Source organism: Sciurus carolinensis, chromosome 7, assembly GCF_902686445.1.
Source record: "Sciurus carolinensis chromosome 7, mSciCar1.2, whole genome shotgun sequence".
NCBI lineage: Eukaryota > Metazoa > Chordata > Mammalia > Rodentia > Sciuridae > Sciurus > Sciurus carolinensis.
In genome coordinates, this window is record NC_062219.1 from 47,347,256 (window position 1) to 47,402,660 (window position 55,405).

The window sequence follows — 55,405 nt, forward strand, 5'->3', positions numbered from 1 at the left end:
ACAATGGCATATAGGAACACAATCGATTTATGGGTGTTAATTTTATATCCTGCTACTTTGCTGAATTTGTTTATGATTTCAAGAAGCTTTTTGGGTCTTCTAAATATAAAATCATGTCCTTGGCAAATAGGGATAGTTTGAGCTTTCTTTTCCGATTTGTATCCCTTTAATTTCTTTCTTTCGACTAATTGCTCTGGCTAGGGTTTCAAGGACTGTGTTGAATAGAAGTGGTGAAAGAGGGCATCCCTGTCTTGTTCCAGTTTTTAGAGGGAATGTTTTCAATTTTTCTCCATTTAGAATGATGTTGGCCTTGGGTTAGTATATATAGCTTCTATATTGTTGAGGTATGTTCCTACTATTTCTAGATTTTGTAGGGTTTTGAATATGAATGGATGCTGAATTTTGTCAAATGTTTTTTCTACATCTATTGAAATGATCATGTGTTTCTTGTCTTTAAGTCCATTGATGTGATGAATTACATATACTGTTTTCCATATGTGGAACCAACCTTGCATCCCTGGGATAAACCCCACTTGATCGTGGTACACTTTCCTTTTAATATGTTTTTGTATAAAATTTTTCAGGATTTTATGAAGAATTTTTGTATCTATGTTCATGAGGGATATTGGTCTGAAGTTTTCTTTCCTTGATGTGTCTGTCAAATTTTGGTATCAGGGTGATACTAGCTTCACAGAATGAGTTTGGAAGGATTCCCTCCATTTCTGTTTCATATAATAAATTGAGGTGTTCTTCATTGAAGGTCTGGTAGAACTTGGCTGAGAATTCATCTCATCCTGGGCTTTCTTTGTTGGTAAGTTTTGATGGCATTTTCAATTCCATTGCTTGAAATCGATCTGTTTAAAATTTCTATGTCTTCCTGTTTCAATTTGGGGAGGCTATATGTCTCTAGAAATTTGTTGATGTCATCATGATTCTCTATTTTATTGGACTATAAATTTTCAAAATATTTTCTGATTATCATCTGTCTTTCAATAGTGTCCATGGTGATATTTCCTTTTTCATCATGAATTTTAGTGATTTGAGTTTTCTTTCTCTTTTTCTTCATTAAATTGGCTAAAGTTTTATTGATTTTATTTGCTTTTTTCAAAGAACCAACATTTTGTTTTGTCTATTTTCTGAATTTTTGTTTGTTACTTTCAATTTTATTGATTTTGACTCTGATTTTAATTATTTCCTGTCTTGTACTGCTTTTAGTTTTGATTTGTTCTCCTTTTTCTAGGGCTTTGAGATGTAATGTTAAGTTACTTATTTGGTGACTTTCTTTTAAAGAATGTGATCAGTGCATTGAACTTTCTTCTTAGAACTGCTTTCATAGTGTCTGAGAAATTTTGGTAAGTTATGTCATGATTTTCATTTACCTCTAAGCATTTTTTGTTTCATTCCTGATTCCTTCAACTATCAATTGGTTATTCAATAGCATATTATTTGTTTCCAGGTGTTAAAATAGCTTCTATTTTTTATTTTATCATTGATTTCTAATTTCATTTCATTATTATCTGATAGAATGAAAGGTGCTCTCTCTATTTTTTTGCATTTGCTAAGAGTTGTTTTGTGTCCTAAGTGGTGCTCTATTTTAGAGAAGGATTTGTGTGCTGCTGAGAAAAAAGTATATTCAGTCCTTGATGGATGAAATAAATATACTATATATCTCTGTTAAGTCTAAGTTATTAATTGTATTCATTAGCTCTATAGTTATCTTTATTTAGTTTTTGTTTGGAAGATCTGCCTAATAATGACAGAGGCATGGTAAAGTCACCCAGTATTATTGTGTTGTGGTCTATTTGATTATTGAAATTGAGAAGGGTTTGTTTGATGTACCTAGGTGCTCCACTGTTTGGGGCATATTTATGATTGTTATGCTTATTGATGTATAATTCCTTTAAATAGTATGAAATTACCTTCTTGGTTCCTTCTGATTAACTTTGGCCATAAGTTTACTTTATCTGATATGAGTATACAATCCCTTCCTTGTTTATGAGATCAATATGAATGTTTTTTCCCATCCTTTTACCTTCAGTCTGTGAATACCTTTGCCTATGCAGCGAGTCTCTTGGAGGCAGCATATTCTTGGGTCTTATTCTTTAATCCAATCTGCTAATCTATGTCTTTTGATTGATGAGTTGAAGACATTTATATTCAGTTATTACTTAGATATGATTTTTATTCCCTGTCATTTGATTTATTTCTGGTTTTTAATTTGAATTAGTTTCTTCTTTGACTATTCTTCTAATTTAGTTCCTCCCTTTACTGATTTTTACTTTTATTTTTTATTTCTTCTTCATGAAATATTGTATTGAGTATGTTTTATGGTGCACACTTTCTACATGTGAATCCTTTTAAATTTTGTTTATCATGAAAGGTTTTTACTTCATTGTCAATTCTGAAGCTTACTTTTTCTGGGTAGGGTATTCTTGGCTGGCATCCTCTTTCTTTCAGAGCTTGGTATATATTATCCCAAGACCTTCTATCTTGGAGAGTCTGGATTGAGAAATCAACTGAGGTATAGATTTGTTTTTCTCTAAATGTTACCTGTCACTTTTCTCTGACAGTCAATCCCTATTCCGTATGTTAGGCATTTTCATAGTAATGTGTCTGGGTGTAGGTCTGTTGTAATTTTGTATATTTAGAGTTCTGTAAGCCTTCTGCATTTGATTTTCCATTTCATTCTTAAGGTTTTGGAAATTTTTTGATATTATTTTATTGAAAAGATTGTGAATTCCTTTGATTTGTATCTGTGAGACGTCATATATCCCAATAAATCTTAAGTTTGATCTTCTTATGTTATCCCATATTTCTTGGAAGTTCTGTTCATGGTTTTTTAACATCTTCTCCCCATGGTCAACTTTATTTTCTAGATTATATAATTTGTCTTCTTTGCCTGCAATTCTTCTGAGTGGACAAGTCTATTGGTGATACTTCCTATTGAATTTTTAATTTGGTTTATTGATTCCTTCATTTCAAGGATTTCTGACTGATTCTTCTTCAAGATCTCTATTTCCTTGTTGAAATGATCTTTCATTTTTTGGATTTTCTCTGATTTCATTTCTGACATCATGTTTTACCTCATAGATTGATTTAATCATGAAATTTCTGAATTCTATCTTTGAGATATCTCTGAGGTCCTTAGTTCCTATTTTGATATCTAGTGTTAGTTGGTATGATACATAGGATAGTGGAATCAGCAATTTCCATAGCAGTACATAATTATGTATTATGTCTGGCTTAAAATCAAACAATAGATGTTCTTTATGCCTTCTTCCGTCTTAATTATTCCTGTGAAGTTGGTGGGAGGGGTAGACATTACATACATAAATTAGTATTAAGAAGTGTTAGGAATAAAGCTAAATATGTATAAATAAAAAGAGATAAGAGGATAGAAAAATGTTTGTAACTTCACAGAGTGAATGGGGCAGATGCAGTGGTAACCTAGGATATGTTGTTAGTTTGAAAGAGGATGAAGTAATAGAAGAATATAGAGGATGAGAGAGAGAATGGAATTTGGGTTTCAGGAATAGAGAAAAGAGACAGGGATATAAGGGAGATAGATTAGTCATGGGAGGTTTTCCATATCCCACATGGATGAGGGGAAGAATTTCTGTCAGAGGATGATGGTGCTGGAAATCAATTAATTACTAATAAACTTATCTAATCAATAAACACAAGAGCCAATACTCTTTTCAAATGAAAGGGGGTGTGACAGATCAGGCCATAGCAGATCTGACCTCCAACAAGATGAAGTCCCACCTTCACCTTTATTTATTGTTCTGCAGGTAAAGGGGCCAAGACAGGGAAGGACTTCTGTGAGGAACAGGATGGGATGGAGTTAGGGAAGCCATTGTACTTAGATAATTAGCATATCCTCGGATGGTTAGCCAACTCTGTATAGGACCACTTCTTGACTATCTGAAACAGTCTCCCATGACTGCCATTCCTGGGAGTCAGACCTCAGTATCACTTGACTCAACCAAAACAGATTCTGCTAAACATGGATTTCTCCCCACAGGTAATGATAGATGACACAAAACAAAATGAAAATAAGCTAATAAGAAAACCTAACCCTCAAAATACAGAGCATGGAAAAATAACACCTTCATGGAAACAAGAAAGCTACAAAAACAAAAGAGAAAGAAAGGAAAAACAAAACAAGGTTGAATGTTGGGGTTTAATACTTCCTAATTTCCTTTCTTGGGAGATTAGTCAGGGCAGGACAGGCTGAAGACCAGGCCAAGTGACATGCCAAGGAAGCTGCGTTGCTGGTGGGTGGCAAAGCAGCTGGCCATGTGTAATGGTTAATTTGAATTGTCAACTTGATTGTATTAAGAGATGTTGATGATTAAGAGGCTTCTGGGTGTGTGAATGAAGGCGTGTCTATGAATGATTGGGATGTGGGATAGTGAAACAAAGTAGAGTCCCTCCCTAAGCATGGGCAGCACCATCCTATAGGATGGTGACTTGGATGGAATAAAAGTTGGAAGAAGGAAGCCGATGTAGATGTAAGCTTGACTCTTCTTAAATGAGTTCTTGATTGCTGCTTTGATTGTCCAAGGATATTAGACTCTTGCTTCTTCACTCTTCCAAAACTGACTCTGCCAGTGATTCTCCAGGTAGTTTCCAGAAACCTTGGTAGCACTGTTGATCCTTCTTGTTCTGGGGATTCCACATCTTGGACTGCACAGCTGCTGGTTCTTCTGGCTCTCCAGTTGCAGATGGCCAATGTGGACTATCCAACTTCTGGTTGTGTAAGCCAATCTAATAAATCCCCTTTTTGATAATCATATTTCCTATTGATTCTGTTTCTCTAGAGAACCCTGACTCATACACCATGTCTGGGTGGTGGGTGGATCAGGGCCTGGTGCTGGATTCTTTGGACTGACTGGGAAGCTCTGTGCTAAACCAGGTGGCTCTGGCAACAAAGTGGCTTGTGGGGCAAGTTGGGGCCTAGCCATGTCAGGGACCCAGCTCGTCTGTGCCAGGTGGGTCAGGGTTGGGTGAGGGGACCTGAAGTCTGGTTTGAAGGTGTGTGCTAGACCAGGCAGGTCTGGCAGACAAGCAGTGGCCTGGCACGCAGGGTTATGGGCTGGTTGTTATGCAGAGGGCCTAGTTGGTGCAGTGGTGGGCTGAGCTGGGGGCAGGGTAAGGGTTGGAAGAATAGGGGCTGGGGAGAAGGAGGGCCCTGTTTTGTCCCAAGGACACATGGATGACATATCTGGTAGGCCTCAAGAGCCTAGTGGGTGCCAGATCAGCTGGCTGGGCAGGCTGAGAGTAAAATTCTCTCATGCCCTCTTTTCCAACCTTCCAAACCATGATAGCAGGTCTGTCAGTCCCCGCCAGCTGTAGGACTCACAAAGTTAGGGAGAGCCAAGCTCTCTAGAGCCTCTCTAAACTGGGTCCCGCTGGGCAAAATGCTCCTACTTTTCTGACTTTCCACAGGTTTGCTAGGCTCAGACAGGTCCATGCAGAACTAGCTGCAAACTTGCAAATCTCAAGAGCAATTAATTCAGTACTAAAGTAGAATGACTGTTCCAAAATGAGAAAAAGAAAACAGGGAAAAAGTGAATGAATATTAAAATGTTTCAGAAAGTTTATGGATAAAAAATCTTGGAAAACAAATCTTATCAAATCTGTCAAAGTTTGGATTCATTTATTTAATTATTTGTTTTTAAATTAGCTTTAGTATTAATGACATGATGGTACAAAATTAGAATTTGATACATTTTTTTTCATTGTACACAAATGGAGTACAACTTTTTATTTCTCTTTTTATTTGCAAATCTACCACCAATGTATGAGTGTGCCTTTTCCCGTACATCCTCAACAATACCTATTGTTGCTTGTATTCCTGATAATAACCATTCTAATTGGAATGATATAAATCTTAGGGTAGTTTTGATTTGCATTTCTCTAATTACAGAGATGTTGAACACTTTTTCAAATATTTGTTGATAAATTGTATATCTTCTTCTACAAAGTGTCTACCCAGTTCCTTAGCCTGTTTATTGATTGGGGTCTTTGTATTTTTGGCATAAAGTTTTTTACATTCTTTATAAATTCTGGAGATTAGTGCTCTATCTAAAGTGCATGTGGAAAAGATATTCCCCCATTCTGTAGACACTCTCTTCACATTATTGTTTGTTTCCTTTGCTGAGAAAAAAACTTTTTAGTTTGAATCCATCCCATTTATTGATTCTTGATTTTATTTCTTGTGCTTTAGGGGTCTTGTTAAGGAAGTCAGATCCCAGGCTGGCATGGTAAAGATTTGGGCCTACTTTTTCTTCTATTAGGTGCATGGTCTCTGGTCTAATTCCTAGGTCCTTGGTCCTATTCAAGTTGAGCTTTGTGCAGGGTGAGAAATAGGGGTTTAATTTCATTTTGCTGCATATAGATTTCCAGTTTCCCAGCACCATTTGTTGAAGAGGCTATCTTTTCTCCAATGTATATTTTTGGCACCTTTGTCTATTATGCAATAACTGTATTTATGTGGGTTTGTCTCTGTGTCTTCTCTTCTGTACCATTGGTCTACCTCCCTATTTTGGTGCCAATACCATGCCATTTTTGTTCTGTAATATAGTTTAAGGTCTGGTATTGTATACCTCCAGTATCTTCTTGCTAAGGATTGCTTTGGTTATTCTGGGTCTCTTATTCTTTCAAATGAATTTCATGATTGCTTTCTCTATTTCTAAGAGAGATATCATTGGGATTTTAATTGGGATTGTATTGAATCTGTATAGCACCTCTGGTAATATGGCCATTTTGACAATATTAATTCTGCTTATCCAAGAACATGGGAGATCTTTCCATCTTCTAAGGTTTTCTTATTTTATTTCTTTAGTATTCTGTAGCTTTCATTGTAGAGGTCCTTTACCTCTTTTGTTAAATTGATTCCCATGTATTTTATTTTATTTTTTTGAGGCTATTGTGAATGGGGTTGTTTTCCTAATTTCTCTTTCAGAGGTTTCATCACTTATGAATAGAAATACATTAGATTTATGAGCCTTGATTTTATATCCTGTTGTTTTGCTGAATTCATTTATTCTAGAAGTTTTCTGGCAAAATCTTTTGGATCCTCTAAATATAGAATCATGTCATTGGGCAAATAGTGATAGTTTGACGTTTTTCCTATTTGTATCCCTTTCATTTGTTTGATCTAATTACTCTGACTAGAATTTCAAGGATAATGTTGAATAAAAGTGGTGAAAGAGGGCATCCCTGTCTTGTTCCAGTTTTTAGAGGAAATGCTTTCAGTTTTTCTCCATTTAGAATGATACTGGCCTTAGGCTTAGAAAAGAAAGCTTTGAGGTATGTTTCTACTATCCCTAGTTCTTCTAGTGCTTTGAGAAGGGGTGTTGTATTTTTCAAATGCTTTTTCTGCACCATTGAAATGATTATATGATTCTTAACTTTAAGTCTATTGATGTGATGAATTACATTTATTGATTTCTGGATGTTGAACCAACTTTGCATCCCTGGGATGAACCCCACTTGATCATGGTGCACTATATTTTTAACATGTTTTTGTATGCAATTTGCCAGAATTTTGTTAAGAATTTTTGCATCTATGCTCATCAGGAATATTGGTCTAAAGTTTTCTTTCCCTGTTTCTGTCTGGTTTTAGTATCAGGGTGATATTAGGTTCATAGAATGAGTTTGGAAGGGCTTCCTCCTTTTCTATTCCATGGAATACTTTGAGAAGTATTGCTATAAGTTCTTTGAAGGTCTTGTAGAACTCAGCTGAGAATTCATCTGGACACTGACTTTTCTTCATTGGTAGGCTTTTGATAACTTCTATTTCATTGCTTGAAATTGATCTATTTAAATTGTGTATGTCCTCCTGATTCAGTTTGGGAGGAACATATGACTCTAGAAATTTGTTAATGTCTTCAAGATTTTCTATTATGTTGAAGTACAGATTTTCAAAATAACTTCTAATTATGTTTTGTATATAAATGGTGTCTCTGGTTATATTCTTTTTCATCATGAATTTTAGTAATTTGAGTTTTCTCTCTCCTCTCTTTGTTAGTGTGACTAAGAGCTTATCAATTTTGTTTATTTTTTTGAAGAAAGAACTTTTTGTTTTGTCAATTTTTTGAATTGTTTCTTTTGTTTCAATTTCATTGATTTCAGCTCTGATTTCAATTATTTCCCGTCTTCTACTACTTTTGGTGTTGATGTGTCCTTATTTTTCTAGGGCTTTAAGATGCAATGTTAGGTCATTTATTTGTTGACTTTTTATTCTTTTTTTGAATGAGCTCAGTGCAATGAATTTTCCTCTTAGTACTGCTTTCATAGTGTTCCAGAGATTTTGGTATGTTGTATCAGTGTTCTTGTTTACCTCTAAGAATTTTTTTATCTCCTCCCTGCTGCCTTTTGCTATCCATGCATCATTCAATAGTGTATTATTTAGTCTCCAGGTGTTAGTTTCTATTTTTTATTTTATCATTGATTTCTAATTTCATTCCATTATTATCTGATAGAATACAAGGTGGTCTCTCTTTTTTTTGTATTTTCTAACCATTGCTTTGTGGCATAAGTTATGGTCTATTTTAGAGAAGGATCTATGTGCTGCTGAGAAAAAAGTATATTTTTCATTGATGAATGGAATATTCTATATATGTTTGTTAAGTCTAAATTATTGATTATATTATTGAGTTCTATGGTTTCTTTGTTCAGTTTTTGTTTGGAAGATCTATCCAGTTGTGAGAGAGGTGTGTTAAAGTCAACCAGTATTTTTGTGTTCTGGTCTATTTGGTTTCTGGAATTGAGAAGGATTTTTTTTTTTTTTTTTTTTTAACATACATGCATGTGCCATTGTTTGGGGCATAAATATTTGTGGTTGTTATGTCTTGTTGATTTATGATTCCCTCAAGCAGTATGAAATGTCCTTCATTATCCTTTCTGACTATGAGGTTAGAAACCCCTGCTTTTTTTACTGAGTCTTTATGGGTGATATGTTTTTTCCCATCCTTTCACCTTTAGTCTGTAAATGTATTTTTCTATGAATTGAGTTTAGGCCATTAACATTCAGGGTTATTATTGAGATATGATTTGTATTCCTGGTCATTTTGGCTTATTTTTGGTTTTAACTTGAATTGGTTTCTCTTTTGATTAGCTTTCCTTTAGGGTAGTTCCTTCCTTTGCTGACTTACATTGTTGTTTTTCATTTCTTCCTCATGGAATATTTTGCTGAGAATGTTCTGTAGTGCAGGCTTTCTATTTGTAAATTCTTTTAACTTTTGTTCAACAAGGAAGGATGTTATTTCATCCTCAAATCTGAAGGTTAGTTTTCCTGGGTATAAGATTCTTGGTTGGCATCCATGTTCTTTCAGAACTTGAAATATGTTGTTTCAGGCCCTTCTATCTTTTAGGTCTGGGCTGAGGAATCTGTTGATATCCATATTGGTTTCCCCCTATATTTAATCTGATACTTTTATCTCATGGCCTTTAAAATTCTATCTGTATTTTTTATGTGCAGCAATTTCCTTATAATGTGCCTTGGTGTGAATCTGTTATAATTTTGTACATTTGGTGTTCTATAAGCCTCTTGTATTTGATTTTGTATTTCATTCTTCAGGTTTTAGAAATTTTCTGATTTTATTTCATTGAATAGATTGTTCATTCCTTTGGTTTGTATCTCTGTGCCTTCCTCAATCCCAATAATTCTTAAATTTTCATGTTATTCCTTAATTCTTGGAGTTTCTGTTCATGATTTCTTACCATCTTCTCTGTTTTGTCAATTTTATTTTCAAGATTAAATATTTTGTCTTCATTGAGGTTCTGTCTTCCAAGTGTGACGCCATCCAGCAGAGTCAATTTGGCACAGAAGACAAACAATAGCAAGGCTCTTGAATTCGGAATAGTTTATTGTTTATTCAGGAACCCGGGAACACCGGCGCTTGAGAAGAGCCGGCTTATATCCCCTCCAGGAGGTGAAGGGTAGGGCTGACGCCAATTATGCGAAGATTAGGCGGGGAGCTAGCTCTTCAATCATGGTAAAGGTCAAAATGAGCAGGCACGATCAGGAGCACTCAGGAATACCTGTGCACGCATTGTTTGTGTGGACTTAATTGAATACGGCCAATGATAAATCACCTGGGTGTGCTTATGTTAATCAACCTCCTCACCACCGCTGTGATCAAAACAACCTCTGGCTGGCTGCCAGTCACCATCTTGGCATAGTCCGCATGGCATAGCCCCCAACACAAGTGAGCTAGTCTGTTGATGATGCTTTCTATTGAGTTTTTTATTTGATTTGTTGTTTTCTTCATTTCAAGGATTTATAATTTTTTTCAGAATTTCTGTTTATTGAAATGATCCTTTGCTTCCTGCATTTGCTCTTTTAACTGTTTATTGAAGTGATCATTCATTGCCTGCATTTGCTCTCTTACATCATCCTTTCCTTCACAGATCATTTTAATTATGTACCTTCTGAACTCCTTTTCTGACATTTCTTCTAGTTTGTTGTCAATGGATTCTATTAATATAGCATCTTGGTTTGTTTGGAGTGCTTTCTTCCCTTCTTTTTTTTTTCATGTCGTTCATGTATCTTCCCCTCTAGCAATGTGGATTGGAGGTATTACTTTTATCCCCCTATAGGTTTATAGTGTCCCAGCATATTTAAATACCTCACATTTAAGGGGTAGATCATTATTAGCAGCACCTAATACAAACAATATGGAGTCTTAAACTAAATAGCCCCTATGAAGATGTTAATGGTATTGTCATAATAAACAGAGATGATGAGTTTGATTATTATCTACAATATAACCGATAGGTTGCAATAAGTTCTACAACTTCTAATGGTGGGTGAAGAGGTTGGGGAGGGTTGTAGGATGTAATTGTTAATGGGATAAGAAGAGAGTATATAGAGGTACTAGATCATAAGAGGATTGAAAGTGGGATCAAAAGTAGTTTGTTGTTAACATGAGAAAAGGGAGAAAGAGACTGAGAAAACAGGTAAGAGGAAAATAGAGTGAGAAAAATAAAAGAAAAAAGTTAAAATTAAAAATAAAAATCTAGATTATATCACACAGTATTCAAATCTCCCAATCTTCAGTAGCTTGATGCATGAGAGGTAACTGACAGTGAGCTTCTAGTCTTCAGCAGGTGTCTCAGGATGGGAGGCAGCTTTATCTTAGGGGATAATACAAGATGGCTTCCCAGGCTTCTGAACCATCTTGGTAGATGGGGAGTTGCAGTGTGTCCACATGGGGAATGAGTGCTGAGTTCCTAAGCTCCTGATCAGGTGGGTCTGGGTCCTCACTCGCCCTTGAAATATTGACATAAATACAGACTGTGGCCAAACAAAGTAGGTGATGATCATGTACTACTTTGGTCATCAGAAGATTACACTTATGTAGCACAGAGAAAACAAGCTGTTTATTGGTTCCCTAATACCTTAAGCTTGAGTTAGATAAATATAAACTGCTTTGTACTGAGAAGAATGAGAAACAGGCCAAAAAGTGTGGAATTTTGACTCCTGCCAGTTGAGATGAAATTCTCAGGGGTTCATCCTCCTGCCTGAAGCAATGATCTGGCCCTACCTGAGAGTACTTACTATGGGAGGAATTCCTCAATAAATTTCATAAAGCCCAGCTTGTAAGAGCAATGCCTCCAGCAGATAAGAAAAACAAAAGCTGAAAACGATGTGAATCACTGATTGTTTCTTACTGCCTCATTCTAGTTCTTCCTAAGTCCAAGAAAATTCCTTTTCTAATATTCTATGAATCATTTTAATGAGCTACTATGCTTTTACAAAAGATAGAAAAAAATTACTCTTTCTTTTAACATAGTAGTTGTAAGATTTTCAAAAATGAAAGGTTTATCTTCCCCCATGGAGATATAAAAGATGTTTTATATCCAAATTAAAAATAATCCAATTGTATGGACATGTAGAAATATTCTATAGATGAAACAATAAAAATGTAGTGAAAGCAAATTTATTACAGAAAATTGTTAAGGAAATAGTAGAAATGAAAAATCTGAGAAATGAAAAATCTGAGAAATGAAATCACAGGATCATAGAATATGGTTATTTAAGAATTTAGCTTTTATTCTAAAGTAATGAAGTGATTTTCATATCCACAAAAATATATGAGAATGATTATTTCACTCTACTTTCTTCAACATTGAACATTCCCCAGTTTTTAAACTTTGCTAACTATGAATTAATGTTTTGACCATTTAATTATTGCAAGGTCTTTTCCTGTTCTTTAGAAATTTCTCATATTTATGAATTATTTTACAAATGTTATAAAAGTATTACCAAAATAGAGAAAAATTCACAAATCATACCTTTGCAGTCAAATGAATAGTCACAAAACAGCCAGCACTGAGCAAAAAAAAAAAAAAAAAATAGTCCTAACATTTTAGGAGTTCTGTTATTTACCTATTTATCCCACTGTCCCCCGAAGGTAAACATTCTCCTGACTTCTAAAACCATAGATTAGTTTCATTTGTTTTTCAGTCTTATTTAATGAAACATGAAATTTGTGTCTGGATTTTTTTTCTACTCCATATATGTTTCTGGAATTCTTTAATGCCTTCCATGTAGTTGTAATTCACTCATCATTACAGATATTTAGTTTCAAATTTGAAATGTGATAATTTACTTATTGCAATATACACAGACATTAGGTTGTTCAATGGTTCTGATAAGTGTCCACCAGGGACTCATGTATTCAGGGCTTGCTCCCCAGCCCTTAGTGATATTCAGAGATGGTGACACTTTTAAGATGTAGGGCCTAGACCACCAAAGTTAGGTCACTGAGAGCATGTACTTAGGAATATTAGGACCATGGTCTCTTCCTCTTCCTCTTCCTCTCTGTATACTTCTCAACTGTCCCAAGATGAACAACTTTGTCTACCACATGTTCCCCACCATATTGTAAAGCCTCACTACAGGTCCATAAGCCACTGCACTAAGAGATCATGACTGAAAAAAATTGAAATCATGAACTAAAATAAACCTTTCCTCTTTATGGGTTGATTATCTAAGGTATTTTGTTATAGTATCATAAAGCTGAGGATCATAGTTTATTTCCATTTGATGTCTGTTATGAATGATGTTACTCTTAAATGTTTATGATTTTAAATTCACTAACCTTTTTCTCTTCAGTTTATTTTACTGCTTTTCTGCTTTAAGCTTTTCTCATTTTGAGAATTATAAACAAACTTACTATAGTTTTCTAGTTATTTTAAATCATTTTATCTTAACTATCTATTAAATTTGTGTGTCATAGGTTTACTGAGTGAAACACTATGGATATAACCTTTTTTCTTTTCATCCAAATACAAAATGATTGAACCAGTAGATAACTAGTTCACTGTGGAGAGTGAATGAGCCCTGGTTATCAGCTGATCTTGTAGTGTAGGCAAAAGCCAAACCTTGGAAATTTTCCTTGCCAAAAGGCAAGGATGTGAACAGCCTTGATATCCAGCTGTGATGCTAATAATTATCAGATGTTCCAGTACAATGGATTTTCTGGATACAGCAGGATAGTTACAAATGTTTCTAGCTCCACAAATTTTAGTGAAAAAAGAAGTCATTAATAACTCATGACTCCTGAACAATTTACAATGCCCCTATAGTTAAACTTCCTGATTGTGAGACCTTATATAATAAACTTGGGGAGCTAGTTCTGGGTCACTGTTCCTCCATCAGAGGGCAATGTCCCACCTGGTCCCAGCTTTGCTTAAAAATATCTCTGTTTTTCTCAATCTCCCATCACTCCTACTCAAGATCCTTTATTGATGCTGTGTGGGGTCATGGCAGTTCATCTTTGTTCATTTGATCTTTAGTGCAACTGTGATCATTGAAATTAATAAAGAGGCATGTGCTTATATGACTTTGTGGAGAACAAATGAACCCCAGTTATTGGCTGCCCCTGTAGTATCAGCAAAGCCTTGCCTGGGAAATATTCCTTGACAAGGACAGGATATGTGAATGGCCTTGATACTTGAGTCTGACATCAATAGTTATCAGATATTTCAGTACAAGGATTTTCTGGATACATTAGGATAGCCACAGGATGTTCCTAACACTGTAACAGTAGGAAATGTTTCTAGCTCTATAACTTTTTAGCAGACAAAGAAGTCTTTTGGTCACCCATAAGCTTTAAACAATTTACAAGGCTTCTATAGTTTAACTTCCTGCTAAAGAGACCTTATAAAATAAACATGCTGAGCTAGTTCTGAGTCACTGTTCCTCCATCAGAGGGCAGTGTCCCACTGGACCCCAGCTTTGCTTGAAAATGTCTCTGTGTTTTTCTTTGTCTGCTTTCCTTAATCTCTCATCACCCCTACTGAAGATTCTTTGTTGTGCTGTGTGGGTCTTGGCATGACTTGTTCAATTATTCTACTTACTATTACATTTCAATATTCACAAAAAATTTGAAACCAGAGAATTGAAGTTTAATTGCAAGAATAATAGACTTGTTAATGTTTAATTGATCCTTAATTTCATTATAGATTAAAAAATACACAATAGCCAATATTCCCTGAAGACTTTCAGAAACGAGTTATGTTTTATGCTTTCTATTTTCCTGTTTTCAAGCAGATGATTCAAGTAGCCTATTTCCCAACAATTCAATTTTCAAATGTCAAAAGCATTCATCAAATTAATGGCAACTTATCTAAGCACAGTTTACTCATTCTATTATATAGCTTTAGAATTAATAATTAAATGATAGGTAAAAATTAGTATGTATGTTAAATTTTACCCTCTGATTAATATATTTTTATATAATTATTTTGCACTTTGGTTACAATTCTACTCCTCATTGATATCGCAGATGAACTTCAGTGGAATGTCTCTCATGTCCCTCCTGAATATTCTATCAAATCTTTCATTCTGCTCCACAAATGATGTTTCCAATCTCCAATGGGATAATATCCACCTAATGGGATAAACACATAAAGAGAACCTTTATGAATAAGTAACACTATCATGGCAAAGTTTATCCCAATCCATTTTAATCTCTTCTCCAATCCAAACTAAATATTTTAAAATTCTCCAAGGGGTTGGATACCTCACCTTTCCTTGGAGAAATGAATGAAAAAAGAACCCTATGAACATAACAGTTCACTAAATAGATTTAAAGTTCACTTTCCCATGTTTTAGAATTTCACCACATAATCTTATCCATTCTTTAGGAAGAAATGAAATCTAAAAGATATGAATGTATTAGGATTTTAAAAAAATCTTTACTATATGACAGGCATCATACTTAACAAGTTACAATTATCTAATGTAATATTATTCTTAATGCAAACCTAGTAAATGAACCATCCCAAGGCAGAGGCAATGCCCTTCTGAGAACTCTCTGTGGAAAGACACTGATCGAAGTCAATGGTGACACCATGATCAAAGGGGATTCTGTTCAGTTCACAGAATTTATTGGTTCATGGCCTAGAAATCAAATGCCAGCTGCCCAGAGACAGAAGAGATGTGGGCACAAGCTCATAAGCCCCAATTAGACTGTTTTGTTCACAAACTTTGTTTTTGTTTATCTTGAAGAAGATTTTTCACAGTAAATTCTTTTGATGTTTAAACCTGTATAATAAATATGTGGAGACTGCTCATTGTCAGTCTCTCTTCTGTCAGGAGTTTGGTTGATCCATGGGGTCTTGCTTTCTCTATATTTGAGTTTGTCTTTTTTCCCACCACCACTTTTGGAAAACTGAGGAAATGTCACATGGGCAGTGACATTATTACACCATTTTTTTAACTAAAAAGTAATAACTTGGCATCTTTAGCTATTAGATATGCTTGCATATATATTGTTATTGACATGTGGAACAGATAGCAAGATATTATGGGCATGAGAATTGCAAAGTATCTCTTTTTTTGGAGAAATGAGGCATGAGAGCTGGTAAATTTTCCTCACAAAAGAAAAAAAACATGATATTTCAAAAATATCAATATCCAAGTTAATTTGTATAAAATATTTAAATAATTACTTATAAATCAACATTCATCACAATATTGGTAAATGATGAATGTTACAAAATAAAAGATGAATAAAATAGAGGCCAAATTATGGTTAAGAATGTTGTAAGTTAAATGTTTAAATTTAAAACTATGAACTTAAAGAATATCAATTAAGAGGGAAATATATCCCTTCTTAAAAACTCCTGGCATGTAATAGATCACAATAAAAATAGATATTTTGATTACTTTTTGAAGTAATTGTATTCATACCAGATAGTACTATGAAGATATTGCACTACTTTTTTGTGATGAAGTACTCTGACTTTTGAGGAAATCATATTACAAACATCTTCTCCCTCAAGAAAACATGCATTAAGTTCATCTAAAATATTCTAGAAGAAATAAAGGAAAACAAGAATTAGAGTTCTCCTGATCTAATGTATTCATTGCTTTCACATAAGACACTAACAATTTTTAAAAGAGTAGGTTATGTGACCTATAAGAAAAGAAGGCAATATTTCTTAAACAAGTTAAATTGTCAGACTGCATACTAAAACACTGCTAGGTTTCCTGAAAAACACTTCAGACCTAATTTCAGTTAGAATGTTTGATCTTCTCCAGGTCTCAAATATCATTATCATTTGAGGAGACATTGGAAACACTAATTATTTGTCACTATAGGTGACAAGGACTCAAAGGAACTCTCAATATTTTTCTACTATAAACCCCTGAGAATTACCTTTTTGCAGGAAGTTTCCCTCATCATTTCTAATTCTAATTGTATATTTTATAAGCTCATAATAATTTGCTCATGGGTCTGAATTTATGTTCTGACCCATGAGCCTGTCTCACAACAGTATCCAAATCTTCTTCACTCAGTGATTTTTAAACAAAACTGCAGGTTTTAAGCACTGAACTTCTGAGGTCCTGAAAGAGTGATAGTTATGAGAAATTATTCAGTTTATGAAGGATACATAAGTTACAGGTAAACACACAACATGATCTAGTAGGACTTACTCCTGGAATGCAATGTTGGTTCAACATATAAAAATTAATCAAATCAATTTATCACATAATCAGAATGAAGGAAAAACACATAATTATCTCACCAATGCAGAAAATGCATTTAACAAAATCCAACATCATTTTGTTATTTTAAAAAAATGCACCACAAATCTACAATAGAAAGAAACTAGCTCAACATGAAAAATGTCTAAGTGAAAGTAAGAGAGACTGGATGATTTTCATCTGAGATCTGGAATAAGCCCAATTCAATTTACCAATTCCATTTGTCTGAATACTAAAATGACTAGCATGAACAGTTAAGCATTAAAAAGAAAAAAAGAAATCAAAATTGAAAATTAAGAAATAAAATGGTAACTGTCAGCAGATGATGGGATCTTTTATGTAGAAACCCTTAACAAAAACACATGAAAAAAAATTAGAACAAAGAATTTTAATAAAGTTGTGTAATACAAACCAAACTCAACATGCATAAAGCAATTGAATTTCTATACATTAACAAAAAAACTTTAAAGAAAATTAAAAAATAATTACATCATAGATCCAAGATGGCAGAATAGAGGAGGTCAAATTCCTGACTGCTCTGTGGCATGAAACCAAGAAAGCAGACAAGCAGCTTCTTTGCAAGTTGGGTGAGCAAAAAAGGGGGAGAACTCTACTGGAACCTAAAACTGGACATTCAAAGCAGATCAGGGACACAAGAGATTGTATATAATAAAATAAGGAAAAAATTCCTAGTAGCACATCTGCTGCCACAGCTGGGCTGGAAGCTCCAGTCAGAGAGGTCCCTTCATGAGCATAGTAGAGGGGTAAGGGAATTAAAGAACCTATATTAACCTGCATTTTGGGGAAGTCAGAGGAATGTTTGGGTACAGAGAATTTAGAGAACAAGGACATTGCCCAACAAACCTGAAGGACTCACTGCATGATATCTGTGTGTGGGGAAAGAAGCCACCACCTCTCTAGAGGCATGTGAAGGACAAAGGAAGGAAACATTTTGCAGTGTGGTGGGGGCGGGGGCAGGCTGGCAACTGAGAAAGCTGATTCCTGGCAAACCTAAGTTTGGCCTGAAATATAGGCCCAGTAAACACATGCTGCATGAAACAGAGTGTGCTTAAGTGACCAGAAGAAAATCAAACGTGATGACGGGTTTACACAGGAGACAACTGGTTGAGAAAACCCACCTGGCTCTATCCCCACCCCTCCAATCTAACTGCTTACAGGACCAACTGGGAGAGACGCATCTGGCTGGGAACCCAGAAATGTGGGAGTGGGAGAAATTGTCTGGAGACTGAACCCAAGAGGAGGAAACATGTGTTCCACAGGTGACATAGGGATTAAGAATTGGCTTCCCCACCACAGGAGTGCAACCCAGGGGATCCCTGGGGTAATGTCCTCCAGCATGGACCAGCACATAGTTGGCACTGGAGAAGTGCTGATTTAAAATGCACAGACCAATTAGCATTCAGGAAAAAAACTGCAGCCCACCTAAACTTAAACCCTGCCTCCAATTCCACCTATGGGATTACCTCTCTCACTCCAGCAATCCAGAGGGTAGAGTATCATGCTCCAGATGACCCCACCTAACATGGCTGAGAGGAGAAGGTGAGAATATTTTGAACTCCAAGGAAAGAATTAACTTTTTATCAAGTCTTTTACTTTTTTAAAATATCTTTTCACTTTTTAATTGTGACCTTAATGGAACATGGACATTTACACAGTTTCATATTTTTCTTTTCATTTCTAGCATTTTTTAATTATTATTTGTATTTAGTTTTTAATTTTTCACAGACTGCATTTTGATTCATTGTACACAAATGAGGTACATAATTTTGTTTCTGTGGTTATACACAACGTAGATTCATACCATTCGTTTAATCATACATGTACATAGGGTAATGATGTCTGTTTCTTTCCACCATTTTTTATATCCCCTCCCGCTCACTTCCTTCTACATAGTCTAAAGTTCCCCCATTATTCTCTCATTCCCCACCCCCTCCCCCATTATACATCATTCTCCACTTATCAGGGAAAACATTCGGCTTTTGGTTTTTTGAGCTTGACTTATTTCACTTAGCATGATATTCTCCAGTTCCATCCATTTATTTGCAAATGCCATAATATTATTATTCTTTATGGCTGAATAGTATTCCATTGTGTATATACGCCAGAGTTTCTTTATCCATTCATCTGTTGAAGGGCATCTAGGTTGGTTCCACAATCTAGCTATTGTGAACTGAGCTGCTATAAACATTGATGTGGCTGTGTTACTGTAGTTTGTTGATTTTAGGTCCTTTGGGTATAAACTGAGGCATGGGATTACTGGGTCAAAAGGTGGGTCCATTCCAAGTTTTCTTAGGATCCTCCATACTGCTTTCAGAGTGGCTGCACCAATTTGCAACTCCACCAGCAATGTAAAAGTGTGCCTTTTTCCCCACATCCATGCCAACATCTATTATTGTTTGTGTTCTTGGTAAAAGTCATTCTACTTGGAGTAAGATGAAATCTAGAGTTGTTTTAGTTTGCATTTCTCTAACTACTAGAGATGTTGAACACTTTTTCATATATTTATTAATTGCCTGTGTGTCTTTAGAAAGCCTTCAAAGATGGAAAGATCACCCATGTTCTTGGATAGGCAGAATTAACATTGTCAAAATGGCCATTCTATCAAAGGCACTATGCAGATTCAATGCAATTCCAATTAAAATCCCAATGACATTTCTCATAGAAATAGAGAAAGCAATCGTGAACTTCATCTGGAAGAACAAGAGACTTTGAATAGCCAAAACAATATTGAATAGAAAAAGTGAAACAGGAGGTATCACAATACCAGACATTAAACTATATTACAGAGCAATAGTAACAAAAACAGCATGGTATTGGCACCAAAATAGACAGGCAGACCAATGGTACAGAATAGAAGACACAGAGACAAAAACCACATAAATACAGTCACCTCATACTAGACAAAGGAGCCAAAAACATACAATGGAGAAAAGATAACTTGTTCAACAAATGGTGCTGGCAAAACTGGAAATCCATATGCAGTAAAATGAAATTAAACCTATATCCTGCACAAAACTCAACTCGAAATGGATCAAAGACATAGGAATTAGACCAGAGACCCTGCACCTAATAGAAGACAAAGTAGGCCCGAATCTTCATCATGTTGGCTTAGGATCAGACTTCCTCAACAAGACTCCCAAAGCATAAGAAATCAAAGTAAGAATCAATAAATGGGATGGACTCAAACTAAAAAACTTTTTCTCAGCAAAGGATACAATCAAGAATGTGAAGAGAGAGCCTACAGAGTGGGAGAAAATCTTTTCCACATGCACTTCAGATAGAACACTTATCTCCAAAATTTATAAAGAACTTACCAAACTTTACAACCAAAATACAGAACCCAATCAATAAATGGACCAAGGAACGAGACAGACACTTTATAGAAGAAGACATCTCTAGCATTTTTGAAGCCAGTTATTTTACAGGGATTAGTTTTTTGTGAACAAGGATGTTTGATTAGCATATTTTAGTTTTGAATTCTTTTATTTTTATTTTTAATTTTAAAAAATTTTGCTTTATATATATATATATTTTTTTCTCCTACCTGTTTCCCTTGATTCTCTGTTCTTCTAATAACCAATCTCTATTGTTCTCTCTTTCACTCTTCCTTTAATCTTTTACTTCTGTCTTCTCTCCTCTTCCTTCATAATCATCACATCCTATATCACATCTGTTCTCTCCCTGTCCACCATTTGAAAATGTAAACCCTTTTGTGAATTTGCTGTCTTTATTATAGAAAATAACTGATCATATCATTTATGTTTATTGTGATAATTAACATTGTAGATGACATAGTAGGAACTAGTTGGTTTCATGCTGTAAATTGTTTGCATTGGTTGTTGTTATAATTTATCTCCCCCTAAACAGTGAGGTACTGGAAACCTTCAGGGACACTCTAATTCCACAGGGTAGAAACTCTACTGCCTCAGACACTGTTAGATGGGTAGGCACACAAATAACTTGAAAAACAAGGGAACAAATTGCCCCCAAGCAAATCAAGATACTCCAATAACAAAATTCATTGATACCACAGTGGAAGAAATGTCAGAGGAGTTTAGAATGCACACAGTTAAGCTGATCTGCAAAGTAAAGTATGATGTAAGGGAGAAAATACAGATAACAAAAGAGGACTTGAATAAAGAGAGAGAGATTCTGAAAAAAAAAATCCTTGAAATAAAGGAAACAACAAAACAAATTAAAAATTCAATAGAAAGCATCACCACCAGACTAAACCACTTGCAAGACAGAGCCTCAAACAATGAAGACAACATATCCAATCATGAAAATAGAATTGACCACAGAGAGATGTGATGAACAGAGCTTCCAAGAATTATGTTATAACATGAAAAAAACATATTTAAGATTCATCAGGATAGATGAAGGTGCAGATACACAAACCAAAGGAATGCACAATCTTTTCAATGAAATAGTATCAGAAAAATTTTCAAACCTAAAGAATGAAATGGAAAATAAAATACAAGAGGCTCATAGGACCACAAATATGCAAAATTACAACAGGCACATACCAAGTTACATTATAATGAAAATGCCTAGCATACAGAATAAGGATAGAATATTAAAGGCTGTGAGAGAAAAACATTAGCTTATATGTAGTGGGAAACCAATACGAATCTCAGCTGACTTCTCAGTCTAAGCTCTGGAAGAAAATGAATGCCAACCAAGAATCCTATATCTAGTAAAATTAAACTTCAGACTTGATGATGAAATAAAAGTCTTCCATAATAAACAAAAATTAAAAAGAATCTGTGACCAGAAATCCTACATTTCAGAATATTCTCCAAAAAAATTCCATGAAGTGGACAAAAAAAAAAGCAAAAACAAGCAAAGGGAGGGCCTACACTAAAGGAATAGTTAAAGGAGAAACTAATTAAAACTAAAACCTAAAAATAAACCAAAATAACCAGGAACACAAATCATATCTCAATAGTAACCCTGATTATTAATGGTCTAAACTCATTAATCAAAGACATAGACTCAGACTGAAGGTGAAAGTTAGGAAAAAACATATCAATCACATGGATGGCTTAAACAAGCAAGGGTTTCTATCCTCATATCAGATAAAGTGGACTTCAAGAAAAAATTAATCAAAAGGGACAAAGAAGGACATTTCATATTGCCTAAGGGAATTATACATCAATAAGATATAACAATCATAAATAGTAATGCCCCAATGAAGTATCTACATAGATAAAATAAACCCTTTTCAACTTCAAGAATCAATAGCATAATAATACTGGGTTTGAACATTTTTACCCATATATATGAATACAAATATGAATATATATGTAAAAGTATTTAAAAGGATATGGAATTGTATATTGTTATTTTTCTTTTGAGATGGATATTTACGATTTTGGTAAGATATAGGATGTAATTATGTAACTGAATATATATAAAAATTTATGGAAAAAAAGAAAATTTATGGGTAAGATTTTGGTTGCTATTTGGATGTATACATATATATATGACTGTATAGAAACATATAGAATATATATGTGAAAATATATGTGGATATTCAAAGTAATATTTATAGATTTTTTTTAAAGGCTCACAATTATAGGTAGGATTAGGTTTAATTCTGAGTTATGGCTTTGGTTTAGGGAATGGATTATCTTGGAACATATATATCAATATATATAAATATAAATATGAATATAGAGGTAATATATATCAAAATTTATATACATGTACTTTTATCTATAGATTTTTTAAGGTAAGCAATATTGTTATATTACATGTGAAATCTGGATACCTTACCTATGGAAAAAGTATATATATATATAAAAAATATATACATATATATATATATAAAATATCTGGGTTTTTTTATGAATTTATCTCCAAATACATAGGTACATTTATGTAAAATGTTATGGTTTATATGTATAGAGGTCTCCCTGAGGTCATATTGCTAGTTATAGGAATAATGTAGAAAAATAGTTAGGGTTAGTTTAGGGATTGAACATTCTTATCCATATATGGGAATACTAATATGAATACATATGTAAAAATATACATGAAAATATTTAAATGGATATAAATGGATATAAATTTGCATATAGTCATTTTTCTTTTGAGATGGGTGTTTACAATTTGTTTTAGTTATAGTTTATGATTATGTAACTGAATATATATGAAAATGTCTGAGCAGTAATTTGGTATGTTCATATATATGTATATGAAAGTATATAAATGTATATAGGAATATATGTGAGAATATGTATAGATATTCAAACTAAAAAAAAATAAAATTAAAAAAAAGAGTCTACCCAGCAAATAAGTAATAATAGAGAAAAGATTAACACCTAGACATAGCCTGTTACTTTAATTTTAAAGTGTTCTGTAGATGCGAGAAACAGCTGATCTACAAAAGAAAAAAACATAGGTATAAAATGAAACATTCTTGGGATCATAGATAGGAAGAAGTGTTGCAGTGGGAATGACACGGGTGTTAACGCTTGGGCTATTACAATAATTACTGGTCAAAGCAGGTCCTGGTTCTAGGACTCAAGTTGCGCCTGATGTCTTTCGACATCTCTAACCTGCTAAACCCCTACCTTTATGTCCTGCAAAGAATACTGATACTGTTGTCAGGCAGTGCACATTAAAGCCTAATATTTTGGGTTCTGTAACAACCATTCCATCCCTGAACTGATTGCTCTAAACTCCAACTGTTTTCACATCTTTGAGATACCCAATTCGCTAGATCATTTGCAGAGTGATCCCCACCACCACCAATTTGTGACCAAACCCAGGTGCATTAGTTTCTTATCAGTAATCTAACAAATTAGTACAAGCTGGGTGTCTGAAAATAATTCATATTTATTGTCTTACAGTTCTGGAGGCTAGAATTTCTGCAATTAAAATCATGAGTGCATGCCATTGTATTGCTGCCAGTGTACCTTTGGGATAGATTTCCAGAAAAGGAATAGCTGGGACAAAGGTTATATAGTATTACAGAAATTGAAAAACTCTCCTCCATTGGGTTATTTTGCATTTCTGCCAGCAATGTTTCAGAGTGACTGTCTTCTTGTAGCCTTGCCAATAAAATGCTGTTAAATATATGCATTTTTGCTATCTGATCAATGAGAAGTGATATCTCAGGAGAGCTGTAATTTCTCTTATTTTGAATGAAGTTGAGTTTCTTTATGTTTAAGGGTCATGGAAATAAAGTTAAATTCAAATGTAAAAATTACATAAAAATTCACATCAAAGGATTAAAAATCTGAGGAATAAACTTAGCAAAGAAAGTGAGAGAATTATCTATTGAAAGTTTACATAACATTATTGAAACATGCAAAAGAATTAAATTGGATTCTTACCTTATGCCATACATAAAAAATAACTTAAGTCTGATCAGGCATTAACGTAAGAGCTAAAATTATAACACTCTTAAAGACATAGGTAAATGCTTATCAATGTTGAATTTGATGATGATTTTTTTGATATGGCACCAAAAGCACAGGCAAAATAAAATAGACTACAACAAAATTAAACTCTACATCAAGGGACACACTCAACAAAGTGAAAAAGCAACCTATGAAATGGGAAGAATATTTTTGAACCACAAATTGGACAAGTGTTACTCTCCAGAATACAAAAAGAAAATTCTACAGGTCAAGAAGATAAACAAAATAAATCAATTTTAAAATGGCAAAGTATTTAAATAAGTATTTCACCAAAGTAAATTACATTCACAATAGCCTCAAAATTTTTTTCTAATAATAAATCAGGCCAAGAAAGTAGATATCTCTACAAAGAAAATTACAGAGTATTGAAACAAGAAATAGAAGATACTAGAAAATGGAAGGACCGTCCATGTTCATGGTAGGCATAATTACTATTGTTAAAATGGTCATATTAGCAAAGTGATATACAGATTCAATGCATCCTCCACCAATGACATTCTTTACAGACTAGGTAAAACTATCCTAAAATTGATATAGAAGAACAAAAGATACAGCATGGCCAAAGCAATCCTGATCCTGAGCAAAAACTGGCAATAGTGGAGACCTCGCAATACCAATTTCAAATTATATTACAAAGTCATAGTAACAAAAGCAACATGGCACTGGGAGTGAAGAAAAGATACATAGAACAATGTAATAGCTTAGACTAGAAGACCTAGAGACAAACCCCTACAGATACAGCCATCGGATTCTTGACAAAATTACCTAAAACCTATGTTAGAGAAAAGACAGTCTCTTTAACAAATGGTGCTTGGAAAAATGAATACACATTCATATCATGAAAATAGATCCCTGTATCTCATCCTACACAACAGTCAACTCAAACTAGCCAACTCAAAAAACTGGGTATAACACCAAAAATTTTGCAACTGCTGGAAGAAAATATAGGTGAAAAATTCCAACATATAGACTCTGTCAATGACTTCTTGAATAGGAATCCTAAAGTTTGGGAAATAATAGCAAAAATAGACAAATGGTATTACATCAAATTAAAAAGCATATACACAGCAGTGGTAACAATTAGCAGCATGAAGAGGGAGTAAAAAGAAGGGGAAAATATCTTTGGCAGCTATTCTCCTGACATATAAGATCCAGAACATATAAAGAACTAAAAATACTCAACTCAACACACACACACACACACACACACACACACACACACACACACAGAGGGAGAGAGAGAGAGAGAGAGAGAGAGAGAGAGAGAGAGAGAGAGAGAGAGAGAGAACAACAACAAAAAAACCCAAACACATTCAATAAATCAGTAAATGAACTAAACAGATATTTCAAAAAGAAGTACAAATGGTCAACAATTACATGAAAAATGTTCAACATCTTTATCCCTTTATCAAAACCACACTGAAATTTCATTTCATTCTGTTATGGTGCTCAACTTAAGAACAGACTGATCACCACTGAGATGTCCAAATTTGAGAGTCTATTAAGCCAGCTGACTGACTGTTTCACACAATGCCCCAAAAAATGGCTATTGGGAAAACAGCCGGGACCACAGGGTTGTAGGGATTCTTATACCAAAAAATTACATCAGTCATGTCTGTTGCTATGATTCAAAATTACAAACTAACATCATGAGATCATCAACAGAGGGGGAAGTGGTATAAACTAAAGAATGGTTACTGACATCCACACAATTACCATTTACATGGTACATTGGTTAAGAGCAATAGAGATCAAAAAAAGCAACTTTTCATTACATAAGAATTGTCATTTTGTATTGCTAAATATGTCACGCTAAGTAACTGAGGATGGGTACAGAGGGGGGGTGTTCCCATGGGAGAAACTTATTTCCTATATAACATGGAGTCTCAGAGAAAAATGGAGTCTGTTTAGTCATTTCCCTTAGAGTCTGGCCTATAACATTCTCATGGAGCCAGATCTGTCAGCCTATCACACACTCTATCAGAATTCACATCATCAAGAATAAAAATAGCACAGGGGATTGAGGTAGGAGGATCACAAGTTCAAGGTCAGCAACTTAGTAAGACCCTATCCAATATTCAAAATTTTAGATAGTACAGTAAATGTAATTCAGTGATTATGCACCCTGGGTTCAATCTCCAATACCAACAAAAACAAAACAAAACAAAACAATAAATGCTGGTGAGGATGTGAGGGGGAAAATGAGCCCTTATGTACTGTGGTGGGACTGCAAATTGGTATAGACACTATGGAAATCAGTATGGAAATTCCTCATAAAACTAAAACTGGAACTACCATATACCCAGATCTACCACTTCTTTGAATTTATCCAAAAGTTTAAAGTTAGCATAGTAGAGTGATACATGCATGTTCATGTTTATAGCAGCAAGAGTCACAATATCCAACATAGAAAAAACAGCCTAGGTGTCCATCAACATATAAAAGAATAAAGAAAAATGTGGTATATGTACACAATGGAAAATTATTCAGTCTTAAAGAACAAAATAACATAATTTTCAGAAAAATGAATATAACTGGAGATCATCATTTTAACCAAATTAAGACAGACTCAGAAATAGAAGTATCACATTTTTTCTCTCTTATGTAGAATCTAGAAGGAAGAAAAAAAAAGAAGGCATGAATGTAGAAGAGAGATTATTAGAAAAGAAAAAAGGAGTTAGGGGAGGTGAGAAGAGAGATAAGGGATCATACTGGGGGTGTAGAATTGGTCTAAGTATGTTATATGTATACATGATTATGCCACATTGAAATCCATTATTCTGGATAATTAATTTTCACCAATAAAAATAAAATAAAGATCATGTGAAATAACTTTGAAAAAGATAGTTAAAATGGTATATTTTAGTTATAGATATTTTATCACGATTTAAAAATGAAATGGGGATAAAACCAAAACAGAAATACTATATGCAATAGTAGTTCATTGGAAAGATGGATTAATTTAATCACACTTCAGACTTAAAATAGACTCAAGCTCATTAATCAAAATGGAGATATTAGTGAATAAATTTCCTCAAAAATTAAACTCAGATGAAATGAGCAACACTGAACTGGGAACTAGGGACAGAAAAAAAAGTATTCAGAATGATACATCATGGAAGGACAAAACAGGGATCAGTTGCCTTTGTTGCTATATTGTGGTCACATAATAAAAGGCATTTGACTGTGGACAGTGAGAACACAGCCCTGAAGAAGACCAATAAATAAGGAATAGGCAGGAAATTAGGAACCCCACCTCCTCCCCTGCACTAATAAATGCCTGAGGAATAGTTAGGCATGAAAATGACTAGAAGAATGTGTTTTGAGGAAACAAAGAGAAGAGAGTTTAAAAGGATATACATGTATATATATATATATATATATATATTTATATATATATATAACCCTTTTATTTTACCTTCTTCATGTCTTCATAGCACATGAACATAATATTGAAGTCATTTCTGTGTTCATACCAGCCTCTGATCAAATCAACAGCTTCCTTCCATTGAGGAAAAAATAAGTGAAAAATAGGTGAAGATGTTGCCCTTACTGAACAGCAGACTATATTATTTCATTTTGTTGTTGTTGTTTGACTATTCAGAAATAATAAGTTCCTACCATCCCACATCTATATTACCATTTTTAAATGGGTACTATATTGAGAAACAATTACATGATTTTCAGAGAAACCTCCCTGTGCAAAACTGTTCTGTGTATTGTAAGAAAGCAATAATAAAGAAATTAAGAACCCAAGGGTCTAAGTTTGAACACTTTTTTAAGGTAATTTTCTTCACTTACCTACTTTCTTCACTGAAAACATCTTTTCATTTTTTTCCTTCCTTAAGATCTCTGGGCAGCAACCTTAACCATCTACAAGAATACAGAACCTGAATGCAATCTTTAAATGAGAGAGACCCTGATGACACTCTCCACAAATCTCTTATCTATCAATCTTCCTCAGTAGTTGAGTGAAAATTCCAGAACTTTCCTGACAGGTCCATGACATAGCACACAAATTCATCCTGAATCTTAATAATTCTAGAATGTATGACTCTACCTACATTTCTAGTTAGGATGAAATTGCTAGAACATTCGTATACCTCTTATTATCTGGTTAAAATATTTCCTAAACAATAAGCCTTTACAAATTTAACAATTCCCAAATGGTCCTGGCAAGCATAGAAAAGACTTGTGTGGTTAATTCGATGGACAAATAGTAACTACTCATAAATATCCATTGTCTACAATTGTTCTTTCCTGTCTCTTTAACATATGTTTCCCAAGTTTGGGAATTTGACCTCTGGCAGTATTGTTTCATAAACATGTTGCTTGATAAGTAAAGTCTTAGTTACCTTTTCCATCTATAAACTTTTTCATGAAATGTTCAAGGGTATCTGTAGGTTCTAATGTAATTAGCCAATTGAAAAATTTAAAAAAAGAGATCAAAACATCTTTCAAATTTCTATAGATATAAAGAATCTGCAAGGAGAATTATAAAAAAATTTTAGCGATTCTTGGTTATTATTATTTTTTTAACAGCTACGTAATATTTCATTACCTTAATGAAACATAATTATTTTCATATAGTCTGATAGTCTTGAAAATTTAGGTGGTTAACAATTTATTCTTTTTGGTATTTCAAAGAGTGTCACAATTAATACTATCATTTGTATGATTGCTCACATGTGTGCAAGAATGTGAGACAAATTTCTGGAAAGTGAAAGTAATTATTTGTAAAGTTGTTAAATATTTTAAATTAGTGTGCACAAACTGTATTCATTGAACATTCTTGATATTATCTGATATTGGATATATAGCCAAGGTAGCACTGGAAAAAGTGAAAAAAAGGAACAACTACTTAGGATGGAACAAATTCCATTCAGAGAAAAAAAGGAAAATGAAGAGTTTAATTTCATGCCACACAGAAACATCATTTGCAAATGGATTAAGGAATTAAATTATGTAAAAAATACATCTAAAAAAGTAAAGGATTTATAATTTATAATTTTGGAGCAGGGACAGATTTCTTAAACAGGAAAACATTTATTTAAAAGAAAAACTTATCAGTTTGACTGCAATTATATTAAATGTTGTTAGTCAAAATGCACAGTAAAGTTTTAAAAAGCTCCAAAATATAAGAGAAGCAGCACATATAACCAGTAATAGATTAACATCCAGAAGTTATATAAAGAAAATTAATAAGAAAAAGATAACAAATGACAAGTTAGGCAAAAGATATAGTCCTTCCACAGAATAAACAATAATTATGTCCAATAACCTGAAAGCAATATGAAGAGTCCACAAAAGACTAGTAATGGAATCATCCTATGACCCAGTTATCCTACTCCTCAAAATATATCCAAAGGTTTGAAAATAAGCCTACTACAGGAATGCAGCCACATCAATGTTTATAGTGGCACAATTCACAATAACTAAGCTATGGAACCAACCTAGGCGCCTTTCAACAGATGAATGAATATAGAAAATGTGGCATATATACACAATGGAGTAATACTCAGCCTTAAAAAATAATGGAATTGTGGCATTTGCCAGTAAATGGATGCAACTGGAGACTATCATGCTAAGTGAAATAAGTCAGTCCCCCAAAATCAAAGGTTGAACATCTTCTCTGATATGTGGAAGCTAATACAAAATAAAAGGGGGGGGGTTAATAAAAGAAGGAAAGAAAGAGAGAAAGGAAAACAAAGATGGGGGAAGAATTTCATCCACATAGAGGAAAGATCAGTAGAGTAGATGCAGGGGATGGAGAGGGAGGAAGGAGAGATGGGACAAGGGAAGAACTGTGGAATAACTCTGACCGAACTTTCGTATATACACATGTGAATATATCACAGTACATCTCAACATCAAGTATATCCCAAGACACTAAGAAAAAGAAAACTATAAGTAAATTGCAAAAAGATGAGTAAAGTAGAAGAAGTTGGGGGGTGCTAAGAACTGAATTAGAGCAAATTATTTTCCATGGTTTTATGATTATGTCGAAATGTACCTAATGGTATATATAACTACAAATAATTAAAATACAAATAAAACTACATTAATTAAATGTAATTAAAACTACAAATAATTAAAATTAAAAACCCAACATATAATTCTACTTTGAAAAAATATGTATATATGTATGTAATAGAAAAAAAGGTTAGACCTCTGTTAAAAAAAAAACAGGCTTAATCTCATTACTGTATGGACATGCTAATGAAGATCAGTTTGAGATTCCATTCTACAACTATCATATTGACAAATATTTAAGTCCAATATGTAAAATTACTAGAGGGAAAATAAGAATATATTCATTACTGATTTCAGTATGACCTGATACACATGCTTTCTTAAGAACCTACAGCTCCACCCCATAAAGTTGAACATCCTTGTATTGTGATTTCACAAGTCCATTCTTGGATGTATAACCTAGGGAAGCTACTGCAGATGTGCCCAGGGGACACATTCAAGAACATTCATAGCCACATGTAGTAATAGCAGAATATTAGAGTAACCTAATTATTCAATGAAGAGAAAGTAGAGATCTAATAGAACTACCAACACAATTTGTGAAACTATGCAGTAATGAAATAGCATTAGAACTCAAGAACAAACAAAACATGTGGCAAAATTCCAGGAACAGAACAACAGAACAAGGGACTACATAAAATTAAAGTTGAAGGCCAAATGATTTAACTGGATGACACATAATTTTTTGCAATGACCAACAGAATAGGAACATTTGTACCACTAAAAAACATAATAGCAAAACTTCAATGGAAATATTTCTAGTAAGCCTGTAAATATTTTGATTTAGCAACACTCATAGTAGAAGACTTACTGAGCTTTGTTTTTAATAAAGCAAAAAAGAATAAAATTATTCTTTTATTTGTAATAAAACATTATAAAATTCATTTAAACAGATGTATTTATATGCGTGTGCATTAGTTCTACACACAGATTTTTTTTTTTTTTTTTGGTACCAGGGATTAAATCCAGGGGCACCTAACCACTGAGCAACATCCCCAGCCCTGCTTATATTTTATTTTGAGACAGGGTCTCACTAAGTTTCTCATGGCCTCACTAAATTCCTGAAGCTGGCCTGAACTTGGGATCCTCCTGCCCCAGCCTCCTGAAGCTTTGGAATTATAGGAGTGTGTACTGCACCCAGTTGCATGCAGATAATTTATCTCTTTTTCTTATGTAGTTGTGAAACACATTACATATTGAAAAATTGATCATGTAATTGACAATAAAACTTCTTAATAAGTCCCCAAAATTAGAACTCTTAAAGCACCATTATCTGATGATAGATAATTACATAAATTCTTACAAATAAAAAATCATCAAAAGAGCTGGAACCAATTAGAAAAATAAAGCTGATATGACAACTTTATCTAAGCATTAACAAAATTATATCCATAGCTATACTAAAAAGGATATGTATCCTTTTAAAATATTCAAATTAAAAAAAAATAAATTTTGGAAGTAGATGTACTAAATATTTAATTTAAGAAGTAGAAAGATAAATGCAAACAAAACATGAAAAAAATAGTTAAAATGAAAGCACAAATTAACAAAGGAGGAAATATTAATTATGCTTCATAAGAGAAGTAACTTCTTCAGAGGACGAAAACTGAATAAAACTGAAAACATCTTGCATTTTGAAAACTCTAAATATAAACTGTTTATCATTCCATAATGAATGAAAAATATGAAACCACAGAATTGGCATAAATTGGTAAGATCATGAAAAAAATATGGTGTATTTTTTCAGTAATTTAAAATCTACATAAAATAGGTAAAAAGTACCCTAAGAGTAAGATAAGGTACATATGGAAGACATGGAAGTGAACCTGATAAAATAGAGCCACAGATTGAACATGGAGAAATGTTATTGTAATGTTGGTTGACCCAGAACTAATCTCTGTATCTATTAAATTGAAATCCATATTGAAAAATCATTGAGGATTTAAAATATTTTTTAAAGGTTGATGGGACAATTAGCCTTATTGATTAAAATATGTAAACCAAGGAAGAATTGGCTCATATCAAACAGAAGTATCCATTTTTGGAATGAAGAATGAATAATAGGAGTCTTATTGAGAAAATCTGATCCTAAGCCAACATGATGAAGATTTGGACCTTACTTTGTCTTCTATTAGGTGCAGGGTCTCTGGTCTAATTTCTATGTCTTTGATCCATTTTGAGTTGAGTTTTATGCAGGGTGAGAGATAAAGGTTAATTTCATTTTATTGCATATGGATTTCCAGTTTTGCCAGCACCATTTGTTGAACAGGCTATCTTTTCTCTATTGTATGTTTTTGGCTCCTTTGTCTAGTATGAGGTGACTGTATTTATGTGGTTTTGTCTCTGTGTCTTCTATTCTGTACCATTGGTCTGCCTGTCTATTTTGGTGCCAATACCATACTGTTTTTGTTACTATTGCTCTGTAGTGTAGTTTAATGTCTGGTATTGTGATACCTCCTGTTTCACTTTTTCTATTCAGTTGTTTTGACTATTTGAGGTCTCTTGTTCTTCCAGATGAAGTTCATGATTGCTTTCTCTATTTCTTTGAGGAATGCCATTGGGATTTTAATTGGAATTGCATTAAATCTGCATAGTGCCTTTGGTAGAATGGCCATTTTGACAATGTTAATTCTGCCTATCCAAGAACATGGGCGATCTTTCCATCTTTGAAGGCTTTCTAAAGACACACAGGCAATTAATAAATATATGAAAAAGTGTTCAACATCTCTAGTAGTTAGAGAAATGCAAACTAAAACAACTCTAAGATTTCATCTTACTCCAATTAGAATGACTTTTACCAAGAACACAAACAATAATACATGTTGGCATGGATGTGGGGAAAAAGGCACACTTTTACATTGCTGGTAGAATTGCAAATTGGTGCAACCACTCTAGAAAGCAATATGGAGAATCCTAAGAAAACTTGGAATGGACCCACCTTTTGACCCAGTAATCCCACACCTCAGTTTACACCCAAAGGACCTAAAATCAACAAACTACAGTAACACAGCCACATCAATGTTTATAGCAGCTCAGTTCACAATAGCTAGATTGTGGAACCAACCTAGATGCCCTTCAACAGATGAATGGATAAAGAAACTCTGGTGATATACACAATGGAATACTATTCAGTCATAAAGGAGAATAATATTATGGCATTTGCAAATAAATGGATGGAACTGGAGAATATCATGCTAAGTGAAATAAGCCAAGCTTAAAAAACGGAAGGCTGAATGTTTTCCCTGATGAGTGAGAATGATATATAATGGGGGAGGGGGATGGGGAATGAGAGAATAATGGGGGACTTCAGAATATGTAGAAGGAAATGAGGGGGAAGGGGTATGAAAAATTGTACATGTATGATTACACGAATGTTATGAATCTACATTGTGTACAACCATAGAAATGAAATGATGTACTCCATTTGTGTACAATGAATCAAAATGTAGTTTGTAAAAAATTAAAAGCTAAATAAAAATAATAATAATAATAAAAAGAATGAATAATAGGAAGAGAGAAACAATAGAAATTTAGTATGTCAATATATAGATTTCAAAATAGTGGAAATTATTAAAGTGAATCCTTCAAGAAATTGTATTGGAACAAGTGGTAAAACTGTTGGATAAATATCATGCAACATTTATGTGTTTCATCGTGTGTTGTATGAAATATATTTTATAATCATAAATAAGAACATAAAAATGAAATTAATTAGGGAAAACCTTGAGAATATTTGCATAATCTTTGCAGTGGGAAAGTACTAAAGAACCAAAGCCAGAAGCCATGAAAGAAACATTAACAGATCAGTTACATAAGAGTAAAAACTTTCAACAATTTTTAAAGGTAAGCCATTGATTGTGAAAACATTGTCTCATAGAAATAGTTCCACAACACATTAAATAGAATAGAATAAAGAAAAATGGGCAGATGGATATTTAAAGTTTATTTAAAGCCTATAAAAATATAAAAGATAATTTCATTAAAATCAAAAGGTTTGCAATTTACTAAAGAATAAGGTTTTTTTACCTAGTATATTAGTCATGTTTGATGATTACCATTTTTAGTATGCATGTGAGGAAAAAAGTATTCTTATATGCTATTTAATGAAGAATAAATTGATACATTATAGAAGGAAAGGAGGTAATGGCTACCAACACTTAAAATAGTTGAATATTTTAATCTGAAAACTCCACATTCAGTGAAACATGGCACAGGAATAAAAACGTGCGAACCTTATAGAAATGTTTATTAAAACATAATATACACATTTGCTGCAACTTACCTGTTGATCAAATACACATTAAATACTGTGAGCCATAAAATAAAATCCTATGAAACCATAAAAAAGAATGGTATTTTATAGTCAATGTGAAAGACATTTTGTGATAAGCTATAGAAATATACTGCCAATTATATGTGCAATTGCTCAAGGTATATATATATTTAAAACTTTATATAATGTGCAAGATAACAGCCTAAACGTAGAATAATTATAACATTTGAAAGGATGTGAATGAAGGGATTGGGGAACCCTACTTAAAATAGATATTTCGTCTGTCCAAAAAATTGTTAATTAAGCTCTATGACATACTTTAGCTTTTTTGTTCTTCAGACCTTTGGGTACTAAATTAAATGGTAGATGGGAAGAGAAGAAGTGAGGAGATGATATTTTGCTATGGTCTGAGTAATGGTTAATTTGAATTATCAACTTGATTGGTTTAAGAGATGCCAATGATTAAGAGGCTTCTGGGTGTGTCAATGAGGGCATGTCTAGGAATGATTCGTCTGTGGAATAGCCAACTAAAGTGGAGACTGTCCCTAAGCATAAGCAGCCCTGCCATGAGTATTTGCATAATCTTTGCAGTGGGAAAGTACTAAAGCACAATAGGATGGTGGCTTGGATGGAATAAAAGTTGGAAAAACGAGGAAGCAAATGCAGATACAAGCTGGCCTCTTCCTGAATGGGTTCTTGATTACTGCTTCAATTGTCTGAGGATATGGGACTCTCACTTCATTCTTCCAAAGCGGACTCTGCCAGTGATTCTCCAGGTAGTTTCCAGAAGCCTTGGTCTCAGAGTAGGGTAGCACCATTGATCCTTCTTGTTCTGGGGCTTCTTCATCTTGGACTGCACAGCTGCTGGTTCTTCCAGTTCTCTAGCTGCAGACTGCTGTGGACCATCCAGCTTCTGGTCATGGAAGCCAATCTAATAAATCTCCATTTACAATCATACTTCCTGTTGATTCTGTTCCTCTAGTGAACGCTGAGTAATACAGTCCAAATAGTAACCTTTGTATTCAAAGAAGGGAACTCTAACAGATATTGTGATGTTTTCAGTTCTGTCACGGTATCCCTCAAAATAAATCAAGGATAGAATCTGCTGAGTCTAGATGGTACCTGTAAAAATAATCATCTTGTTTTCAAACCTGAAGGAGTTGTAAAAAAATAAATAGCAACAGTGATCTCATGCATGGAGAAATCATTTGAGCTTTTTTTCTTTAAAACATTCCAAGTATGCTAATGAGTTTGTCCAATTTCTGTTTTGCTTTTTGTCTGTATTTAACATTAAAGTTAGTAAAGATAAAGTCAGAAAGTCTTAGTTCCTTTCTCACTTAAGGAGTTGTGATCATTCTGATTCTGTGACAGTGATGATTTAGGGTAATTCTTTAAGTTCTCTGTGTTTCCTGTATTCCATGTAAGGTCTTTTTTTGGTATTTTTTATTAACTTGTAATAATTCTACATATTGATGAGGTGGAATGTGATACTTCCACATATGCACAGAGACTGCTTTGATCACATCAGGGGAATTAGTACTTCCCTCTCTTTGCCATTTCTTTCTGTTTGGAGCCTTTGAATTCATTTCTGCTAGATTTTCGTAAAATAAGTTATTGATTATTGAGTTCCCTTTTACTATATTTTATGGGTACTCCTGTCTCCTTCCTGCAACTTCTTTCTTAAAAGTTTAACTTTTAGAAGTTTAGACAAATTAACAAAATTATAACACGTTCAATTTCTTCCCCCTTCTCATTATCACTTAAGGTTATGAAATATTCTTATGCCATATTCCTAGGAAGACATGATAACACACATTGTGGGGAAAGAGAAGACCAAAAATTTCAATGTTCTTAATGATTCTTGGTTCTTTAATGAGTCAAATCTACTCACAATCTATGAAGAGATATGGGAAATTCATGGAAATGTCCTGTTCCATTTCCACTTAGAATGAACCCAGCTGTGGTCAAATGTAATGGTACTAAGATTTTCCCTTCTTTATTAACCATTACTCTGAATTATTTATGAGTGGTAATATGGACTTGAACACACAAATCCCACTGTTTCCAAGAGAAGGACAGTAATGCTTCTTATGAAGCAGAAGCCACAATTTTGAAAAACTGCTTATGCCAAGATAACCCAGGCTTCAAAGCTGGTAACGATAAAAGCTGTGGTTTCTTCTATGGCCTTTCACAAGCTTTCATCACCCACTACAATCTTGGCCCAGGATGTCCAGGAGCACTTGGCAATGTGCTGGTGATTATTAAGTTCTTTGGTAGCCATACCAATGGTGATCACATGAAAATGATAACTTTTCTACCATTCTGTCACTGCCAAGTCTTATGTCTTGTGGGTCTGAATTCTAGATAGGGTATCCAAGTTAGAGTTGGAAAACCTACGAATACTCATCATCAAGAAAATGAACTGATTCCTTATCATTGAAATAAGCAATTCCATCAAATATTGCTGCAATTATCAAGGTATTTGGTGTGACCACACACTAGGCAAACTATAATTCATCTTAGACTAACTCTCACATCTCAACAAAATAGCTCAAGAAGAGCTTCCAAAGCACTGGGATCCATGAAGATTGGTGGAAGTCACTTTTCCACAGGAAACCCATGCAAACAATAAACTCATGCTTTCTACTGTACCATAAGTGACAACATCCTTAGTACTTAACTCAGAACTCTCTTGTCATCATGAAACTGTGGCAAGTTAACAAATTAGCTTACATATAGAACAAAATTTTAGACCATTCTCAGATTGTGACAATGGAAGTCTTGAGTTCCAGATTTTAGTGAGACTTCCTTATGGTGCTTGTCAAATTCTGTAAAATATTTAAATATCCAAGGATGTAAGGACATAGGCAGACTTGAAGTGAAAAAATGGACATATATATATATATATATATATATATATATATATACAACCAATCCATGTGGAACAACCTTTTTTGTGTGTGTGTGTGATGTTCTAGACAACCACACCCCAAATAAGAAAACACTATATGTTAAATCTTAATATCCTCAGTTTTACCTCTGCATGGACCACTGTAAAAATGCAAGCCAAGCCCCACTGCTGAAGTAGAAGCCACCATTAAAAAAGGTTCTTCAGTATTTTTGTAGCCAACAGGATTGTGTTTCACCACTTCTTTATACTGACAATCTTCAAAGACTTAAAAATATTATTTTTTTCCTGTAGAAACTTTTTTGAGAATCTTCAGTGGAACCCAGGTCTCATGGAATATTTCTCAAGAAAATGAAACATGTTGGAACATGAAATTTTATGGCAGATAAAGCCCCTAACTAATGAAGCATTTACAATTTGAAGAAAAGATGAGTTTGGACTGTCTCAGGTCTGTCCAACAGACAAGGCCAATGGGTCAGCACTCACCAAGTCCCTGCTCTTGACTCAGTGTTTTATAGTGTTTTATTTTTTCATATTTGCCATCAGAACCAACAATATATACATTGCAAATGGGCTTACATATGTAAGATTTATGTTTTCTTTTCTATCAAAGTTAAACCTGTAACACAACTCAGGTATGTTTACTATGACTCAAGTTTCACATGTGAGGTGAGCACTCTACCAACTGAGCTATCTCCCCAGCCCAAGTTTCACATGTGTAACAGAACCATCATAAGTTAGGAAACCATGTAGTCAGAACAGAGTCATTTCTAAAAACTCCCTGACAGGTATCCAATCACAACTGTAACCCCTTTCCATGCCCACTCCAATTTTAAATTAGCTAATCTGTAGATCATGCCCCAGAATTCTTCCTGTCAGTGGAGGGCAGTGCTTCATTACTGATAAACATTACCAGATTGCCCATCCAGGTGTGCTTACTTGATGGATTCCCTTTGGGTGTGCACCCTCCTGCAGAAGTACAGTTTTGCCTTTCCAACCCAAGGTATTTCTAACGTAGTATAGATCTGAATTTCATGGAATCTTTTTTCTGATCCTTAATAGATATGCAAGTGTAGACTGCTGTTGATGTTTGGAAAAGAGCACATTTATACACATATCTACCACTCCAAAGCAGAGTATCAAAAGGCTACTCCTTACACTTACCAGATTTGGGATAGGTGATTATGAAGACATCATCATCTCTAATTTCAAAATCTTCTGTATCTTCCAGTTTTTCAATGTCAGCAAAATGACATTGTAAATTGCGACCTTTAAAGTTAAATAAGTATGAATTCATATTGTCCATGATTTTTCACCTACAAGTACAAACAAAATTCTCTTCAAGTTCTTAGTATATTACAGGATTTGATTATTTTGTATACTTACTGAGTGGTAAATACGCGCCAAGTTCCATTTCAAAATCTTATATGTATTAACTCTCTTACTATGCTAAGCACATCACATATATTAAATTATTTAAAACTACATTAACCCAACATTTTGTATTTTTATCATATTTATTTTAAAGAAGAGGAAACAGAGACTCTAAGAAGTTAGGTAGCTTTTCCTCAAACCTTCATGATTCTAAAAAGAGAGAAAAGGAAATCAAGGCACAGAGAAGTCAACCAAATTATTCTAAGTTGTCCAGCTAGCAGAGCTGAGAAGATTTGATAACAGACATTTTGGTCATGCTTTTAATTCAAAATATCTTAGAATTATCTTATATTTTTATTCCTTACATTCCTTAAATTCCTTAGTTTTAAATAAATATTATGAGAAATAAGAGACAGGTTCAATATTTATAAACTGAAATTAGCCTCAGACTTCCCTACTTTCTAACAAGGGAGGACTAAAAAGATTAGATATCTCCCCTTGGATCAGATTCTGCCTTTAGTGAGAACCTGAGAATCATTAGAGGATCATTATCTAAGATGATACAGAAATAAATTCTCTAATGAATGCATTTTTAGTTCTGGTTATTTTTTTATTTTTTATTTTTATTTTATTTATTCATTTATTTTTGCTTTACTGTAGAGGCTTTAATGCAAAAAAAAATAAAAAGAATAGATAAAGTGGCTCAGTTGTGTGAATTTAGTTTTTGTTTTTCTTCTGCTTTGCTTTTTTTTTAATTGTAAACAAATGGGATAAATGTTGTTTCTCTGTTTGTACATGGAGTAAAGGCGTACCATTTGTGTAATCATAAATTTACATAGGGTAATGTTGTTTGATTCATTCTGTTATTTTTTCCCTTCCCCCAACCCTCCCACCCCTCTTTTCCCTCTATACAGTCCTTCCTTCCTCCATTCTTGCACCCCTCCCTAACCATAACTCTAACCCTAACACCAACCCCTCCCACCCCCCATTATGTGTCATCATCCACTTATGAGCGAGATCATTCGTCCTTTGGTTTTTTGAGATTGGCTTATCTCACTTAGCATGATATTCTCCAATTTCATCCATTTGCCTGCAAATGCCATAATTTTATCATTCTTTATGGTGAAGTAATATTCCATTGTATATATATATATATACCACAGTTTCTTTATCCATTCATCAATTGAAGGACATCTAGGTTGGTTCCACAATTTGGCTATTGTGAATTGAGCAGCTATGAACATTGATGTGGCTGTATCTCTGGAGCATGCTGATTTTAAGTCCTTTGGGTATAGGCCAAGGAGTGGAATAACTGGGTCAAATGGTGGTTCCATTCCAAATTTTCTAAGGAATCTCCACAATGCTTTCCAGAGTGGCTGCACTAATTTTCAGCCCCACCAGCAATGTATGAGTGTACCTTTCTCCCCACATTCTCGCCAAAACCTGTTGTTGCTTGTATTCTTGATAATCGCCATTCTAATTGGGGTGAGATGGAATCTTAGGGTAGTTTTGATTTGCATTTCTCTTATTACTAGAGAAGTTGAACATTTTTTTATGTTTGTTGATTGCTTGTAGATCTTCTTCTTGAAGTGTCTGTTCATTTCCTTAGCCCATTTGTCGATTGGGTTATTTGTATTCTTGGTGTAGGATTTTTTGAGTTCTTTATAGATTCTGGAGATTAGTGCTCTATCTGAAGTATGATTGGCAAAGATATTCTCCCACTCTGTAGGCTCTTTCTTCGCATTGCTGATAGTTTCCTTTGCTGAGAGAAAGCTTTTTAGTTTGAATCTATCCCAGTTGTTGATTCTTGCTTTTATTTCTTGTGCTATGGGAGTCCTGTTGAGGAAGTCTGGTCCTAAGCTGACATGTTGAAGATCTGGACCTGCTTTTTCTTCTGTAAGATGCAGGGTCTCTGGTCTGATTCTGAGGTCCTTAATCCATTTTGAGTTTAGTTTCATGCACGGTGAGAGATATGGTGTTAGTTTCATTCTGTTGCATATGGATTTCCAATTTTCCCAGCACCCCATTTGTTGAAGAGGCTATCTTTTCTCCATTGCATATTTTTGGCCCCTTTGTCTAGTATGAGAAAATTGTGTTTATTTGGGTTTGTGTCCGTGTCCTCTCTTCTGTACCATTGATCTACCTGTCTATTTTGGCACCAATATCATGCCGTTTTTGTTACTATTGTTTTGTAGTGTAGTTGAAGTTCTGGTATTGCAATACCCCAAGCTTCATTTTTCCTGTGAAGGATTGCTTTAGCTATTCTGGGTTTCTTATTCTTCCAGATGAATTTTGTGATTGCTTGCTCTATTTCTGTTTGGTACGTCATTGGGATTTTAATTGGAATTGTATTGAATCTGTATAGCACTTTTGGTAGTATGGCCATTTTGACAATATTAATTCTGCCTATCCAAGAACATGGGAGATCTTTCCATCTTCTAAGGTTTTCTTTAATCTCTTTCTTTAGTGTTCTGTAGTTCTCATTGTAGAGGTCTTTCACCTCTTTGGTTAGATTGATTCCCAAGTATTTTATTTTTTTCGAAGCTATTGTGAATGGGGTAGTTTTCCTAATTTTTCTTTCCAAAGATTCATCACTTCTGTATAAAAATGCATTAGATTTATGAGCATTTAGTTCTGGTAATTTTTTATGTCTCTGGAAGGATCTTCTGGCGCTTAGGATTTGAGAAGCTGTTTCCAGGATAGAAAATGCTCTTCCCAAGAAACACCAATTGGTTTTATTTCAGAAATATTGTTCTTAGTGTTAAAAGATGCTGCATGGAAATTATGATAATTTCCAACAGAAGATGTTTAAATCAGAAATCTGATACAAATTTAAATAATGAACTTAAAAAGGGGGGACAGAAGAGCTGGGCTTGTGCATTAAAAAGATTGTTTTCAATACAGGCAGATGGAGAGCTATTTTGAAATTGACATCATGCATTTTCTAGGAAAAACCTCAGAGAATTCAGTCTTCAGATTGTGGTGGGGGAGAATTTATACTGCATCACATGGATAAATGGAGAAGCCCACAGGAGGAGAGATAAGTTGAGGAGAAAGGAAAAAGTGAGGTGTCCTAACAGCCCACAACACCATCCACACACAGCCTGAAATGTCACGGTGGGTTCCAGAAACTCTGAGTGGTGAGAAAGAATGTCAGGCAGCCTCTACAAACATTTCAAATGAAAGGTTTCTATTTTGCTATTTATTACCTTTAGTCACTCAACTTTCAGTCTGAGGGCAGAGAGAATTTTAAGAGCTGAGGTGTCATGGAAGCAAAGAGAAAGTAGCATGTGAGAAGGATTCATGTAGGAGTCCCATGTTGGCCACTCAGTATTGTTTGCATGTCTTTGATGCATGTAGGAGAAGGCGATTGTGTAGTAGCAAGCCTGTCTGTGTCTCTTTCTTATTCCTTCATGGAAGTTCCAAAGAAGGGGGGTGGGTAGAAAATTAGGGAGAAATGGAGGTAAATACAGATTATTTCTCGGTCATGTAAAAGAAGATGAGAATTGACAGTGGCTCTGAATCCATCCTTTTAGTACTCACTGTTGAGATCAGTTGATGAAGGAAAACCAGCTCTCACAAAATTTTCAGGATGACAGGGACTGCTGTGCATTGAGGGATAAATAGTCCCTGTGGAGTTCGTTTTGGTCAATGAGTAGTATTCTAGAAAGTGTTTGGGTAGCTTGGCTTGGAGAAGTTGGGTAAGATTTTGTTGATTCTGGGAAAACATATCAGGTTATCCCAGGTTTTTAAAGGGATCAAACCTTTTGAAGGTACTTAAAAAACTTCAGGAGAACAGAGGTCACATTTACCTAATTACACCAATTATGAAACAAACACCAGGATGCATTCAAAGACACAACAGCTTCCTTGTACCTGAATGATGGTAAGTCAAGCTTTCCATTCTGTCTCATGATTATTCTTCAGGTCCTCTCCTATATTCTACTTGAATCTCACCCAGTTTGTTTCTTCTATTGTTTTAACTGCCATGGCTACAGAAGGTTCTAGAGGTTATATAAACTTGCCAGGGGATTATATAAACTCGAGAAGAACATGAATTTGTTTGACAGCACACACAGGGTTACCCTTTCTAATTCATGCTCCATTACTTATTTTAATAGTAGATATTACCTTTTCATTTTCCACAATAATTGGTATTTGTCTCAGGTCTGTTCTAACATCTCCCATGGAATCTTAAGTCATTCTGCAGTCTTTTGTTGCTCAACTCCGCTGCTCTTAGATAATGATCCTCTAATTGTTCTCAGGTTCTCACTAAAGGCAGAATCTGATCCCAGGGGAGATATCTAATCTTTTTAAACCTCCCCTTGTTAGAAAGTAGGGTATCCTGAGGCTAATTTCAGCTTATAAATATTGATCCTGTCTCTTATTTCTCATAATAGACTAATGATTAAAATGAAGAGTTCACACAAGTTTTTTGATTTTGTAATACAATTTGCCATAAAAAAGTTTTACTTTAGTGACCTTTTGAGGTTCTTGGACACTTTTGCCTTCCTCTCTTTCCTCTTTTTCTCCCCCTCCACCAATCCCCTTAGTTATCAGCTATAAAACATCTAGAACAGTCGGTAAAATAGTCAAGTGAATAAGACAGCTGCCTCCATGAGCAGAGGCAGTATTTTGATTTCCTTCTTCTCAACAACACAATGTTATGTTCATCTATCAAGTAAGAGGGACTGAGAGGAATCCAGAGCAATGGCTGACTGCAGAGGTGGAGCAGGAAAGGACAGATGAGGAGCCCGAAACATCTTGTACCACAATGTGAAGATTTACACAAAGAGTATTGGGCACAGATCAAAAGGATGCCAGAGCCAACTTGCAGGTATCACATTTCCCAAGGGTAGACAAATGTTACCGGCAGGGACAGTAAGTATTTTAGGATATGTAGGCCAAAAGTCAAGAATGAGAGTCACATGCAATTGTTTTTAGGAAGAAAGAAAAATACGCTGACACTTTAATTCTTAATTAGTTTTTCAATAATTTAAAATTGGAAAACTATTAGCTCACAGATCATGCAAAAGTAGATGATTGACTGGATTTGGGTTCATGTATACATTGAAAGTCTCTGGTCATAACTAATATGAGTGCATGCATGAATAAATGAATAAAAAGGGAAATACCTCTTTGGACTGGAATACCATGCAGGAAGTATAAAAGAAATGATGGGAAACAAAGTTTGAATGAAGAAGAGGATCTTTATACATTTTAAAGTATATTCCCCCAAATTATTAATGTCTTAGTAATAAAATTTACCATGTAAAAATCTGGTACACACCACCTTAACCAAGTTATCAAAGCTAACACCACGAATATTGGTGATTATACAAACCTAACATTTTTTCTACTATGATCATAAAGGACATGTAACTTTAGTGTCTTCTGTCCAAAAGTTCAACCTTATTTTATCATGAGGAAACATCAGAATAAATAAATGAACAACATTCTGGTATGTACTATTCAAAAATGTCATGGTGTGGTAAAATGAAGAAAGAAGAGAAATGATTTCAGATAAAAGGAGACAAAAAAGACATGACAAGTAAATGCAATGCATGATGTTGACTTTGATCATGTCACAGAAAACAAAAGTCTATATAAGACATTTTTATTACAATTTAAAAACTTTGAGTATATTTTGGTGGTTTACATAATGCTACTGTATCATTGTTTCACTTCCTTATTTTATAACTTTATTTAAATAACTTAAATTTTGTGTTTATTTTAGTATCTTAATTCTTAGGAAATTCACATTCAAGTAATTAGTAATAGAGGGGAATGATTACACAGTCTCAAGCATTTTTCATATATATGAAAGGATAAAGAGAGAAGTAGGTGCAAAAATAATAATAAGGTAAGTAGAGCAAAATATTTTTAAAATGGTGATTACAGGAAAGGGTACCCATGAATTTTTGGTTCTAGTCATATAATTTTTTTATTGTTTGTTCTGTTTAGTTATATATGACAGCAGAATGCATTTCTTCCCATTGGAAACAGAGTGTTTTAGTAGCACCAAGACTGAATTTTACAATTTTTTGGTTCTATTTAGTTACACATGACAGCAGAATGGATTTTGATTCATTGTACACAAATGGAGTACAACTTTTCATTTCTCTGTACATGATGTAGAGTCACACGATTCATGTAATCATACATGTACATAGGCAAATGATGTTTGTCTCATTCTCTCTCTTTTCCTTCCCCCTGCTTTCTCCCCTCATTTTCCTCTACACAATCCAAAGTTCCTCCATTCTTCCCTTCCCTCCATCCCCCATTATGTAACAGCACCCAATTATCAGAGAAAATATTCAGCCTTTAGTTTTTTGGCATTGGCTTATCTTACTTAGCATGATATTCTCCAACTCCATCCATTTACCTGCAAATGACATAAGTTTATTCTTTATGAATGAATAATATTCCATTGTGTATATATACCACAGTTTTTTTTTTTTTTATCCATTCCTCAATTGAAGGGAATCTAGTTTGGTTCCACAATCTTGCTATTGTGAATTGAGCAGCTATGAATGTTGATGTGGCTGGGTCACTGTAGTATGCTGATTTTAAGTCCTTTGGGTATAAACCAAGGAGTGGGATAGCTGGGTCAAATGGTGGTTCCCTTCCAAGTTTTCTGAGGAATCTCCATACAACTTTCCAGAGTGACTGCACCAATTTGCAACTCCACCAGTAATGTATGAGTGTATCTATTCCCCCACACCTTGCCAACACTTATTGTTGCTGGTATTGTTGATATCCATCCCATTTATTGATTCTTGATTTCATTTCTTGCACTTAGGGAGTCTTGTTAAGGAAATCTGGTCCTAAATCAAAATGATGAAGATTTGGGCCTACTTTTTCTTCTATTAGGTGCAGGGTCTCTGGTCTAATTTCTAGGTCTTTGATCCATTTTGAGTTGAATTTTGTGCAAGGTGAGAGTATAGGGATTTAATTTCATTTTGCTACATATGAATTTCCAGTTTTCCCAGCACCATTTGTTGAAGGGGTTATCTTTTCTCCATTGTTAAGTTTTTGGCACCTTTGTCTATTATGAGATAACTGTATTTATGTGGGTTTGTCTCTGTGTCTTCTATTCTGTACCATTTGTCTACCTGCCTGTTTTGGTGCCAATACCATGCCATTTTTGTTACTACTTCTCTGTAGTATAGTTTAAGGTCTGTTATTATGATATCTCCTGTTTCACTCTTCCTCCTAAGGATTGCTTTGGCTATTCTGGGTCTCTTATTCTTCCAAATGAATTTCATGATTGCTTTCTCTTTCTTTGAGGTACATCATTGGGATTTTAATTGTAATTGCATTGAATCCATATGGTTCTTTTGGAAGTATGGCCATTTTAAAAATATTATTTCTGCCTATCCAAGAACAGGGAGATCTTTCCATCTTCTAAGGTTTTCTTTAATTTCTTTCTTTAGTGTTCTATAACTTTCATTGTTTAGGTCTTTCACATCTTTTGTTAGATCAGTTCCCAAGTATTTTATTTTTCAGGCTATTGTGAATGGAGTAATTTACCTAATATCGCTTTCAGAGAATTCATCACTTGTAAAGAGAAATGCATTCGATTTATGAGTGTTGATTTTATATCCTGCTGTTTTGCTGAATTGATTTATTCATTCTAGAAGTTTTCTGGTGAAAATTTTGGATCTTCTAAATATAGAATCATGTTGTCAGCAAATAGTAGTAGGTTGAGTTCTTCTTTTTCTATTTGTATCCCTTTAATTTCTTTGGTCTGTATAATTGCTCCGACTAGTGTTTCAAGGAAGATGTTGAACAGATGTGGTAAAAGAGGGCATCCCTGCCTTGTTGCAGTTTTTAGAGGGATTGCTTTCAGGTTTTCTCCATTAGAATGATGTTGGCCTTGGGCTTAGCATAAATAGTCTTTCTAATGTTGAGGTATGTTCCTAATGTCCCTATATTTTCTATTGTTTGGAGCATGAAGAGGTACTATATTTTATCAAATTCTTTTTCTGCATCTATTGAATATAATTCTTAACTTTAAGTCTCTTGATGTGGTGAATTACATTTATTGATTTCCAAATGTTGAACCAACCCTCCATCCCTGGGATGAACCCCACTTGATTATGGTGCACCATCTTTTTAGTATGTCTGTATGCAATTGGCCAGAATTTTATGGAGAATTTTTCAATCTATGTTCATCAGGGATATTCATCTGAAGTTTTCTTTCCTTGATGTGTCTTTGTTTGGTTGATATTAGGTTCATAGAATGAGTTTGGAATGGTTTCCTCCTTTTCTATTTCATAGCATACTTTGAGGAGTATTGGTATTAGTTCTTTGAAGGTCTGTGAAACTCAGTTGAGAATCTGTCTGGTCCCAGCTTTTTCTTGGTTGATAGGCTTTTGATGGCATCTTGTATTTTTTTTTTTTTTTTACAGACTGCATTTTTATTCATTGTACACAATGGGTACAACTTTTCATTTCTATGGCTGTACACAATGTAGATTCACACCATTCATGTAGTCACACATGTACATAGGGTAATAATATCTGTCTCAGTCCACTACCTTTCCTTCTCCCACCCCCTCCCACCCCTCCCACCCCATTTCCCTCTACACAATCCAAAGTTCCTCCATTCTTCTCTGCCCCACCACAACCCCCCCTCCTTATATATCATCATCCACTTATCATTGAAAACATTCAGCCTTTGATATTTTGGGATTGGCTTATTTCACTTAGTATGATATTCTTCAACTCCATTCATTTACCTGCAAATGCCATAAGTTTATTCTTTATGAATGAATAATATTCCATTGTGTATATATACCACAGTTTTTTTTTAATCCACTCCTAAATTGAAGGGCATCTAGTTTGGTTCCACAATCTTGCTATTGTGAATTGAGCAGCTATGAATGTTGATGTGGCTGGGTCACTGTAGTATGCTGATTTTAAGTTCTTTGGGTATAAACCAAGGAGTGGGATAGCTGGGTCAAATGGTGGTTCTCTTCCAAGTTTTCTGAGGAATCTCCATACAACTTTCCAGAGTGACTGCACCAATTTGCAACTCCACCAGCAATGTATGAGTGTGCATTTTTCCCCACATCCATGCCGTTAGGTGCAGGGTCTCTGATCTAATTTCTAGGTCCTTGATCCATTTTGAGTTGAGTTTTGTACAGGTTGAGAGATAGGGGTTTAATTTCATTTTTGCTGCATATGGATTTCCAGTTTCCCAGCACCATTTGTTGAAGAGGCTATCTATTCTCCAATGTATTTTTTTTGGCACCTTTGTCTAGTATGAGACAACTGTATTTATGTGGGTTTGTCTCTGTGTCTTCTATTCTGAAACATTGGTCTATTGCCTATTTTGGTGCCATTACCTTCCCATTTTTGTTACTATTGCTCCATAGTATAGTTTGATGTCTGGTATTGTGATGCCTCCTGCTTCACTCTTCTTGCTAAGGATTACTTTGGCTATTCTGGTCTCTTATTTTCCAAATAAATTTCATGATTGCTTTCTCTATTTCTAGGAGGAAAGACATTGGAATTTTAATTGAGATTGCATTGAAGCTGTATAGTGCTTTTGGTAATGTGACCATTTGGACACATTAATTAATTCTGCCTATCCAAGAATATGGGATATCTCCATTTTCTAAGGTTTTCTTTAATTTCTTTCTTTAATGTTCTGTAGTTTTTATTGTAGAGATCTTTCATCTCTTTTATTAGATTGATTACCAAGTATTTTCTTTTTAGGCTTTTGTGAATGAAGTAGTTTTCCTGATTTGTCTTTCAGAGGATTCATTATTTATGAATAGAAATGAATTAGATTTATGGGTATTGATTTTATATCCTGCTATTTTGCTGAGTTCATTTATTAGTTCTAGAAGTTTTCTGGTGGAATTTTTGGATCCTCTAAGTATGGAACCATGTTGTCAGCAAATAGTAATATTTGAGTTCTTTTCCTATCCATATCCCTTTAATTTCTTTTGTCTGTCTCATTGCTCTGACTAGAATTTCAAGGACTATGTTGAATAGAAGTGGCAAAAGAGGGCATCCCTATCTTGTTCCAGTTTTTAGAGGAAATGTTTTCAGTTTTTATCCATTAAGAATGAAGTTGACCTTTGGCTTAGCATAGATAAGATTTTACAATGTTGAAGTATGTTCTTACTATCCTTATTTTTTCTAGTGTTTTGAACATGAAGGGGTGCTGCATTTTGTTGAATGCCTTTTCTGCATCTATTTAGATGATCATATGATTCTTTAAGTCTATTGATGTGATGTATTAGTTTTATTGATTTCTGTATGTTGAAAAAACCTTGTATCCATGGGATGAACCCCACTTGATCATGGTGCACTATCTTTTTAGTGTGTCTCTGTATGAGATTTGGCAGAATTTTATTAAGAATTTTTGCATCTATGTTCATCAGGGATATTAATCTAAAGTTTTCTTTCCTTGATGTGTCTTTGTCTGATTTTGTTTTCAGAGTGATACCAAACTCATTTATAGAATGAGTTTGGGAGGGTTCCTTCCTTTTCTGTTTCATGGAATACTTTGAGGAATATTGGTATAAGTTCTTCTTTGAAGGTCTTGTAGAACTCAGTTAAGAATCCATCTGGTCCCTGGTTTTTCTTGTTTGGTAGGCTTTTGATGACTTCTTCTATTTCATTGCTTGAATTTGATCTGTTTAAATTGTGTATGTCCTCCTGATTCAGTTTGTGTAGTTCATAAATCTCTAGAAGTTTGTTGATGTCTTTGAGATTTTCTATTTTTTTAGAGTACAAATTTTCAAGTAGTTTTTATTTATCTTCTGTATTTCAATAGTGTCTATCATCATATTTCCTTTTTCATCCCAAATTTTAGTAATTTGAGTTTTCTCTCTCCTTCTCTTTGTTAGTGTGACTAGGGGTTTATCAATTTTATTTATTTTTTCAAAGAACCAATTTTTTTGTCAATTTTTTGAATTGTTTCTTTTGTTTCAATTTCATTTATTTCAGCTCTGATTTTAATTATTTCCTGTCTTCTGTTACTTTTGGTGTTTCTGTTCTTGTTTTTCTAGAGCTTTTGAGATGCAATGTTAGATCATTTAGTTGTTGGCTTTTTATTCTTTTCTTGAAAAAATGCAATGAATTTTCCTCTTAGTACTGCTTTTACTGTGTCCCAGAGATTTTGATATGTTGTATCATCATTCTCATTTACCTCTAAGAATTTTTTTTATCTCCTACCTGATGTCTTCTGTTATCCATGTTTCATTCAATAGCATATTATTTAGTCTCCAGGTATTGGAGTAGCTTCTATTTTTTTATTTTATCATTATTTCTAGTTTCATTCCATTATGATCTGATAGAATGCAGGGTAGTATCTCTATTTTTTTGTATTTGCTAAGCGTTGCTTTGTGGCATAACATATGGTCTCTTTTAGAGAAGGATTCATGTGCTGCTGAGAAAAAAGTGTATTCACTCATTGATGGATAGAATATTCTATATATGTCTATTAAGTCTGTTACTGATTATATTATTGAGTTCTATAGTTTCTTTGTTCAGTTTTTTTTTGGAAGATCTATCCAATGGTGAGTGAGGTGTCTTAAAGTCACCCAGTATTGTTGTGTTGTGATCTGTTTGGTTCCTGAAATTAAGAAGGGTTTGTTTGATGTAGATAAATGCTCTATTCATTGTGGCATAAATATGATTGTTATTTCTTGGTGATGTATGATTCCCTTAAACAGTATGAAATGTCCTTCCTTCTTTATCCCTTCTGACTAACTTTGATTTGAAGTCCACTTTATCTGATTTGAGGATGGAAACCCCTGCTTTTTCAAACAGACCATAAGAGTGATATGTTTTTTTCCCATCCTTTCACTTTCAGTCTTTGCATGTCTTTTCCTATGAGATGGGCATCTTAAAGGCAGCATACTGTTGGATCATTTTTTAAAAATCCAATCTGCAGTCTATGTATTTTGATTAATGAGTTTAGACCATTAATATTCAGAGTTATTATTGACATATGATTTTTATTTCCAGTCATTTTGAGTTTTTTTGGTTTTTAACTTGACTTGGTATCTCCTTTGATTGCTGTTTTCTTTAGTGATGTTCCTCCCTTTGCTGTCTCTCATTGTTGTTTTTCATTTCCTTTTCATGGAAATATTTTGCTGAGAATGTTCTGTAGGGCAGGTTTTCCAGTTGTAAATTATTTTAACTTTTGTTTATCATGGAAGGTTTTTCTCTCATCAACAAATATGAAGCTTAATTTTGCTGGGTATAAGATTCTTGACATCCATTATCTTTCAGAGCTTGATATATGTTATTCCACAACCTTCTAGCTTTGAGGGTCTGAGTTGAGAAATCAGATCCAAATTGGTTTCCTTGTACATGTCATCTCATACTTTTCTCTTGCAACCTTTAAGATTCTATCTTTATTTAGTATGCTAGGCATTTTCATTATGATGTACCTTGGTGTGGGTCTGTTGTAATTTTGTACACTTCATATCCTGTAAGCCTCTTGTATTTGATTTTACATTTCATTCTTCAGATTTGGGAAATTTACTGATACTATTTCATTGAAAATATTGTGCATTCCTTTGGTTTGTGTCTCTGTGTCTTCCTCTGTCCTGATAATTCCTAAATTTGGTCTTTCCATGTTATCTCATATTTCTTGAATGTTCTGTTTATGGTTCCCTACCATCTTCTCTGTGTGGTCAGCTTTATTTTCCAGGTTATGTATTTTGTCTTCCTTGTCTGAGTTTCTGTCTCCCAAGTAGTCTAGTTTGTTGGAGATGTTTTCTATTAAGATTTAATTTGGTTGATTGTTTCCTTCATTTCAAGGATTTCTGTTTGTTTGTTTGTTTGTTTCATTATCTGTCTTTATTGAAGTGATATTTTGCTGCCTGCATTTGCTCTCTTATATCACCCTTTACTTTGCAGATCATTTTAATTATGTACATTCTGAATTCTTTCTCTGACATTTCTTCTGCTGTGTTGTCAATAAGTTCTTTTACTGTAGCATCTTGATTTTTAGGGGGGTGCTTTCTTCTCTTGTTTTTTTCATGTCATTCATGTTTCTTCCCCCCTAGCAGTGCAGATTTGAGGTATTACAGATTCTACCCTATAGATTTATAGTGTCCCTGCAGGTTTCCAATACCTCTCCTTTAAGGGGGAGATCAATATTACCAGCACTCAATGCAAACAATATGCAATTTTAAATTGGTTAGCCCCTACTGAGACATTTACAGTTCAGTTGCAATAAACAGAACTGATATATTTGATTATTCTCTACAAAATAAATGGTAGGTTTGCAATAATGCCTACAGTTTCTAATGGTGGACAAAAAGAGAACCGGGGTGTAGGGTGTGATGTTTATGGGGTAGGAGATGAGAATATAGAGGTATTAGATCATAGGAAGAGTAAAAGAGGAATCAATAGAAGTTGATTGTGAGTAGGAAAGAAGATAGAAGAGAGAATGGGACTTTGCAGTGTAACCTAGCCCGTAGGAACCTTGGATGTTATAATATGAAGCTGCAATGGCCAATAACTCAGTTGGCTGCCCAGGGGGCAAATGCAGCTCAACAAACCCGTAGGTGCTGGCTCTGTCCACATGGACCCGCCAGGTGTTGGCTTGCTGCAGCAGGCAGCAGGTGGGCAGGGAACCCCTCGAGGTCATACAGTGTGCTGGTCCTATGCAACCCAAGGCCCGAGGCCTGAGGTGAGGGCCAGATTGTAGGGCAAACCTAGCACCCGCCCAAGGTCTGGGACACTCACACACCCTCTGTTCTCATTTGCCTGAAGGACCTAACATTCTACTCAGCCCAGGCCCAATATCCCCTTCCCCAAAAGAGCCTTTTAGGACTTCAACCAGTCGTTCAGGATTTAAGGCAGAAAGGCTTCCTGCACCCTGCCAACTCATCTTATAACACTCCCATCCTGGCTGTTAAAAAACCTAATGGATCCTACCATTTGGTGCAAGATCTCTGCATCATCAACTAGGCAGTTGTCCCCATCTTTCCCATTGTGCCCAAACACTATACATTGCATGCCTCTATCCCCTCCTCCTCCACATACTTTTCTGTGTTGGATTTGAAGGATACCTTTTTCACTGTCCCTTTTCATCCTGACTCACAGAACCTCTTTGCCTTCACCTGATCTGACCCTCTCACTCAAGTTTATCCTTAGCTGACCTGGATAGTTCTGCCACAGGGATTTCGGGACAGCCCTCACCTGTTTGGTCAAACACTGTCTCATGATCTTGCCTCTTTTAATTTTGTTTCCTCCTCTCTCTTACAGTATGTTGATTATCTTCTTAAGCTTCTAAATTTTCTGACTGACAGAAGGTATAGGGTCTCTCCAGTAAAGGTACAACTTTCCCAACTTCAGGTTATTTACTTAGGAGTCAGCCTCTCACCTGGATTTAAGGCCATCACTGTAGAGAGAAAAGCATTCTATGTAGTCCCTCTCTCGAGGAACCTTTCCTCAATGTGGTGGAAGCCCCTTTCCAGACCCTACAGAAAGCCCTTCTTCAAGCCCCAGCCCTACACCTCCCTGATATCACCAGACCCTCACACCTGTTTGTCTCTGAGAAAAGTGGGTTCATTCTGGGGGTGTTAGGGCACATGTTCAGTCCCACTTTTGGACTAGGGGCACACCTATCAAAAAGGCTAGACCCCATCGTAAGAGGCGAGCACCATGTCTTAGGGTATTGACCACAGCATTTGTCTTATCCAAGGAATCAAAAAAATCTTTCTCCCACTGATGTGCTTTCACCTCATCATATGTCCGTCCTGTCGGGTGTTAGCTTTACAAACTGCTCTTATGAAGAACTCTTCCATTTCCTTTAAGACATGCCCTCCTTTAAATCTAGCCACACTCTTACACCCACCTTTGGACATATATGCTTCAGCAACCCATAGCTGCCTTGAGATTTTGGAAGAGTTACTTCCATGCCCCTTCGTTGTTCAGGAAGGGGCCTTACACAAGTCTACTTTCATATGGCTCACTAATGGGACCTCTTTTCTCCATGAAGAAATCTGATGAGCAGGATATGCCGTTGTCTCCCTGGAAAAGGTTGTAGAGTCAGGACCACTACCTAACAACAACACCAACCAATAGGCCCTCACCTGTGCATTTGCCCTCATGAAGGGAGAAACTAACAATCTACTCTGACTCCAAAAATGCTTTTCATACCATCCTTTCCCATGCCACCATTTGGAAAGAGAGGGGCCTTCTTACAAGAGGGAACTCTATTACCAACTCTAGCTACATCCTAAACCTCTTGAGGCTGTTTGCCTCCCAGCAACCACAGGCCTTGTGCATTGCCCAGCCCATCAGACCAATCATTCATCTCTTCAGGGAACAACAAGGCAGATGAGGAGGCTAAAAGGGCTGCCCTGTCATCCATGCTAGCCCCCATTGTGACTCTCCATGATCCCTTATCTCCACCACCCCACATCAGGGACACAATTTCCTATCTCCGCTGTTCATTCCACCCTAACCTTTCTTCACTTTTACAATTTGCTAAGACTCATCTGCAACTATCCTCTCATTTCTGAAGGAACTCTCCTCCACATGTGAAGTTTGCCTATGAACCAATCCTACAGCTGTCGGACCCTCCACTTTTCTGACTCACCTGGCCTGTGGCATCATTCCAGAGGTAGACTGGCAACTTGATTTCATTCACATGCCCACAGTAAGAAAGCTTAAATGCCTTTTGATTATGGTAGATACCTTCTCAGAATGGATTGAAGCCATCCCCACCTCCAACAAAAGGGCACTAACCATCTACCTTCATCCTTCATGAAATCATTCCTCACTTTGGAGTACCTATCTCCTTCCAGTCAAATAATGGGCCTGAATTCATCTCTCAAATTTCCCAACAACTTGCCAAGGTCCTTGGGGTCCCTTGGCATTTCCACATTCCCTTTCACCCAAAGTCATCAGGTAAAGTAGAATGAGTGAACTGAACTCTTAAAAATGTCTTAATCAAATTTTCTTTAGAACTTCACCTTGACTGGGTTAAACTCCTGCCCCTTGCTCTTCTGTGTCTTCTTTCACTCCCAAAGAAACCTGCTCATATTTCCCCTTTTGAACTGATGTATGGTTGTCCCGTCCTTCCCCTGGGATAGTGCCTCTTCCGTCCCCTCTTCCTTCTTATATATCCATTCCTCTCCTAAACCATGTTTGAGCATTCCTATTAGGTTATGCTGACTCCTCCCTGCCTAAACCTTTGTCTGGTCCCCTGGTTCAACCTCTTCAAATAGAAAACCAAGTTCTTATCTCTCCTCCTCAGGAGGCTATCACCCCTCTATCTCCCAAATAGCAGGGACCCCGTACGGTGATCCTGGCTATTCCAACTGCTGTCAAGGTCCAATATTTACCAGGATGGCTACACATTT

General features: G+C 34.8%; 1 pseudogene; it reads right to left on the reverse strand.

Moving 5' to 3' along the window:
* Positions 1 to 14,785: 14,785 nt before the first annotated feature.
* On the reverse strand, positions 14,786 to 38,985 carry LOC124988023 (amine sulfotransferase-like; annotated as a pseudogene).
* Between the last annotated feature and the right edge of the window lie 16,420 nt (positions 38,986 to 55,405).